Source organism: Haemaphysalis longicornis, unplaced genomic scaffold, assembly GCF_048455015.1.
Source record: "Haemaphysalis longicornis isolate Haplotype H1 unplaced genomic scaffold, Haemaphysalis longicornis Haplotype H1 scaffold_7, whole genome shotgun sequence".
NCBI classification, from domain to species: Eukaryota; Metazoa; Arthropoda; class Arachnida; order Ixodida; family Ixodidae; genus Haemaphysalis; species Haemaphysalis longicornis.
Window position 1 is genome coordinate 184466552 of NW_027526422.1, and position 72089 is coordinate 184538640.

Below are 72089 nucleotides of genomic sequence, written 5' to 3' on the forward strand. Positions count from 1 at the left end.
TACACGACTTCCCCACAATGCACCAATGGTCTGCTCGGAAACTTCTAAACCATGTAATACCCCACTAGACACTTTCCATCTTGTCATTAAATGTCCCACTCTCCTCTATCTCGCCAACTGACCCCGACCCCTCCCTGTGAGCATTGGGAGAGACTGCTGACCAGCTCCGACCGTGAAGATCAAGCTATGCTGGTCCAACGGGTGGTGACGGAGCCGTCCTGTTGCGGCCTCCTGGACGTAGGAGGCTAATCACACCCCCTTACCTTTACGACCTTGCTCTACAATAAATGTTTGCACATCATCATTCTGTATGCTGTTGATAAGCAAGAGATATCTTTGCTGAGTGCAAAAGCCAGTCTCCCGCATCCATTATCTGTACGCAGCCCTTGCGAAAGAGTATAAAATTGGGTGGGTTTACTACAGTTTTCTGGTCGGTGATGTCACCGTATAGCCTTTTTGATGCAAAGGCTAATACGTGTTGATGCGCTATTAGTTTCAGCTTAAAACCAACCAGCCTTAAAATTGAGCATTGGAACACTGATGATTCTCGAAGTGTAATAGAGTTTTCTGTATACCACTTAAATCGGCTCATAACTAAACTCGAAAGCGGCACGAAAAGTGGTTGTTATATCAGTAGTTTGTGGTATATTGACTTGAGCTTTAAAACACCACCAATTTAGCAAACATGTCCACCAATCCCTTCGGAGACTCTTTAATCAGGCAGCATAGGAAAGTTCCGCCTAACTCAAGCCGATGTGCCTTGGCCAGTAATGTTCTATCCATATTTTTCGGGAAGTCGTCTTTGGCCCGCGTAAGAATTTGGGCCTTTTGGCCATATACAACCAAAACGCCCACATTTCAAGGTATACATCAAGATATAAGGCAAAAGGCTCAATTAAGGTATACGGCCGTACTCCCATGGCTATAACATGGCTACTGTGTCGGCCAGTTGAGCGGAATACGTTCATACGGCCAGACTGCCGCCGTGTGCCTGCGGCCAACGGCGGTAGTCTGGCCACCCCTGTGCGGTCATAGTGCAGCCACCGGAGGTCAGTCGAGACTCGGTCGCCGGACTCGAACGGGACGTAAAAGCCGGATGTCGGCCATGCCACCGGTATTGGAGTTCAGCAACAGTAAATTAATATACTGAGGCCGGTGGACGACCGCAGCATGCAGCGCAAGCAGATGACTAAGTGGCACTGTGCAGCCGCACCAACCCACCATTCTGGCTCCAGTGCACCTACGTCAAAGTGAGCCAGGGTGCACCCACCAGCCGTCCAGCCTTCAGCGCAGCCTTCTTCTGGATGAGGGCCAGCTTACAGCGAAATTCATTTATAAACATTGCTTGCAAAACACTTGTCGCTCTTTTAATGGCTGTGCATCCTCTACTATCGGATGCAGAAATAATTTCTCTTATTGCTATAGCTGGTTTAATTCCAGGTCGCAATATCTGCTGTGCGGGGGCGCAGCTTTAATAAATGGGAGAGGGGAGCATACATTTGTGGGTTGAATTTCACAAAGATTGAAGCGCCCCTTTAGCCAATTTCTTTTAGGACAATCTCTGTACACTTCTATACTCTCACTAAAACAAATATTTTTAGAACGCTTGCTTTGCCAGTTCACTTGTATATATTACCCGCACGGCGCGCATGCCTTTGCGCCGCGTTTTGGCACTCCAGAAAACACTCAGGAACATTCCATATAATAGCCTTCAATCAAAAAGTTTGTCTGGTTCTTAACCATTTTTCTTAGAAATTTTATACTATATTCACTCTTCTGTTGGTCTTTCACTGGGCTGATTCTAGGAGAGATCGAACAAGTGCCTTCATTTTTAATGCATTTTTATGTTGTTTTCATGACTTACATGCACACCAGCTAATAGTCCAAAGGAACATAATTTTCCCCTAAAGCCATACTTTTGTAAAAAATGTAGACGTGCTGCAAATAACGCACCGCTTCTTGTGGCTGCAGTTGTGTCAGACGTTTTGCTCACGCAAGAGAAGGAGTAAGACTAGATTTTCCATAACTTGTTTGCAACCAAAGATATGGCAATGGTAGCATGCATACACCAACCCTTGCCTACTGCCACGAAGAAAACATAATATTCGATTGGTCGAGTTCGAATGTGCAGGGCTCTCAACCCTTCGGAAGCGAACTTGCGGCTCAACCGTAGGTGTACACATCTTCCTACTGCGTTGGAGTCTAGCATCGTATTTCCCGCATGGCTCTCGAAAACAGCGACAGCCGTGCTTCGTGCTTAACCTTTGCAGTGGCTACACGCTTTCGCTCTTTCAGCTGCGGAAATGGCTGCGTGTTAGACCTTTTTTTTACGGCAGTTGACACTCAGGGAAAAGAATTGTTGTACCCTGCTATTCCCATTTCCTAAACAATGCCTACCAAGGGGATCTTTTCCCCGGGTGTGCGTTTATTTATTTATTTTATACCCGCTTTGCCTTTTCATGCATAACAGGAGGGGGATCGATACGTGTGAGCAGAAAATTCGGTACCAAATAACAAAATATTTCTACAAAGCTCGGTGAAAATTGTTAATTTAAACAACGGATATGATCATAGGTGGAAGATATTTACACTTTCGCATTGATCAAAGTAAAAGTGAATTGGGCAAGGCGTCACATTTAAAGAAAAGTCAATAATTTTATTTAGGATTCTGGTCCCACTTTGGGATATGCAGAATGGCGCTTCTATATAATTCTCATAGATTACAGTTTTCGAATGGTAGGCAATATTAACAAAATCAACGTCATCTCCACTAACGTGAAACCTGGTTAGGGGCGAAAGCATGCAGTGTATAGGTGCATTTTTGGCGCATCGCAGTTTTTGCGAACTGACATGAAACCGCTGGGGGGTACAGGTATACAGCTTTTCTTGAAAAGTCTCGTGTCTTTGAAGCACGAAACGCTCTGGTGCGAGGTGTAAACGATAGCCCTGGTGGTTATCTAAAACGCGTTACTAAGTGCCCGTTATAAGTTATAAGTGAGTTCGACAGTACCCCGCAGACACCAATGAGTTACCCGAAGAGAAGAGATAGTAGCTATTTATTGCCCCGACAATATTTTACAAGAGATTTGAAGTGTGCTCAAGGAGCCCCGGACGGACACCAAACGTCCCTAGTAACTGCCAATTTAAAATGCAATCTTTGACTAGCAAGCACAAAACGTTTGAGCGTTCGGTTGCTGTTTGGTACCACAAAAATATTTTGCCTGTTCTTTACAGCGTACAAAAAGTGCTAAATTTAAAATAAAATGTACCTCGGGGAAAGCACGAAGTAGAGGAACAATCTTCCCAAGGCCAACTCTGCTTTCACCACAGTGCAGCCTGACCTGCAAGCCCTCGCATCCATATTAGTTTACCCGACTTGCAAGCGGAAGAGTCGCCTTTGGGATAGAAAACGATGTGGTCGATCGAGTAAAGAGGTCGCTTGCCTGGACTTTTCTTTGAAGCTGGTAGCCAACGACGCTGTGGTTTGTTGTGGTGGTGGTGACGGCGACAGCGGCTGTCGTCGTCGAAGCTGAACTAATTTCAGCACTCGGTGCCGCTGAAGCATCCATTTCGTTGGCTTTTCCAGGGAAACAGCGTCGATGGTTATGGTGATGGCATAGTAGATTTCCGAGGGTCTTCACCGCATGACGCGCTTATCACATTCATCGTTCATCGGAACAGCCCACACAAAAGCATGGCAGGGTAAGTCGACAAGGTTGGTTAAAAGTCCTTATTTTTGGTGACACCCCGCGACCCGGTGGCGTGCAGCAACTTCTGCGAACTGAATAGTGGTTTCTGGAGGGCAAAGCCCCCAGCAAAGCACTCAGAGTTAAAAAATGAAGACCTTGATGGAAGGGCACCTTGTTCCTTCACGCTCCACCGGTGGAGAAATTGTTAGCACGCTTCATAACATATGCTGTATTAGAGAGTGATTTTTTGTGTGCCAAAACTCAAGGTTCAATCCCCGGGAGCAAAGGCCTGCTAATCCGATTCCTTATAGGCTAGGAACGCTGCTGATGTAACATACACGAGAAAGCAGTCTGTCTGTTGTGATTTTTTGGGCGTACCCTGACTGTAGTCTAGGTGGAAACGCTAGATTTTATGCCAAAATCTCTGAACTATTTCTTAGGTCGCCTTCACCATAAAGGGAAGCATTATTTTTGGACATACGACAGTCCCATGTTTGAGTATCTTTTTAAGATTTGAGAAAACGTATTATCATGTCTTGAAAACCGAGATGTGTACCAAAATCTCTGGCATAATTTTGTTCCGCCCGGTTCGGTATTTTCTTGCCTTATACGAGAGCGTGCATGTCCTGGAGGTAGATTTTTGTAGTATATTAAATTGCAGTAATTATATTTCTTTGTTATTCCTTTCTGGGCAGAAATTATTTCTTGTTACTTTCACTTTTTTCATACCTATGTATGTCTCTTTTGGAGCAGCACTACCACAAAACCATTTCGTTGTATTCTACTTTTCGCAATCTGCGTGCTTAATGTTTTTCAAACGACGAAAGTATCGTTCGCACACTTATAAAACTAAGTTCCTCTTAGTAAATTCAGGACCGTGCCAGAAAAAGAATGCACATGTCTTGAGATCTCCGCAGGAAATTTACAAGTGCAAACCTGATCGCACTTACCAACGTTGCAGTGTTGCGCGGACTTAAAACCAGAGACCTGGACTTTAGGCCACAAAATCAAGGATATAGGCGCCTGTATTACGAACTGAAAATGGTCTTTGGAACATAGATACGAGTCATACACTGTTGTGTAGGCATATATAGGCTCAATTCACATTTATTTCAGCAGCGTATTCCAGGACAAACTTAAGAAAAGTTTAAAGCTGTAACAAAGTAGCCCACTCTCAACTTTCTAAGGCTTTGAGTTGTTACTCTTTTAACTCGATAATCGTATGACAACAAAAAACCCTTAATGTTCCCTAAGTATGACGTAGCGTGCTTGTACTTGAAAACGCTCAATGATCTATTGCACTCTAAATTGTCAGTAATTTGCCACTCAGGAAGTTTGCCAGGTATTGTAGCCTACAAAATTTAGTAAGTTCATGTCCGGGACGGATTTAAGCTTCGGAAGCGGTCCATAGGGTATTGTGGCGTAATGTCCCGGACCTTCGAAAAGAGTGGAATATTCTGAGCCAGAGCGGCACCGGCATTTTCAGCTTTTAAGTGATTTCAGCTAAGAATCTGAAAAACACAAATATAAGTATCCTTGAAGTGTATTGTATTGCTAGGTAGTTTTGGCGGCGACCCTTTTGTCCGCTGGAAAGCTATTAAAACCAACGAAGGGTTAAAGTAGATTTCCGCCCTCGGGGGAATTCCCCAAGGGAAGCAATAAGCGCTCGCGGATCTGGATAATCGGTAGCTTCACCTTGCAAACCCGCGTACGCCATGAATAGCACTTGATGCATACAGGTATTTGTTCATTGACAGAACAAAACGTACTTCTTAGGTATTTACAACACCTGTGAATTCTACGAATAGTACAGTAATGCTCAATAATCCAGGACAAACAACTGCGTCATCCTGCCCTGCAGAAGTGGATGACCAGCGAAGCTGGTCAGTAACTATTGACTATATTCTGATACAAAACATTAACGAGCACGCAACGTTCTTCCAAATTAACAGATGTAGGTTACAAAGGGCCTTGAATGTTATTCAGAACAGTACAACACGGCTAGCGCGACCGTGTACTTAATAAGCGCCGAGATATCCGTTCACTAACCTCCGTCTCTCGTTCGTTCTGCGTGTTAGACGTGCTGCATCTTGTTGACCACCGCTGCATCCGTGATTGGCGTTTCACTGTGCTTGCATTCGTGGCGTTATGTTGAAACTTTCGCGTGCCAGATGTTACCATGGTTTTCTCCCCTTAGGCGATTATGATTTTTCGGGGCCTTGGCAGGGCTGCACAGCCGTGCCCACTAATTTTTATATGTGCTTATTTTATGCGTTAGCAATGCATAAGCAAAACTGTTCGCCGTGACCGAAAAACACAGAACGGTTATCTCGTGCGGACAGGGATGAGGTTAAGTCCATCCAACGACAAGTTTTGCTTCGGTGTCGCTGCCAACACTTGGCAGATCTGAGTCCCATTCATTTACTGTTCCTCAGAAAAACATTATTTGTCATGTATTCACTCACACTCGGCTCACAAGTCCAATTCATCACACTAACTCACGCGCACTCATGCTCACCCCCCCCCCCCCCGTCATCAATCGGACTCACTTGCGCTCACTTTGGCCTGTGGCCTTCACCAATCCCACTCGTTCGCGCTCAAGCCTAAGGCACGCCGTCATCTCTTCACTCATGCTCACAACTTGCTTTTGCCACTAGTACTTACCCGCACTCACTACTCGAAATCATGACGCTCAATCACCTGATCTCACTCTCACATGTTGCGGTCACCTTTCGCATTCACTCGCACTCATGCTCACCACTTGCTTTTACCACTCGTGCTCACCCGCACTAAACTACTCGCAGTCACGCATCACACTCATTTGCGCTCACTCTTACCTCTCACCGTCACCACTCACACTCACACGGGCACAGCTCAATCCTCGCCGTCACCACTCGCACTCACTCGCACTCATTACGCGTCGTCTTCCCTTGCACTCCCTCGCAATCACTCTTCCCTGTCGGCATCGCCACTCACACTCACTCGCACTCACGCTCACCACTCGCTTTTACCACTAGTACGGACTCGCACTACCTACTCGCTGTCACCACTCGCACTGACTCCCGTTCGCGCTCACCACCATCACGCGGGTGCGCGCAGCAGTCCATTCAAATCATATTCCTAAGTGAACGTGCCAGCAGAGAGGCAATTTTACGGTGCCCGATAGCAGGAGTGCAGTGACGACATATTCCCTAAAATAAAAGCAATAGCGCCCCTAACAACCATCATAGCCCGAGCCCCCAGTTATGAATAGCCAACAGCGAGTAGAAGTTCAAGAAGGACGCTCACCGTGCTTAGCCACGGAAATCGGAGGACTACAATTAGCGCACTCGCAAGAGGACGCCGGGGCTCACCACTCGCGAGTGGTGAGTGCACTCACACTCGTGCGTACTGCTTCCCCGATTGGCTCCTGCACTCGCGACTGGTAAGCGAGGTTCACTGTGAGTGGCGCTCACATTCACTAGCACTCGCACTCGCCAGTATAAAACGATGACGAGGTTCACACAGCACTCACTTGTGAGTAGTGAGTGTGGTGTGTGTGTGAGTGCACTCATGAGTGATACTGCAGACCTATGTTCGCTGCATACGGGCACCTGGCTGCCCAGTTTTGCTCGAAGTAACACAAAGTTGAGGTGTTGGTGGCTTGACCATGATTTTCGCGTTTCGGTGAAGTTGGCAGAGCGGGCATATTCTGTTCAATAACAATGTGCTACAAAAGCTAGCTGCGGCCTTCTGAACGGAGAACATTTCTAAAAAACATTTCGGCCAAAGAAGCATACATAACGTAATAGAGCATATTCAAGCGCAAATAATATCACGTAGGCACGAACCTCCAAATAGGCACTTATACTTGGAATAAATGATCCCTCAAACGTTTCAAGTGTTTAGTTCATGCATGCTCATAGTATAAATACCCTCGATCTGGACTACATAAAAAAAGAGTTTAGACTAAAGTGGCAGTCTCTGCTGCTAACTTTATAATTTAAGAACCAAATAGTGTTGCGAATGAGGAAGGAAGAATAGACAGCACATGTTTCATTGAATTGCGAAAACATGTTTTGTCGCTTTCTCTCTTTCGCCAAATCCATTAAAACCTAAATGTTGGCTTCTATTGTTCCCAACTTGAGGTCTTATAGGTAGCGTTATGACTCCGAATATGTACTCCTAATTTTAGGTATTATTTATCCCGTAAGTTGGTAGCACATGAGTTCAGATAGTTTTTAAAGAGAAAGCCTACATTGCTATGGAAAAAAACCTTGGTTTTTTCCATAGCAATGTAGGTTTTCTCATCATCTCACCTAATATTGACCACATCTTTTTCTAGTTTTACCAAAAACCAAAGTTGGCGGGGGGGGGGGGTGAACTGGGCCATAAAGCCGTTCTTATGAGTACAGTGGCTTACCAATTCGTCCACAGATACGAGTGTTGCAAGAGACAAAATACCATTATCAAATGTTTTCGTTTTGAGTAAGATCACGCCATCAGTAGTGCAAACAAAAATTTTCCGACGGTGGTGGTAAAGATTTTAACAGTTTTAGGTATTTTTTCAAGCAACGCATAACTACATGTTTACAGCGGTTAAGCGTTTCACGTCATTTCTGACGGTTACTAGGGCGCTGACTGCCGCAAATGTCAGAGAAAGTGATTAAATTACGTGCAACCATAACTGCACGTGTTTCAGAGTTTGGTTCGCTGGGTTATTGATAAAGTTAAAAAGTACCAGCTTTTATGGCTAGAATATTGTTTCAGAATACTTTCCATTCGAGCATTGAGTACGATTACTGTATAGCTTCAGCCTTCTACCTCGACTTGGAAAGAAAACAAAGGTCGCAAGACATAACCAACAAAGAACAAAAACTGACTTTTGAAATACAATCGATCCACGTGTTGAAAGCGAAGGCATCGCTCGCGCGTTATAACAATAGAAGAGCATCAAGGTTTGTAACTTCAGAACATTCGCCGTATTTCTTTCTTTTCTAGCATTTACTTCAGCCCTAAAGCTAGTTTTGTTGCACAACTGCTGGATAGGGACACAGGGTGATAGGTACAGTAATATCGTACAGCCCCTTTCGCGCAGCAATCCTGCAGTCTGTAAAGGGCAACGCTGATATCCCTGTTGCTACAATGGAAGACACCACCAGTTGGGCCATGAAAACATTGGTTGTGTGTTATTTTCTCGAGCTTCCAGTAAAGTAGTACGGCACTTTCCTGTTTTCTGATATCGTTAGGCCGTGACCGAGATTTACAGGAAGAAGAAATAGAGGTCGAAGTGGCATCTTTTGGTCCTGCCATCAGGTTACCGGTTTCATGGGCCAACAATTGTTCCGTGTTGGCTCAATAAATTGAGCACATATGTGCCTTTAATATAGTTACTTGGTGTGTTCTTCCCAGTATGTTATTAGTAAAAATTAGGAAGAACAGATGGACGTGGGCAGGGCATGTAATGCGAAGGGAAGATAACCGTTGATCATTAATGGATTCCTAGAGAACGCAAGTGTTGCAGGGGGCAGAAAGTTATATGGGCAGATGAGGTGAAGAAGTTCGCGGTGCTAAATTGGTCGCAGTTAGCACAGGACCAGGGTAATTGGAAATGAATGGGAGAGGCTTTTGCCCGGCTGATGATGGTGGTGGTGGTGATGATTATGATGATCATGGTGATGATGTTGTTCTTCCCCCACGTTTGTTAGAAATTTTCTATTTCTGAAGTAAGTAAAAGAGAGCGATGTTAGTAGAAAGTGATACAAATAAGAAATAAGAAGTGTGTTTAAAGTGCTGGATTCACTTGCCTGTTGCCAATCTATTGAGTGCTGCCTGCTCCAGAAGTAACGATCATTCCTGATACATAGAAGACTAAACTAGATTGGTTCTTCCACGCTAGGAAGCCTCTTAAGGTGATAAAAAACCCTCCATAAACAAAAAGAAATCTGGCATAACTGGTGAAATTGGGGTAGCAGTTGACCTACCAAACCCATGACTGACGAATGCAAGTCTTGGTCTTCAGTCTCCAGCCGCTTAGAGCATCGGAACGCGGTGGGATCAGGCCAGCGATACGGCAGATGGTGCGAGGAATCTCGTCTCGGGATCCTGCCAGGCTGCCTTTTGATCTTGAACCTGGGAATATTTATTGCGGGAACACGGTTTAGCGAGGGAAGGATATAAGTACTATAGGGGCATATTGCAGGACCAATCGAGAGTAGAAGAGAAAAAGGGTTTATAAAGCTTGCCAGTGGGCATGATCTGCGCTACTGAGGACCTCAAAAGTAGTTCTCAGTTACTGAGGACCACAAAAATCCCCACAGTAATCGCACGAGATGTGCAGAAATTCTCCATGAAAGAGCCTTAGTCACTGTGATCAACTAAGCAAGCGATAACAGTAAAGATGGTACGAGCATATCCGTCAACAGCCAGCTAAGATGATGAAGTCGGAGGCAGTTTCCACACCGACGTCGAATCATCATTGAGGAAGGGAACAACGTGGTTCACAATTGTAATGGGAGGTTTCAGCGCAAAGGCAGGCGACAAACAAATCAGGAAAAGTTCAGGGGAACTTTAAAACAGGTAGTTGGAACTGTCGAGGAGACGCTCTGGTGGCATGGGCGGAGGAAAATAACTTGAGAATAACGAAGCATCCTTCACCAAACCAAAAAGTAGAAAGTCCACGAGGAAAAATCGCAATGGTTCCATACAAAATAAAACTGCCTTCCTTGTAAGGGACAACCCAGTATTCTTCAGGACTGGGTCGTCTCGGAAGGGAAAGATGCAGTGGTCATAAGATGGCTATGTGGAAAATAAAGGTGAATCTCGTAGAAGAAAAAGGAAACGCGTCGAACGTAAGAATATTATCATTCAGCTAGTCGGGGCCAAGTATTAGAAGGTTGAAAAAAGCCTTGTATGAAAATTTCTCTTTGAACTGGTTAAAGGACGATAGTGTAGTCATGATAAATGGCAACATCACAACAGGAATTACAGTCTACATCAACTGTGGGAGAAGCACCTTTTAGGAAACAAGCTGAAAAACGTACTCACAAGATGAAGGAACTCATTTTGAAACGTAAAAATAATAAAGTATCGACTACTGCAGATCGTATTTAACAAGCGGAGCTTTCGAAACTGATTAGCGGAAGTAAAACGTACGACTTCTGCGCGTACAGCCTCTGAGTGGGCAATAAAATGTTGGAAATAGTAAAAACGTTAAAGGGACACTGAACTGATTTGTAATGATTGCGGGATTACGACCCCAAATTCTACTGTGGATGGTGTAGACCATGTTTGCACCACTCTTGCTACGTTTACGCGACTTTATTCCCAGAAAAAAATCAATTCGAAAATGCTGTCCTCCTTTCTGCATCCTCCCCATATTCGGTGGTGTTTTGTATGACGTCAGAAAAACATGGCTTAGCTTGACTGCTCTAGTGCACAGCTCGCCGAGCTTCCGAAAGAGTCAGTCAGAACAGCGTTTCGTCCGCAGGCCACCGACGGCTCGTCGCAATTCGTTCGCGCAGTTGTAACTAAGCCACGACACGCTTGTGAATGGAAGAATATGCCTCTCTTTGTCTTAAGAGTTGATTAGTTTTGCATACTGTATCAAGCTCCAAGTCCGGGTCTCCCCACACAAGCGCTCCACAAGCGCACATGCGATGCTCCACTGACTGGTACGCTACTAGAAAAACAAGACTAATTGAAGGCGCGAGATCAGCCAGCTAAGTTCATATAGGTACTAGGGAAATAAAATCAACCGAAATCTTTACTCTAAAGCGTAAAACTAGTGTGCGGAAAGCACTTTTTTGAACGTTGTGACCAAGCACAGCGGTCAGCAGCAGTCAGCAGCACGACTACACATTTGCAAACCCTTTTCCGTCCGAGAAATGCAATTGCTAGACATAAGATATCGTGAAACTTTGGGGGACGCTCACTGCACGACCACTATACAACAAATATTCAGCTAAGCTGCTTAAAATTCTGAAACCAAATAACAATTTCCACTCGTTACACATTATATACTGTATATTTATAACCGTGGTGCCGCTGGCTCATGGCCGAGTGGTCTGGAGTGCTGGGTATGTTATCTTGCAGGTCGAAAGTTCAAACCCCCGAGATTAGGTCATCTTTTTGTAAATTGATTTGTTCGTTTTTCGCCAATGTTTCTTATGCTGTACTCACCATCTTTGCGCAGTGACGTTTATTGCTCCACGAGAGAGTTCGCAGAACACGCACAGAATGACACTGGTGCACTAGAGAGTTCTTGTTGGAGTCCTGTTTCCTAAGCACCGGCTGCTTGCGGGCAGTGGGTATATGCATGAATCAGCATACCCTTGGCATGGGGCGAACACGATTTTTACGATACAGGCATGAGTTCGGTTAGCTCCATAGATGGTAGAAAAGGGCATTGTATTTCTGCGTCTGCGGTGACGCGGAGGGCGTTCATCCACAGCGTAGTCCTCGGGTAGAGCTTGCTACGATTCCAAGCTGTCCTGGTGGGCTTATCTGAGACACTTTACAGCCAAAAACATGGCAGAAGCACGGAATAGCGATTACTGAGACATCGAGAATGCCCATCCAGCGATAACGACGGATGCCAATCATGTTGTTTCACAGAACCGAAACCGAACGTGTTTGAGTGCTAATCATGCACATCGTCCAATCATGTAGCACTTTTACCAGACGTCACTGTGGTCAGTCGGTGCAGCCGCCGCAAACGGCGCATGGTAGTTTTTCTTCTTCCAGCATTTAAAAATAAATAGTGCCTTATCGCTGGTATATACGATTAAACGTGTGTCCATTGGACCCTGTCTACTCAGTGCAAGCCAAAATGGGCGGTTGACAAATATACTTTTGAGTCCCTGAAAATCAATCAAAGCGAGCAAGCGATGGCTAAAATAGAACTTCCGCACTATGAATCTAGTAGGAAAAAATTACGCACAGCTTGGCCAAGATAGTTAAAGTAGTGGAACCATTCTACGCGAGGCCGTACGACACTGACGTTAGACCAGGAGACACTACTGACAAGCATACTTGGCATTGTCCCTCCACTAACTAAGCAGGAATTATAAAAGTCTCTTAACTTCACAAAAAAGGAAAAGCTGCAGGTGACAGCAGAATAAATGTGGATCTTTTGAAGTACGACAAAGATATTCTACTGAAAGAGCTTTCTTCACTATTTTCAAAAAGCTGAAGCACTCTAAATGCGCCTATAGCCACGAAACACGATAACGTATGTCTCATTCACAAGAAGTGAGCTACTCAAGACATCAGGCACGACAGGCCACCAGCTTTCTCTCAATTCTATCCGCGCAGTTAACCAGTGTTATATTTACCCGAACAGACTACAGCATACATTCCCCACAAAGCACAAAAGCAACCTTTGTTTACGAGAGGATGGTCCCCAATAGATCAAATTTATGTGGTTATTCAAAAAAAAGAAAAATCAGCAGAATACAGTATACCCCTTATACAAAGCGTTTGTAGAATATGAAGAAGCGCTTGATTCAGTGTACACCGCAGAAGTGCTGGAAGCAATAAGTGACCGCGTAATAGAGGAAACTTAGATAATACGCCTAGACGACATATATAAGGAATCTACGAGAAGGGTAATCCTTCACCAACAAAGCGAGCGATTAACGATGCAAAAGGGCGTAGGACCACTACATAAAGTCCGGCCAGCAAGGTTCTTAGAATTTCTGGAGGGTGTATAAAGACAAGTTGATTAAGAAAACACAGGTTTAGAGATAAATAGAGAATACTTGAGCAATTTCAGGTTCCTACACCACACATTCTTGATAATTGTGTCTGCAAATGACCGGAAAAAATGATAGATAGAATATTCAAAGCGTGGCAATTGGCCTAAAAATAAATATGGATAAATACCACGCAATGTTCGCCTTTGAGAACGCCTTCATAAGCTTGGGTAGCGAATCCCAAGAACGAGGACCAGAATATAATTACCTCCACAGGTAGCCAGTCTTCACTTCAAACACGAGAAAGAAATCAAATGCGGAGCACTAGATTATTACCTAGGGTCCACTCGGCGAGCACCCTAAAATAGTAAAAGTCAGCTACCTTTGCCACAAAGAAGAAAAATATACGACATGCTTCGTTCCAGAGAAACATATAGAGCAAAACCTTCGCCCCGTAATAAACAACTTTAGTAGTTAATGTTAAATCAGCTCAACGGGCCACGGAACGAGGAATTATGGGAGTAACTCCTCAGAACAGGAAACGAGCTTCCTGTATAAGCAAAAAAACTCACGTAGAATATCATCATCCACATGTCTACCCCTACTGCAGGCCAAAGTCCTCTCGTATACACCTTTATTACACCCTTCCTGTGCTAACTGCGACCAAGTTATCCCAGGAAACCTCTTGATCACATTTCCGCGTATACATTCTGCCGCTCCCTGGCACGCTTCCCTTCTCTAGAAACCCATTCTGTTAGACTTAATGACAAGCGGTTATCTTGCCTTCTCATTACATGCCATGCCCGCAACCATTTCAAATTCTTAACTTCCATTTTTGTTCGTTTAGCACGTGTTTGCTCCATGCCAAACACCGCACTCTTTTGCCCCATAACGTTATACCTGCCATCTTCCATTCCCTTGCTCACTAAAATAAATTGAGCACTTTTAGTGAGCCTCGGCGTTTCTGCCCAGTACGTGAGTACCAGCAAGATGCAGCTGTTATACACTTTCGTCTTCACAAACAATGGTAGTCTGCCATTGAATATCTGAGAATTCCTGCCGAATGAACTCCACCCCAATGTAAACCTTCTTGTTATCTCAGCTTCATGGTTCGGATCCGCGGTCGCTACTTCGCCTAAGTAGATATATTCGCTTAGCATTTCCACTGCGTCGCCACCTGTCTGAAACCGCTATGCTCTCCGAGGCTATTGCGCATTACTTCAGTTTTCTCCACACTAATTTTCCGGCCCACAAATATACTCTTCATGTCATGTGCGGTAATCACGCTTTGCGAATCGTCCCCCGATTTACTTAGCAAGGCAACGTTACTAAGGTTACTGAGGTTTCTTCATTACCCTTTAGGCCCACCTGTTTCCAACTTAACATTATGAATATCTTTAGTAAACATGCTCTGAATAGCATTAGGAAGATTGTCTCTCGTTGACAAACGCGCTCCCTTACAGGTATTGTTTGCACTTCTTATGGATGACTTTTTTAGCAATATATCAATTCTAGATATCCTCTAGAAGTCTTTCCTAATTCTCATCTACACCCTCATTCAGCAATACCTCCAAGAATGCTGAGGTCCTCAAGGAGTGAAATGTTTTCATATAATCTATAATGGCTATATATAGGGATTGAGTATTCTCCGCGCAATTCGCTATCACTTGTGTGGTCGTGTGAATATCGTATATTATTTATTAGACTTTACGAAACCCTGCTTGTTCAATACTTTGAAATTTTATGCGGCAGAAATTCTTTTAGCGGTTACCTTGGTAAACACCCTGTACACGACTGACAGTAAGATTATCGGCATGTATTTTTCAGGTCCTTCATGTCACCTTTCTACTGGATTCAAATGATGTTCGCGTTCTTCTAAGATTCCGCTGGACTCGCGGTAATTAGGCATTGCGTAAACAGGTTCGGCAGTTTTTCTAGTACAATATGCCAGCTATCCTTCAAGGGGCATGCTGTTATCTGATCCTCACAAGCTGCTCTTCCGTATCTCATTTCTTTGAAAGCCTTTTTTCGTCTTCTGCTGAAACTGGTAGAATGTCTGCCTCCTCGTTCGGCATTACCCTGCATGTCGCGGCTAATGTTTTGCAATCGATAGGACTACTCGACCACTATAACTGTTTTATCGCTATTTTTGATGACGTTGCCTTGCTTGTCGTTAAGTGCAAACATCTCATTTTTCCCGATGTCTAGACGCCTCTTCACTGTTTTCAGGCTGCCTCTGTTCTTTAAAGAATGCCTAATGCACTTCATTTTATACTATCGTGTGTCAGCTGTATTACGCTTGTTGATTAAGTTTAAAAGCTCCACTAGTTTTATTCTGTTACCTGGAGTGGAGACTGTCATGAATAGGCGTTTCTTAAATAAATCTGTCGTCTCCCGGTAAAGTTTACCTTTGTCCTGTCTAGCGATCTTTCCTCCTATTTCTACCGCACACTCTGTAATGATGCGTATAAGATCGTGACTCGCTTCCTGTGTCGTAAACTCTGCTTCTACGGTTAGAGCAGAATATGGGTTCTGCAGCGCCATCTTGAATTCATCCACCTTTCATGTTACTGCTAGCTCGTTTATCGGCTTCTTTTGTACTGGGTTGTTACGGTCTCCCTCCACATCTAGCCTAATTCCAGATCTTACCATCCTGTGGTCACTACACCTCACCCTTCTAAGCGCTTCTACATGCTGCACGACGCAGGGTCAACGCAAAGCATGACGTCAATTTCTTTTTTATGCTCCCCATTATGGCATCACCACGTCAACATTCCTCTCCCATTAGCGGGAGAAGGTATACATGATGCGGAGATTATTCCATTCCGCGAACTTTACTCATAAGACACCTCTGTTATTCCTACTACTCAAACCATAGTTCCCAACTGTCTTGTCTCCAGTAAGCTTCTTGCCTACTTTAGCACTGAATTTTCTCACATCTAGGGAATACTGCGTCGTTACTTAATCCAATGCCCATTCTACAGCTTCCTAAAAACGTTCAACTAGCTGGTCGGAATGGCTAGATGTAGGCGAATAGCTCTATGCTGCCATAAAGTGGTACTTCTTATTAAGCCTAATTACTAGACCGCCTACTCCTCTAATAATGTAAAAGTGTTCGTCTGTATTGCCAGCTATTTTTCATTGAATAGGACTTGCACTACGAATTTTCTCCCCACAAAACTATGGTAACATAGGATACGTCTATCTTTTAGTACTGTAAATTCTTCACCTATACTTCTAACCTTACTAAGCTTGATCACATCCCGTTTAATACCCTTTAATTCATTTAGGCACACCTGCATACTTGCCTCACTAGATAAACTTCTGGTGTTAAACGTTGCCAGGTTCAGATTCCAATGGCGCCCTGTCCGAACCCATTGATTCTTAGCACCCTCTGCTGCATCACAGGTCTTACCGCCGCCGTGGTCAGTTGCTTCACAGCCACTGGGGACTGAATTTCGAGGGTAATTGGCCCTCAAGTAAGATAACATAGTTCCAATGAATAAAAAGACATGGGCTTGGGCTCCCATGTATTGAGACAAAATGACCGCCGTGTAGCCACCAGGGTAACAGAATGGATAGGACGAAACGGCACTAGAAAATGGGTAGGCAATATCTTGGTATGGAGAAGAAGTAAGGAAAATCGCAGGAAGGCAGTGAACTCGATCAGCACAGGAAAGAAGCGGTTGGAGGTCCTTGCGAGAGGCCTTGGTCCTCCAGGGGACTTACCTATGCTGCTCATAATAATGGTTTTCACGAGCCACAAATCTTTTGTTATCATCACAAATATGGAGCACTCACTGCCGTACCTTAAAATGATTTCTGGCGCGCATTGGGAGCACTGCATCTTTTGAGAACTTCACGTATTTTCTTGCCTGTTACATAGAAATTCCCAGGCATCAGGAAATGTATCAGCAGTAAAAACCTCGTGCAATTTTTCTCAGGCCGACTACACCTCTGCTGCACAAGTAAATTGTGTGACTTGCCTGATTGGAATAACATTTGACTGCATTGTATGTCAAGGGTGTTCGTATATTCGTAACAATCTTTCTTTTCGACGCTTCGGGCATTTAAAAGTGCCCTATTTTTTGTGTTTGTAGACTGTGTAATAATTTCGGTGTAATAACTCTTATCCTTATTTCCTCGAGACTGATGAATTCAACAGTGAAACAAGATATTTAATTGCGCATAGATAAACCAGGAAATAAATTTCGAGAAACCACTCGTTCCTTCCGTTCGAAAGTTTCGGCTACACCAAGTGCCGTAACAGTCTGCTATTTGATCTAAGAACCGAATAAACACACCGGCAATATTGAGCCAATAGTTCGTGGTTACGGACTTGGCAGAAGTTACGTTTTACAGAAAAACTAAGCAAGAGACCTTCAAGTCAACAAACACAAGCAAGACCGCCATTTCCCACACAAACTCAAATTGTGACGTATGGAGAAGAAACAGTGAAAACATCCCACGTACTGTCGAAAATGCTAGGCTACACTACGTAAAATTTATTATTCCCAATAGATGCACTCTCGGAACGTTGCAATAGTATCCTATGGAGTTGCCGGCGGTCATTCTCATCCAGAGTACGTTGTCCTTTAAACCTTTTAAAAATTCGTGTCCCCCTGTCCCCCCCCCCAAAAAAAATAACAATTAAATGGGTAAGAATACCCGCTCCAGCAAAGCTATTACAGGATTAAATACAATATATAATAATTGAACGATGCTAGAAGCCAGAACAAAATGTGGCGTCCACTTCCAGCCCCGTTCACCTTACACTGTAAACGCAAACTAGCCGGAAATGGAGTTTTAATCAAGTAATGTGCCCTGAAAAGTACCTATAGCAAAAAATGTACTCCCTAGGCATGATCTAAAGAAGTGGACGAACCTCCACGGTAGTACCGTTGCCCATCCGGGTAGCAAAAGGGAGGATTTAGAACGACTTAACACCATTTGTGAGGTGGCGTTCGGTTCCTTGTATACTACCACGTCCACAATAAACGCCCTATCTGAGGTAATCATCTCAAGCGGGCGGTCGCCATGTTAGTCTTCTGTTGTCTCCGTGCACCAGCACTTCAACCGTGGCCTAATGCTAATTAGAACGAGTAAGCAGGACGCGACGGTGGCACGCAGCTACAAAACCAATACCGTACGTATACTCGGATAGATGCTTCAACCAGCGCGATCACAGGCAGAGAGTGCGGCCGTGTTGTCTCAATCAGTTTATTTTGGCGATAGGTGGTGTCAAACTCTGCTGCTAACGAAGAGGCAGTTCTCGCCGTTGCAAACAATTGCTACGTTCATCTGCTTCGCTTGCGTGCGCATACATAGACGATTTAAATTTTGCGACATAAGAACCAGCAAACGCGAGAAATTGTAGAAGCCAGCCACATCAGAAAAGCTGGTTCCGAATGTGTCAGTCATCCCTCTATCGCCCTGCTTAATCGAGAAGTCGCATATTTAGACGCACATTGAGCCCTATTTCGGTGCTTCTGGGAATGTGTGTTGGGGGTGGGAGGGGGGTCTTAATCCATGTATGATGCGGTTATCTTTGCTGATTTTTCGCCTTTCGTGCGCCTCAAAGTTCGTTTTGTGGTTTTGTTGTTACGGTTTTTTAGTATTTTCGGCTGAGTGCGCCGAGAACTGTGACGCATTGGTGGCGCGGCAATTGGGCGCTTGGGCATATAAAGCTTTGAATTGTGCAATAATAAACTAGTTGCGAGTGTGCGCTTGTGCCGTCTTCATGTGTTGTTGTCCTCGTTAATTTGCGCGCAGTTTATTTTTCGCAATGCATAATTACCAACTCGCCCAACTCGCAACCCTTTTACAGATCCTATACTCCGTAAAAATGAGTTGCCTGTCCTTTTAGGTACGGCAAAATCTCGCGCAGCGCATCATTCTGCCAGGGGGCCATAACCTAATGTCAATGCACACACTATGAAAGCAGCTTGCACTTAATGCGTCACATTGTCTGCTGATAAGCATTTTAGATTCGCCCCTCTCATCATCATTCACTTCGTGGAGATGGCGGGATTTTCTTTCATAGCTTGTTGTCACTGCAGTAATTAATAGCAGAATCAGTCCTACAAATCACAGAAACGGTTCGTTTCACGTTACACACTAACTAACTTTGCACCACACGGAGGAACAATCGGTTGCAGTGATGAGGCAATGCATAATTACCTTGTTGGTAACTTGTTGTTAAAGGGTCATTGAAGACAACCAGCAAGTTGATTTCAAACGGAAGTCGGACCTCGGCATAGCCATTTCAGCATTGATTTAGTGCCAAGATGCCTTAAGTGCTGAGAAATCGCTGTTCAACTGCTCATCAAGCGTGACGCAAACACGACTGCAGTCGCTGTTTGCATCAGGATAAACCGGAAGCAAGTGAAGCAGCGGTGATTAATAGCAGTATACAAGCAACTGAATACAACATTACCACGTACCAAGCAGTTTGGTCAGTTCCGGTCAAATCGCTCATGCTTCCCCAAAATCCCCTTTCATTTGCCGTTCGAGACCACTAAGCAAAATGTTTCTCCATTGGACCTGTGATCAGTATTTACGCTTCACTGAAGAAGAACATTGGCCTTTTGAGGCCTCGCAAGTTTTGGCGTCGAACGATTTTCTCATGCGTAGCTCGCATGCTCCCTTGGAAAGCGGTACTGCCACCCAAAGTATGGACGAGTAGCACCATCCAGCGGCAGCCAAGAAAGAAGTTGTGCGCGTCAGGCCACTTAAGCCCTTCCGGTGAAACCGTGTTTTTGCTAGTTTCAACCTTATTTGTAAGCGGTAAGGTGTAAGAGGGGTATAATAGTGTTCCCCGTGAGCTAATCTATCAACCTAGAGAGACTTGCATTTTAACTTCACTGTCATTCAAAGTTGTGCTCGAGTATATTGTGCGGAAGTAATATCTTTTTTATTGCTGCAAAAGCCACGGTGGTTAATGTACTGGCACTTGGTTTTATGAAGCCTTTGCATTCCTAATTTAAGTACTGAAATTCGCAGGGAACCTGGCATAACAATTTTATTACTGTGCCGAATTATTAAGTTCGTTTAACCATAGTGTCTGTTTTGAATTTTACATGTGGGGCATTTTTTTTTCTTTTTTGCTTTTTCAGGTAGATGTTCCTTTGACTCCCTGCCTGCATTCCGCGAAAGGGGAAATTAGCCTCCGCATCGATGGCCAGAGTGTCTTGACTGCATCATCTTTACTGGGAGGACTGTGTAGTCTGTTTGCATCGTTCTGGGTTTTCAACATTCAATGTCCCAAGAAGGCACACAGAGCTCTAACATTTGTGGAACATGCCTTTTTGGACCTTGCCAGCACCAAACCACGTGTGAAGGATTCAGAACTAATTACCTTTAATCGCATCAATATCCCTCACCAATATTTTATTTGTTTTCAATCCTGTAATCATTGGATAGTAGTTTAAAGAATTTCGTATTATGTTTCTGACGTTTTCTTTTTTTTTTACTGAACAGGGGATATTCGATGGGCCCTTCTGTATGCTGATAATACAGCTATCTTTTAGTGAAGAAATAATATTGTCACGAAGCCAGGGACGACGCAGTTGTCTTGCAGGAGAAACAAGTTTATTGGAGCGAACTTGTGCTCCCCTAACAACTCAAAAGAATACAGAGGCGGCGAAGCAGCGGTCAACAAAGTGACTTGCGTCAGCGAGCGTCGCAGAATCGAATGCCCCGGCGTCCGCACTGCAGGCTTTTTATCTTTTGGCGCGCGTGGTTCTCGAAACGTCGATTCGCATCGAGAACATAGTAGACCCAAGAAGATTATTCTGGGCTGTTCACGTTAGATCGGAATGCTCTCCCTATCACAACAGATAACACATGCGGCACAGAAAGAAAGAATTGAACACGCGCTTTCCTTGGCGCAGAGATAACACAGACCGGCACAGCCGGGCGGTAAAAGCAAAATACAAATAAACAAACCCAATATATGGTTCGCGGCATTACCCCCCCTCTAAGAGTGCATCGACCCGATGCTAACATAAGCGACAGTCCGAACAAATGAAAATAAAAGTTCGTCATCGTGCGTAGAAAGGTTTTAAGCGAACCACGTGGACGACTTCAGGCCGCGTGCGTCGTCGTGATGTGCCGGAGTCACCATCGGGGATCACTTCGTAGGTAAGTTGGCCAACACGTCGTAGAATCTGGTAGGGTCCGAAATACCGTCGCAGGAGCTTCTCACTGAGTCCGCGTCGTCGGATGGGAGTCCAAACTCACACACGATCCCCTGGTTGGTACTCGGCGTCTCGGCGTCGGAGGTTGTAGCGGCCCGCATCCACCAGCTGCTGGCCCGTTATACGAACTCGAGCGAGCTGGCGGGCCTCCTGTAGGGGCTGCGACGGTAGACGTGGTCGGCCTCTCCGCAGTGGTAGCACAGCGGACGATTGTCGGACGTTCGCCACACGTCGGTCTTCCTTGGGGCAGGGGGTTGCGCCGCAGGTGGTCGGGCCGGCGAGAGGGGACGACGGTACGGAGCCTCGTGACGATAGGGTGCAGGTGGGCGAGGGCGATGTACAGCAGCCGCGTAGGTCATGGCTTGCGGCTCGCGAGGTGCTACTGGCGTCGTTGAAGTTCCCAGCGCTTGCTGCACTTCTTCTCTAATGACGTCGGTAAGAGAAGCGACTTGTGGTTGCGGCGTCGTCGGGAGCAGTTTCCGCAGCTCCTCCCTCACTATTTCGCGGATAGCCTCGCGTATGCTATCAGCCGGAACCCGCATGTTGTCGATGTAGTTCGCACTGGCCGCGCCAACAAAGTTCCGGTCATACTGCTTAGCACGCATTTCGAGAGCCTTCTCAATCGTGCTGGCTTCGGTCACGAATTCAGCGATGGTTTTGGGCGGGTTGCGGACAAGTCCAGCAAACAGCTCCTCCTTCACACCGCGCATCAAGAAGCGTAACTTCTTTTCTTCCGTCATTTCGGGGTCCGCGCGGCGAAATAATTGCTTCATCTCCTCAACGAAGATCACGACCCCTTTCTTGGGGTGTTGTGTCCGAGTTTCAAGCAAAAGCGCAGCTCGCTCTTTTCTCACAACGGTAGTGAATGTCTTCAGGAACTCCCTTTTGAAGTGAGTCCAGTCGGTCAAAGAACTCTCATTGTTCTCGAACCAAGTTCGAGCAGCATCTTCTAAGTAAAAGAAGACATGCCGGAAAGTTTCTTCGTCGTCCCACCTGTTGAAGATGCGGACGCGCTCCAGCTTCTCCAACCATTCTTCGGGGTCTTCAGCGGGGGCTCCCCGGAACGATGGCGGTTCCCGGGGCTGCTGCAGGACGATTGGCGATGTTGTTTCTTGCACCATGGTGTTGGTTGCAGCGTTCTTTTTCTTGGGCCCTTCTGGCATCAAACCGAACTCGGGTGGTAAATCTTGCAGGCGGGGGCTGGCTCTTGTTGGACTGGCTTGGCGGCTTCTCGAGGTTGTAGTGGGCATGAAGGGTGCGTACCCCGCACCTCCACCAGATGTCACGAAGCCAGGGACGACGCAGTTGTCTTGCAGGAGAAACAAGTTTATTGGAGCGAACTTGTGCTCCCCTAACAACTCAAAAGAATACAGAGGCGGCGAAGCAGCGGTCAACAAAGTGACTTGCGTCAGCGAGCGTCGCAGAATCGAATGCCCCGGCGTCCGCACTGCAGGCTTTTTATCTTTTGGCGCGCGTGGTTCTCGAAACGTCGATTCGCATCGAGAACATAGTAGACCCAAGAAGATTATTCTGGGCTGTTCACGTTAGATCGGAATGCTCTCCCTATCACAACAGATAACACATGCGGCACAGAAAGAAAGAATTGAACACGCGCTTTCCTTGGCGCAGAGATAACACAGACCGGCACAGCCGGGCGGTAAAAGCAAAATACAAATAAACAAACCCAATGTATGGTTCGCGGCATTATTAACCAACTAATATAACATGAAACAATTATCTAAATAATGTTGGCAACTGGTGCCAAATGACTCAACTCAAAATTATCGGAAAAACACGAATTACATGGCTTTTTCTTCTCACTCTGAAGAAGCTGTCGCGATACCACCCATTCTGTTCTATATCATCGCAATTAACCCCTCAGACTGGGTCACTTTTCTTGGCGCATTTGTGTCTTTATCAAAACGCACTGGTATTTTCCGCAGCATATTTCTCGTTCTTTATACTACTCATTTATCCATAGCCATCTCATTGCTGTCTGTCTCCTACATCATTTATCTCTTGTGCCTTTACCATCTACAAAATGCTCGTTATCTTTCAATATCAAATCGATACACAGCTCTCGCACATTTCACCACCAATTGAAAAAAAATTTTGTTGTTGTAAACCACTGCAACCATTTTTTTCACTTTGTGTACTGAGTACTGATGCGTACTGATAAGTACTCACGCGTTCTCAATCCTCTAGTATTATATAATGATGTCACTTACCATGCCGTTGTGTTTGTGCCTATATGTTTTTCGCGTATTTCCAGTTCTTGTAGTAATATTGTTTCTACAGTTTGTTCAACTAGCACACAGATCGCTCATTTCACCACCAACTGAAATTTTTTTGTTGTTGTAAACCACTGCAACCATTTTTTTCACTTTGTGTACTGAGTGCTGATGCGTTCTGATAAGTACTGACGCGTTCTTGATCCGCTATTATTATCTAATGATTTCACTTACCATGTGGTTGTGTTTGCGCCTATCTTTGTTTTTCGCGTATTTCCAGTTCTTGTAGTAATATTAATTCTACGGTTTGTTCAACTAGCATTCTATTGCTGTCTTCCATTCCTAACTGGCGTGTTTTTAGCAATTTACCATTTTTTCTTTCTTATAGGAGGTCGCCTTAAGTTTTTATTTCGGAGCCTCCTTGTGTACACCATGTACCATGTAAACTTGTATGCGAAAGTTCGTTTGAAATAAACCTGAAACCGAGCAAAACCGTGTGAAATCAGTACTCCCGCAGGGAACTAGAAACTCTCCCTTGTGGCCTTGAAAAAACTCCTTTCGGAAGGCCTACAAAACCGCCCCAACTTTGCAAAACTCCATTCAAAAGAAATATATGCTTCCCTTGAACCTCCTAAAAACTCCCCTCGCGAGGCCTACAAAACGTAAAACTCCATGCAAAAGAAGTAAATGCTTCCCTTGAACCTCCTCAAAACGCCCCTAAAATAACATAAGTACTTCCCAAGGGAGCCATAATAAGCTCCTATTCAACCGCCTAAAAAGTCCATAAACATCACTTAAAAACGCCTTGAGGAAGTAAAGAATACTCCATTTTGATCTCCTTAAATTCTCCCTAACATTTCTTAACACTCCCTAACTACCTCCTTTCTATCACCTAAAAACAGCCTGTTTTGAGGAGGTAAACAAAACCTCCCTGTTCCATGTAGTAAAAAAACTCCTACAAGGAGGATCACTAGAGGACAGGCGAAAAAGAACCTCTAGGGAGAATATGGGTGGAAAAAAAGTTTAGAGTGTAGTACTGAGCCTGCAAACAATTTTTGAAGGTTCATTCACACAGCCGCTAGCTTAGGCAACCGCACCGTGAGACGAACAGGACTGGCCATGTTCTGGAAATACAAAATTCATCCCTGCCTATGCGAAAACTCCTGATTTCGCAGAGAATATTTATACCGTGGCCATCACGTCTTGTCTGTGACGGTCTCACAGTTTTTATGAAAAGGACCTTAAAGACCCGTTTTCTGGCTTATATTGTTACCCATTTGAGTGTGTCATGATTAATGTGTGGGAGTTTGCACAAACAATAAGAAACACCAGTTATCTATAGCGGCATATTACGTATTTCAACGAAACAGCCAATACGTGCTCAATACAATGGTATACCAAATTCATTATTGCTTGCAAATTTACCCACAAAAACGCTAGAAAGTGAATTTTACGCTTCCATCTTTGCAGCTGTGTGAAAGGGTGAGCGGGTGTTTTTAGAACTAATCCGTAACTACGTAAAAATGGCCACGATGTTTGAACCTTCTAGTAGCCTAACTATAGTGGCAAACGCTACGAAGCCCCCTATAGTTACGTGAACGTTAGAGATATAAATGCAGGGAATAATTTAAAGGTACGGAACGTGGTGGCCGACCTTTTCTTCGGTACAAAAGTGATCCCTGCCTTGGAAACCAACGGATGACTGTTTCGAAAACAAACCCTTTGTGTCCGTTTCTTTTTCATTTCGTCAGCGCTTGCGGTACAGTTGTATGTAAAAAGCCCCAGCGCTGCAGGAATACCAGTAAATGTACAAAAAGAAATTTTCGTTATCTATTTTTCAGCAATAACGGCTTGCACGTTTTACCATTTAAACATTCGAACGACCATTGAGCTTTAACACATGTCGCCATATTGTTCCACTCCACTGAGTTTCTCCTTTTAAAATTTTCGACCCATCTTCAACATAGTCCAACTGCGGCCGTTCCAGTGACGTACTGAGATTTATATAAAACCTGTTATGCTAATGCACCATCACCAAAACATTGTAATATTGTGTTCCCTACATTCGTGAGAGAACTAGTTGAAAAGCTCAATGATTGAGGACAAGGAGTTACTGGTCAAGCGTGCGAGCAATTGCGTGATCCGCGCCTTTCTAAAATTAGCATGTGGCACTTGCTTTTTCTGTATTGGCTCAAAATAAACTTTAATTCAACCCTCTTAGAACTTCTGCTTCAAGCGCTGGAAATCTCTGACTGAGCACGACTCAAAGAGATGGCCCTAATATTCTGCATACCCGGTAAGTGGGTATTTCAATTTATCTCAATATGAAGATTTCGTGCGCTTTAAACACCTAGTGTCAGTATTTAGAAAGGCCCAATGCACTTTTCTCTGGTATTTTGTCGCTTTCGACAAGTGTATCCCTGGCCCAGTGGGTAAGGCACTGAACGCCTGCTTTAGTGCGTCCACCACCCAGTTACATAAGACACTGCAGGGTTGTTTCAGCAAATTCGGAATGTTTAGCCAGTCCGAACCGTAGAAATACGGCCTTATGGAAACTCGATTTTCCTTTTAATATGAGCCTACTCCAACAACGGAAGGAACAGCTTACTGGCTAAGCATTACTGTGCACTAACCGTAGTAAGCGCGCGTTATTACACTAACCTCCTGAAACCGGTGTTTCTCCGTTACCAATAATGAGTTTGAATCACTCCGGATTCATTGCACTTCTTCGTCAGCTCGGAATCAAAAGGGAATGGAATGCCGGCAACGTTTGCAGGAGTGGAATGGAATATTGCGCTTTTTCCACTGAGTGAAATCAGAAGTAAATGTATTGAGTCTTCAGGCTAGCTGTGTCGATCTTAAGCTCTGCGCCCTACAGCCTAGCGGGGGCTTTAACCCGGATCTTTTCAACTAAAGCGGCCTCTCAGTGTTTAGTTTCTCGGCAGCTGTTGTGCCATTTTGAGTAAACGTGAATGCGCAAAGAAAAGCTCTAGAGAGTTAAACTGTTTCTAGACCCTAACGCGCACCCAAGCGCCTACTCGGCGTGACAACCCTCGCCTTCCGCAGCCACTACATTGCCAAAACCAAAAGCAGCAAACGCGGCCAGTCTTTTCCGCCTGGAGATTCCAGCCGCTGCGGCCGTGTAACCCACCTTACTGGGAAGCATAAAAACGGTTTGTTAAATACCAGTTGTCGGCCTCACAGACAGGAAACTTAATGTGGCGAAATACAATTCATTTTAACGAATCGGCAATGGTTATAACACGGCCAACATCTGGAAGTCTAAACGCGGTCACAATATTTCGGAATGTTTACACAAAGAATTTTATTGCCCCCCCCCGCTTCACGCTCCAACAGTGAAGTTGTGTAGTTTGCTTTTCATTTAATGCTGACAAGTTTTACTTCTAACAGAACTCACAGAACACACGCTATCATGTGTGTGACGAAGGTTATTCGGAGGCGGTGTAGTGGGAAGAGTGGTACGCACGCGAACCTTTTTAGCTGTGAGGCTCGTTTAAGCAATACTTGGGTCAGGTTACGAAAACTTCGCTCTTCCCGTATTTGCGTCACTCAAGAAACGTTGGCGCACAATTTCAATTCGCTGCGAACGCGACTTTGCATTCTTTGAAAAAGCGGGTAGGTGTGAGCCTGCAGCTACGGGGCTACAAAGACGTCCCCATTGGTTTTGTTTGCTAGATGTGGCTAAACAGGACGAGAGATGATGTAATTCCCCCTTTTTCGTTTAAAGAAGCGCCCTTTCTGTGCCTGTTCTTTGCGTTCTGTTGCAAGTAAAACTTGTTCGCGGTAAATAAGAAGGCAAATAATAAACCGCACTGCTCGAGCGTGGAAGGGTGGCAATAAAATTACAGTTTCGTAATCATCGCAAAATATTCTTACCGCGTTGGACTTCAAGAGGTTGACCCTTTCGATTCCGGAGGGTAGTCATAAGGAGTGGCATGTCGCTTAAGAAATCGTTTGAAAATCTCAAAATGTAACCTGCTGAAGGGCTAGTTAAAAAGCAGAGAAGATGGGTACGCAATGGCGGGATGTTATTCCTGATGATGATGATGATGGTGGTTGGAGTTTTTTGGCGCAAGGCCCGCTGGGGCAAAGAGCGCCAAACAAAAGTATCTAGAAGAAAATAGTAGCTACAAAAGCCAGAATAACAATAAAATCAATTATGGCAATGGTGGTGGCTGGTGTATAGGGCCAGGTTTGATTACGTATGATAGGAAATGAGTTTAAAAAGTTAACATTACACAAGTATTTAAAAACGCGTTGCACAGAGACCATGTCATTGTCACCCAAAAACAAGGAAGGGTGTATCGGAATGTGTTGTCTGTATAGTTTCTTGAAGTGTCTGTGTCTGGTTGTGTCGAGTGCTTTGCATGTGATTAGGATGTGGACTAGGGATAGGCCCTCCCCACACCGGCTACACATTGGTCTTGGAGAGCCAGTGAGCAGGTGTGAGTTTGTTACATGTGTGTGGCCTACCCGCAACCTAGCTAAGGTAACTTCAGTGTGTCTGTTGTGCGAGTCAGTTGTATAATTATGGTTTTATTACGTTTTGTTTTATTACGTGTAGTTTGTAGTTTGTCCTTCGCTCTGTCTGCTTGCCAAGTTTTACGGAGTTGCTGTCTCACGTGTGGCTTGAGGTCTGTGTAAGGTAGTGTTGTTATGTTTACTGTGTTTCGGAGTGCAGCATTGGCGGCCATTTCATCCGCCAGTTCATTTCCGCGTTGCCTGAATGGCCTGGCACCCAACACACAGTCACCTCAAGGTTTGAAGAATACGCCAGCAAAATTGATTTAAAGACAAGGTTAACTACATGGTTCTTCGAGGGGTTTCTGGACGACAATGTATGCACGACACTCAGCGAATCGGTATAAATGATGGATTTACGAATATTGCCGCGAACCATATACGGGTTTGCCTATTTATTGTTTGCTTTTAAGGCCCGGCCGCGCCCGGATCTGTTATCTGTGTCCCATGCGAAGCGCGTGTTCCATTCTTTATTTTTAGGCCGCACGGGCTATCTCATTCAGATAAGCAAAGTGTTTCGCCCTAACTCCGCTGGCCCCGAATAATCTTCTGTGATCTACAATGTCCTGGATGCGAATCGACGGTTCCAGAAACTCTCGCGCCGAAAGATAAAAGCCTGCACAGCAGACGCCGTGGCATTTGAATCTGCGACGCTCGCCGATGCAGGTACGTCACTTTTTTGGCCGCTGCTTCGCCGCCTCTGTATTCTTTTGAGTTGTTAGGGGAGCACAAGTTCGCTCCAATAAACTTGTTTCTTTTCCAAACAACTGCGTCGTCCTTGGCTTCGTGACAATATGATGTTCAACTATGTGACTTACAACCAGAAAAATGCCATATGCTTCTGCCGTAAAAATACTAGTCTTTACATTCATTGCTCTATATGCTTCAAAATGAGGATATCTACAACGGCTCTACAGCTAGCATTATCCTCCACAGGGAGAGCAGTAAAATACCTATAAGGAAGGGTGTCAGACAAGGAGACACAATCTCTCATTTGTTATTTACAGCATGCTTACAAGAAGTATTCCGAATGTTGGATTTGGAACAGGTGGGAGTAAGGGTTAATGGAGAATACCTGAGTAACCTCAGATTTGCTGATGACGTTGCCTTGCTAAGTAACTCGGGGGACGAATTGCAAAGCATGCTTTCCGCACTAGGCGAACAGAGTGGAACCGTGGGCCTGAAAATTAATATGCAGAAAACTAAAGTAATGATCAATAATCTCGGGACAGCACTGCAGTTTGAGATGGGTGGTGAGGCAGTAAAAGTGGTAAGCGAATATATCTCTTAGGCCAAGTTGTGACCCCAGATCCTAACCATGAGGCAGAGATAATTAGAAGGATCAGAATGGGGTGGGGTGCGTATGGCAGACGTTCTCAGATAATCAATAGCAGCCTACCATTGTCGCTGAAGAAGAAAGTGTATGACAGCTGCATCTTACCGGTACTCACCTACGGGGCAGAAACTTGGAGGCTCATTAAGAGGGTTCAACTTAAATTGAGAACGACTCAGCGGGCCATGGAGCGGAAAATGATAGGTGTAACATTAAGGGACAAGAAGAGAGCGGAGTGGGTCAGGGAGCAAACTGGTGTTAAAGACATATTAGTAGAAATTAAGAAGAAGAAATGGACGTGGGCAGGGCATATAATGCGAAGGCAAGATTACCGGTGGTCATTAAGGGTAACAGAGTGGATCCCTCGAGAAGGCAAGTCTTGCAGGGGGCGGCAGAAAGTTAGGTGGGCAGATGAGATCAAGAAGTTTGCGGGGATAAATTGGTCACAGTTGGCACAGGACCGAGGTAATTGGAGAATAATGGGAGAGGCGTTTGCCCTGCAGTGCGCGTAGATGGGCTGGTGATGATGCTTCAAAATGGGGACCATGCGCAGCACAGGACACTGCAGTGAACGTTTTAGATGCATCACTGAAAAACTCTGCAGCCCTGTATTTATCCTGCACATACATGAAATGCTGCAAAATCTCACTTCTTGGTGTCCTGTTCTTATTGTATTTTAAGAAAGACAAGTCACACGCAACAGGACGAAGATGCCACGGTGCTACAAGATCATTGCGAGATGATTTGAATGTGTCTGAAAAGGAGACCTCATGAAAAGTGACCTCGTCCCTCACTATCTGCGAGAAGCGAACGAGAATAAATGGGCGATTTAAAAAGGGCTGTGATGTGGATGTATTATTAAAAACCGGTTTAAAAGGATGGTTGCCCACTGATGAAATTTGCGAGGCATATAACAAGTCAACATAGGTTCGCTGGTGTGATAAGCACCATTTGTCACACTGAGTAAAGACTCTGTACAGGGCTCGTACGGAATGCACCACAAGAGATGCGAAGCCCCAAGTGAAGCACTACGTCGAGCATTCAAAGTGCGGTTTTCATGGCTGACCCATACACAACACTCCCACAGTCCAATCTAAACCCCACTAGGCTTGTGAAAATACGTAACAGGAGTAACTAAATTTTAAGAATATTGAGAGCCTTTAGACATTTATGTTTCAATTGTTTAATGTGAGGGATGAACTTAGGTTTTTCAGCCAACACCACACCTAAAAACGTGTGCTCCTTTCTCACAGCAATCGATACGCCGTTAAGGGTAAATTGTATGTCTGGATGGATCCCACGCTTCCTGGAGAAGAGAACCCAGGTGCTTTTTTCTGGGTCAAGTTGAAAACCGTCCTTGTCTGCCCAGCTGTCAAGTTTTTTGACAGCGAGCTTGACTTGACGCTCACAGATGGACATATTGCATGATTTAAAAGATACCCGGCCGTCGTCTAGATAAATTGATTAAAAAATTGTAGGTGGCAATGCCTTCACAAGGGAGTTCATCTTAACTATGAACAGAGTGCAGCTTAGAACTCCACCTCACGCAACGCCGTTTTCTTGCACATGAACTCGTGGGAATGTGCTACCTACTCTCACGCGAAACGTTCTATCGGACAAATAACTAGCAAGGGTGTTGAGCATATGGCCCGAAACACCGAAAGACTTCAGGTCACTGGGGATCGCGTAGCGCCAGGTGGTGTCATAGGCCTTATCAAGGTGAAAAAACACCATTGTGCAAAACTGTTTGTGAATGAAAGCGTCCTTTATGTATGATTCAAGGGAAACAAGTTGGTCATTTGTAGATCACCCCGCCCTGAAGCCTGCCTGGCAGCCCTCGAGAGAACCGTTGTACTCAAGAAAGTACACAAGTCTCCTGTTTATCATCTTCTCGAAGAGCTTGCAGAGGCAGCTTGTAAGGGCGATGGGCCGATAGCTGGCGGGGGAGGAAGGGTCCTTCGCTTCCTTCAGGAAAGCCACTACTATGGCCTCCCTCCAAGAGCGAGGAATGTGCCCTGAAAGCCATATGTTATTGTAGAGATGTAGAAGTGTTTCAAGGGTGTCTGAGTGTAGGTGTTGAATCATGGTGCATGTAATTTTGTCTGCACCTGGAGCTGAAAGCTTACATGTGGTCAGCGCTGCCTTTAGCAGAGGGATTGAAGAAGGAGAATTGTAAGAAGTGTGCGACTTGTTATCATCACGCAGGGACCTCTTTTCTGCAGATGTTTTGGGTTTAATGAAAGTGTTTGTGTAGTGCGCTGAACTGGACACGTGTTGGATGTGTTGTGCGAGTGTGTTAGCCTGGATTTACAGTGTGTCACCTGTTGTACTAACCAGGGGCAGGCTGTGTGTCTGTTGTACTATTAGTTTGCGTATTCGTGTCCAGACATTGTGTGTCAGTGTATGAGTTGATGCTAGTGAGGAAGGTGCGCCAACTCTATCTTTTCGCCTCACGGCGCACTCGCAGCCCAAAAGCCTTTGCCCGTTTAAAAGAAATGAGGTTATCTTACGTGGGGTACCGGCGAAGGATACCCCATGCCTTGTTCTGGGCCTCTCGCGCCCGTCTGCAGTCCTCGTTCCACGAGGGCCTCCTTGGGGTGCGGGATGCACTGGAGGCCTGGGGAATGTACTTTTAGGCGGCGTCGAGGATGTGCGCCATGATGAGTTGGGCGGCTTCCTCCACGTGTAGGTGTTTTCTGGATGTGTGGTGTAGTTGTGATGTTTGTGTGAACGTGCTCCAGTTTGCTTTTGATTCATTAAACCTTTTATGGGAAGATGCACTGCTCGGGAATGTACCTTTATACGTTAATAAAGTTGGGAAATGGTGACTACCATATGGGTCTTTGTCCGTACCCCACTCAACACATAGAAAGAGAACTGCGGAACCAATAGCCAAGTCAAGATGCGAGTTTGTATTGTGTCCTACGTTATGGTATGTACGGTGTTTTTCGTTGAAAAGGCATGCTCCGGAGGATGTAAGAAACTTCTCTGTCAGGCGACCTCGGGCATCCGTTCTGGAAAAGCCCCAAAGTGAGTTGTGCGCATTAAGGTCGCCGTCAGTATGTATGATTCGGGCAGCTGGTCAACCAGTGCCTCGAAATCAGAGCTCAGAAGTGCAAAATCAGGAGAGATGCAAATGGAGCATACCGTTATAAACCTATTAAATATTATTGTACGGATCACTACAGCCTCGAGGACAGTGTTTAAAGATAGAGTGTGGCATGCTAACGATTTCCGGGAGATAATGGCCACACCTTCTGAAGAGTGGGTCGTTTAACGACAATATGTGTCGTTAAACGAGTTTTCTTCAAAATTAAAAAGCATAAGCACAGGTGTCCCTCAGGGAAGTATTTTAGGGCCACTGCTTTTCAGTGTGTACATAAACGATCTTCACACACTATTCCAAAAGCCTGAACTTTCGTTAATTTGTTACGCAGACGACAGCAGTCTCTTAGTCACAGGAAAGAGTACTAGCGAAATCGAAACAATCTCCAACCGCAGCCTATACCAGCTCTTAAACTGGACAAAACAAAATGCCCTAACAATTAACCTAGCAAAAACAAAAGCAATTCTTTTTCGTCCAAAAAATAAAATTGTCACTTCGCCTAAAATAACAGTTGGTACTGAACACATTGAGGTAGTGGAATATTTTAAAGTCCTAGGGGTTCATCTTTCCAGTACTCTTAGTTGGGATAAGCATGTCGAAGCAATAAGTAAAAAGGTTTACCAAACTGTAGGCATAATAAACAAACATAGGTTTGTCTTACCTGAGCGTATAAAACTTTTTCTGTATAATTTTTTAATTCTACCCCATATTAGATACGCTCATTTAGTCTGGGGAACGACTACTATGAAGAATTTAAACACGCTTTATCTGTTGCAGAAAAGAGTTGTGCGAATCATTGCAAACGTGCCGTTTTTGGATCCTACAGCGGAATTATTTCGCCAGTACCGCATAATCAAAGCAAATAATTTTTATGATTACCACTTAGCGCGTTCATTTTGCCTGCGAGTGAAGAATAATGATGCATATTTGGCTGGCCTATCTGAGTTAAAGAAGAAAACGGGATTGTATGATCCGCGCATTACCGAAACATGGCTTGTACCGATACCACGCAATAATTATGACATGCAATCACTCTCTTACATTCTTCCACAACTACTCAACAAATTTGAAGCGCAAAACATTCATATTGCTATTTTGTCAAGAAAACGTCTTCACGAGTTGTTTCTTTGATGCGCTCTTATATTTGGTTTCTTTTGTTCACCTGATGTTCGCAACTGGAAAAAACGAAGTTGCAGAGAGGGGATCCTTTTGTTCTGTTTTCTTCTTTCTTTTTCTTTTTTTGCTATCACGAATAGTAAGATAGCGGTTATCATTATATTTTCGTGTGTGCGAGTTCAAGTGTGTTCCTCGTTGCGTTTTTTTTATCTGTATGCTCTATTAGGTCACACGAATGAAAATGTATACTGTGTGTGAGTATGTATGACTACTTTTCTGTTAAAATCTGCGCCGATCATTGCTGCCAGTACTGGGCCAGCCACCTCGTCAAGCTGCTTGAAACAGCAGCTTTTTGTGTTTGGCTCATGCTCTGTAACAAAAGGAAAAATAAATAAAGACGTGATTTGGGTGCAGTCAACACTGTCCTTTCTGAATATCATGTACCTATTTGAGAAATTTGTTTGTTTAGAATTGAGGTGGGTTTCCTGGAGACACATGATATTTGAATGACTGACATGCAGAATCTCATACACATCGTCAAGAGTTTTAAGGAGGCCTCTGCAGTTTCATTGGATGATGTTTTCTGTTCCCATTATTTAAATTTAGAAATGACTGGAGTGTGTGTTTTCGTGTGTGTTCGTGGCTCGTCTTTCGGGGCTGTTACTCTTGGATTAGGCTTTTTAGGCCTTTCTACTGGCTTGGCCTTCGGAGGCCACTCCTTGCGGTGCGTTTCAGGCAAGAACGTGACGTCTATCTCGTCCTCAGATGTCCGGGGGGTGCCCATCGAACCGGCCACCCCGGACTTTTTCCCCTTTCCGGAGCCGTTCGTTTGAGCCGCCACCGTCGGGGGCGCCAGAGGTGGCACGTTCGGTGCGGTGGCGGTGGGAGGAGATGCGGGGCCCATGGTGTCCATCCCCTCGGCACCCTCCAACGTACTGGAGGGCGGGGAGGTTGACGCGGGAGCGGCACCGGTCCGAACAGAAGTGGTTTGCACCACAACAGCTGCTGCCTCAGCAAGCGGCGTGGTGCCGGGTTGGGCTAGGTGAGGCAACCCAGCGGGTGGCGGGGGCGGGACCTGATCAGAACCGCTGAACTGGGTCCCTGTGGACACCAGACCCCGCTCCGTCCCCCGGCGGGCTGCGTTAGCGTATCTCCCCACGGGGAAAGAGGCGAACCTCTTTCGCGCCTCCGGAAAGGTGATGTTCTCAGTTACCTTGGTGTTGATTATCTTTTTTTCCAGTTGGAATTTTTCACACTTGCGGGAGTACACTGCATGCGTCCCGCCGCAGTTCACACAAGACGGGGTATCGGATGGACAATAGTCGCTCGGATGATCATGTGCCGTGCATTTTGCACACGTCGTTCGGCCACGGCAAGAGTTTGTACCATGCCCGAACCGCTGGCACTTAAAAAAGCGCCGCGGGCTCGGGATCTACGGACGGATTGAGCAACGGATAAAACCTGCATTTATGTGTTGTGGATGAACTGCGCCGTCAAAAGTCAAGATAATGTGCTTGGTAGGAATCTTCTTGTCGTCTGTGCAGATAGTGATGCGTCTCACTGCAGTGACGCCCTGATCCTTCAAGCCGGCAAGGAGATCCGCATCCGTTTCGTTCGGGAGATCTGTCCCGGATATCACACCATGCGAGCTGTTGAGGCTCCGATGGGGTGTGACCCTGATGTCAAGATCAGCCAGTCTAGTCTGACCTAGAAACTTTGCAGACAGCTGGTTGTCATTTATTTCGATTAGGAGTTCACCAGACCTTTGTTTCTTGCACTCATACGATTTTCCTATTATGGCTTCAAGATACTTGGCGATCAAGGATACTGACTGAGATGCAAGAGGGTTGGTTGGATTGAGGGACTCTATGACAAGAAATCGAGAGTGATGATCTGGTTCAGGAAATGTCAAAAATACTCCCTCCATCTCCCCGAAGGGGATCTTGCGGAATTGCGAATGCATTGGGTGCACCGATGAGTGCGCTGCGGCAAGCAGTAACGGAGAGAGGCGTGCGCTCCACTGCATTTATATACATTTTCCGAGCGCAGCGAGCGCAGAGAGGGTACGCGGAGAGGAGAGAGAGACGCGCGCAACACGCCCGCCCCGCGCGCGAGCTCTCTCTTCCGCCGAGCTCCGCGATGCGAGCGCCCTCACAGCCCGAGCGCGCTCCTCCTCTCCCCTTGCCCTCCGCAACTCCCGCCCGAGCTACCACCTGCTCTGGTTGCTAGGCGCGCAACAGCTGTTGCGAGGGGCGAGGAGGAACGCTGAGAGATAACACCTGCGGACGCACGCCGACGGAGCACGACAACCCCCGACTGTAGCGGCGCGGGTCTGCCGCGCCGAGACAACGACGACGGCGACGAAGGCAGAACTACGAGGCGCGCGCTCACGTGCGCTCACGCTGGAGGAATGCAGGCGCACGCCGACGGAGCCCGACAACCCCCGACTAAGAAATGCATTCGCATTTAAAGTGGCAATGGGGGAAACGATACTTAGGCTGCCAATCACGGTTGGGGGGGTTATAAATACCATACGGCACAGTATGAAAGCAGGGAGACGGGGGTACTTTCTCCTTTGACCTTACCCAGGTAGTCAAAGAGGTCCCAGAGCTCCTTACCTGGTAGACATGCAGGCAGCCCATCGGCCGAAGCTTGACCACGGCTCCGACTGCCACCGTTTACGGCTTCTACCCTTCACCGTTAAACACCTCGCCACGGTTGGACACAGCTTATGTATGGGAGCTGGGGGTCCGCGGTGGCGCTGCTCACCGTCACCATGAATACTCAGGTGCCCCGTGCGGGGGGGATGTTATTCCTAAAGTGTCGCTTTGAGGTCTAACGTCGTTAACCGGTATCGGCAGGTTGAAGTAAAATGAGCACGACGTTGCATGTCAGATCATAAATCTCAACGATGAGTGTGCCTGACGTTAAACATAGGCCTAACAAGAGTGATTGGCCATGGCTCTTGGTCGTAAAAGCTGATAAAAAAATGATGAAACCTGCTGGAAAAATGGCAGTTGTGATGAGGTTGGTATACAGTCATTTATTGCGTTTGCATAGTTCGCGAGATCATATACTTGCAATGCTAAACACAGCAGCACAATACTTGGCAACAATAAATATATAAACATATCTCGGTGCGATACGCTAAGAGCATTGATGCTCACCTATCCTGACACCACCAGATAAAACGTAGGTGACCTGACAGCTGTTTTATTTATCTTGCTCTGCAAAACATGTCGGCCAGCTGCAGCTACTTCTGTACTTTCATGACGTGCGTGTCGATCTTTTCTTCATCTATTTCATGGCCAGGATCGCAGCTCTCAAAACGTCTGAAAAGGTATAACCTCAGTGTTATGTAGTATTCGTTGGTAACGCGTTACAACCAACAAGATTGTGATTACTGGGGTTTATTGGCGCAGGGCCAACGAATAGAAAGAGGGTCAATAAAATTACAGAAATAAAGAAAAAATTGTGGAAACTCTGCCTAAATTCTTGCAGTTGAAGTATAGAAGAGGCAGTTAACGAACGGCTAGAAACGCTGGTGTATATGACCAGGTAATGCTTATGCGTGATACGAAATGAACTGCAAAGACCCAATTTTCGTACAAATTGCTATAAATGCCCTTAACAAGAATAATGGGGTCATCTGTTACAAAGACTAACGAATGAGTTAGAAAATGTAGCCTGCAGGGTTGTTGGAAGTGTTTTGGCCGTGTTGTGTCGACTTCCTTGCATCGTAATGGAATGTCAATCAAATATATGTGTTCTCCAAACTTGCTCCACAGGGTTGGGAAGGGTCCGTGAGCAGGCGTGAGTGCGTTACAAGTGTGTGGTCTCTCCGTAATCTAGCTAAGGCGACTTCGATAAGCGTATTACGTGAGATGGTGGTCATTACAGTAAAAACTGGCACTGACCAATAACGTTTAAAATCCAAAAAAGACGTTTCGGCTCCCGTACGGGTGCCTTGTTCACAATGAAAAGTGGGGGCGAAAGTGATCCGGTTAGAATTGCTTCGCGATGTGGCATTAGCAACGTGTGTACAGGTGTGGGAAGTTGCCGTCATTGCGATTAAGTGTGCTGTAAGGGATTCAAGATGAAGTTGTGAGGTTGCAATTCTTCTCTTTTCCGATTATTTTTGCATTGCCCCAATATATTTCATGGTGAGTTGTTTCTGCGTGTTCAGCGAGAGCGTAAGAAGACGCGTTCTTCTTTCTTTTGTCGTACATGTGCTGCTTGAGCATTTGCTGAATTATTTTTTCTCACCGGCATAACTTCGGTCCCTGTCTGCGCAAAAGATGCTGTAGACAATGCCTGGCAACTTTTCTTCTGTGTTCTTGTTCTTCACGTTCACCAGGGAGTGGCGTAACTTTTGAGCTGACACATGCGCTACCTGCACACTGTTCAGTGCCAGTGCCAGTGCCAGTGCCAGTTTTTATTGTCATGTGTTTTCCTGACCAGAGGGGTTTCCGTCCAACCCTCGATTTTATGTTGGTTCATCGTCCAAAGTGTGATTTGATTAAGTGTAGTTTGTTGTCTGTCCCTTCAATTTCGTACGAAGGTGATGTCTGATGTGTGGCTGGAAGTCGGTGTAGATAATGTTGCTATGTCTAGTGTATTTACAAGTGTGCCAATAACAGCCATTTCTTCCGCTATCTCATTTCCGTAATCCCGGTGTGTCGTGGAACCCAGCACATGGTCACTTCGACATTAGTCACATGCTGATGTAATAGTCTAGTACGTAAAATAGTAACACAGCCTTTACAATGCGCTTTGGATGAAATTGCACGTACAACGCTCGGAGAATCCGTGAAAGTGATAGACTTGGGGATTTCCCCTGCACCTATGCGATTTAAAACGCGCAAAGCACCGCAAGTGTCCGCCGTAAAAATGCTTCTTCAGGAGTTCAGAGAATTAGAGGCCGTAAAATCGGGTGCGTGCGCCGACCACATTAGGGTAAAGATGTATGGCATGCGTCGCTCAAAATATTCTTAATACTAGTAATTTCCCCATAAAAAATAATATCTGCAGAAATGCAGTTTTTGGCACTCGGTTTGCGTCAACTTTCATCAACGACAAATAGCTCAACATATGACCGGGATTCCATGAGGGTAAAAGATCGTTAAGTGTGTTTATGGGTGATTGAAACAAAGACATACAGTACAGAAATTTCCAATCTTACTCTGTGTTGAAGAATGCAGCAAACATAGATGAGCGATAATCGCGAAAACTGGACGTGGATGTATCGCATAGGACGCATTTAGGTAGAAAGCCGCCAAGGATGGAATTTGAAATGCGAAAAAAAAGACCACGTATGTTCTATAGAGAAGAAAGGTGTTGCGGTGACTGGAAACGAAACATTATTTAGGAAATAGCAAAGCATGAAAATCTCCACCCCTTCTGACAAGAGTAGTACTAGCGGAGCTTTCGCAGTTATTCAATATTCGTAAGACAGCCGACATATTAAAGTTTACTACAAAGACGATTGGACATGGTGTAAAGAACGGAGGCAGTCTGAAAGCAGTGAAGCACAGTCTAGGCATGGGGGAAAATCACGTGTTTGCACTTAAAGGCAAGCAAGGCAATCTTATCACAAATAGCAAAAACACCGCTATAGCGGCGGAGGAGTTCTATAGAGATCTTACAGCAGCCGTGACATCTAGGATAATACCCAACGAGGAAGTCGTTCAGAGGAGATAGAGATCCCACCACTTACGACAAAAGTAGTAAATAAGGCTTTAACTGAAATGTAAACGGGCAAAGCTCCTGGTGAGGATCAGATAACACCATAGCTCTTGAAGGATGGCGGGAAAATTGTACTTGAGAAACTGGGAAACCTGTATACGCAATGCCTAATGACCGCAAGTATACCGGAACTTTGGAAGAACGCACACATCATCCAAATTTATAAGAAAGGTTACATGAAGGACTTGAAAAATTACAGACCGATCAGCTTACTCTCCGTCGTCTACAAGGTACGTAAAAAGGTAATCGCTAGCAGAATTTCTGCCACCTTAGATTTCAGTCAAAATAACTACAAGCTAGCAAACAGGGTTAACATTGGATTGGGAACAGGTGGGCGTAAGAGGTAATGGGGAATACCTCAGTAACCTACAATTTGCTGATGACGTTGCCTTCCTATGTATCTCGGGGGAAGAATTGCAAAGCATGCTTACCGCACTGGACTAGCAGAGTAGTACCGTGGGCCTGACAATCTTGAGAGATAGGGGTCCAATGCGACGTTTATTGCAGAAGCTCAGACGCTAGATTTGCCCGCACACCATGATGATGATGATGTCGAGGAATGATTTTGAGTAAGAACAAGCATAAGAGGTAGTGCCGATGATTATGTACAGATGATGACGAGGCGCTAGTAATCTGTCCATAGTCCACTCGCTGGTCACAATAGTCCACAATGCTCACACTTATTTGCCCCCTCGCGCGGAAGCGGCCTCCAGGGCGCCAATCAGTCTGGGTTACTACACCTGAAAGGTTTGAGCCTTGAAACGTGTACAATTTTCACGCCACGCCTCAGAGATCATTGGGAGGATTCAAGGGAGTTACTCGATAATTTGCAGGGAAAGTCTCTTCGAGGATTACGTATGGACCAATAAAGCGTGGAAGAATTTTTTCATAGAGACCAGGCGTACGAAAAGGAGTCCAAAGGAGCACATCGCCTCCCGGGTGGACACGAACAGAGCGATGTGTGGAGTCGTAGGGGGATTTTTGGTCTTGCTGGTTGTCCGATTTGGCAAGGGTTGTCGGATTTTGGACGGCTAAAGCGTTGAACGCGAATGGCGCGATCCCAATTAGGATGTAACGCACGCGATCCAACTCCGGCATATCCTCTATTTTTTCTTTGTTCTTTATTCAAACGTATACCTGCAGCACCAGAGGACGTTATAGCAGGGGGACAGGTTCGAAAAAAAAACAAGTTTTTATTCACAGCAGACACTTGTGCATTCGAGAGCTCATTGCACTCATGTACCGATTTGACAAAAAAGGAATTGGCAAACATTCCAGTCCTAGGACGGTATTCCTTTAGTTTAAATGAATGATCAATTAGATTTGATAAATAACGTGGCGTCTGTAAATACGTATTCTTGTTGATTCCACTTTTATTATACATATTAATATAGAAGTTTTAATCGCAATTTTCTTCTACATGGTGAAAGTACCTCCAAATTCAATTCTTGTTTAATAAAGGTACAATTTTCCCGACATTGATACCGTACCAGGACGAACCTTGCCGCTCTGTTCAGTATTTTTTCTATCTTATCACAGCGAGATACCTGCACCGAATCCCAGACAGCGGAGGCGTATTCGAAGACTGGTCGTACACACGTCAAATACGCAGATTTTTTAAGCCGCAGATGCTAAAATTTCAAGTTATGCTGAATAAAGTTTAACACTCTCGCATCTTTCGCTAAAACCTAATCCAAGCGTATATTTCATGAACAGTCAGAAGAAAAGAAAACCCCCAGGTATATGTAATTTGTCTTCCCGGAAACTGGCACATAATTTATACAATATCTATACTCGATCTTTTTCTTCTTTGAAAAACAAAGGTAACGCACTTATTAAAATTCAAATACATTTTCCACGTTGTACACCAGTCATAAATACCCACCAAGTCGTTTTGAAGTTGGGAGGCATTCTGCTCACACCTAATTTTCGGGTAGACTATAGAATCATCAGCAAAAAGCCGGATAGACGATGAGATACCAACAGAAATATCATTATTATAAATTAAAAGCAACAATGGACCTTGAACAAAGCCCTGTGGCACACCTGATGTCACGTCAACGTATTTGGATGCTTTTCCATGTAAAACAACACACTGGCAACGATGCTTTATATAATTGTCCATCCAGATGACCACATTTAGGTTTAAATCAAAGGCCTGAAGTTTTTGCAAAAAGAGAGCATGTGAAACGGAATCAAATGCTTTTTAGAAACTAAGAAAAATACAGTCAATCTGCCCACTTTCGTCAATACTAGATAATGATTCGTGAGAAAATACAACACGCTGCGTGGTACATGATAGTCCTTTACGGTACCTATGCTGATTGTCTATTAACAATTTGTGCTGTGTTATATGTCGCGTTATTTTCTTGTTCAAGATGTGCTCAAGTACTTTGCTGGCAATCGATGTTAGTGAAATCGGTCTATAGTTGACAGCTTTCTTTTTGGGTTCACCCTTATAGATCGGCACAACGTGTGCCATCTTTCAGTCATCTGGTAAAACACCAGTAGATAAACACTTAGAGTAAATTAGGTAAAGATACATGGAAATCGGCGAAGCACAATGTTTGTAAGTACGCAGAGGAATGCCGTCAGGACCACATGCTTTTGTTTCATCGAGATTACTTAGAAAGACTTGAATGTATTGTATTGTATCTGTTTGTTTTATGGCGCAAGGGCAACGATGGCCAAAGAGCGCCGACGCAATGGTTGATCATTTTGAATGATGTTTTAATAAAATGGTGCTGTAGATGTGACGATTTTAAAAGAGGTTAGTGTGGAGGTGTATACAGCCCCTCATTTAAAACAACAATAAAATTCGGGAAATGGGAATGGCAGGTAACAATGTAACAAAAAAAATTAAATAGACACTCATAGCGTCCTCCCGCTCTGAGGGCCCCGAGGTTACACGATGTATTATATGCGGTTTAAAAAGCAAATGTCTCCCAGGTAAGCAAAAAGGCGTTTACTTGGAATTAAGGGTTGATAAGCTAAAAACATCCAGGGATGAAGAGGAATCATGTGAGTCTAGAGTTCCCGGAAGTGCTTTTTCCTTGCCTTCTGTAAGTACCCACACTCAACTAAGACATGGCTGACGGATAGGCGATGTCCGCACCTGTCGCATTGTGGCGGTGGTTTGCCCTGCAGAAGGTGCGAGTGAGTAGCGTATGTATGGCCTATTCGTAATCTGCACATGCATACTTCCGTTGTTCTGTTGTGTTTTTCTGTGTAGTAGCTGCCTAATTGGGGTTGTATAGTGTGGAGTTTGTTTTCTGTCTGAGTGTCCCAGTGTTGCTGCCAGCGTTGTCGGATTGCCTTTCGAATGAATGGTTTCCAGTCAAGATAGGGAAGCTGCTGAACGTTGACGCTGCAGAGAAGTGCTGCCGCAGCGGCGCTCTCGTCTGCGAGTTCATTACCAGGAATGCCACTGTGTCCAGGCACCCAACACACGACTATGACCTGTTTTAAAGCGTAGGCTGCCATTATCTCTTTAACGAACTTGTTCAGCACAATGTTCCTACTTGGTTTTCCATAATGCAGTGCTGTCACAACACTCAACGAGTCTGTGTATATAATGAATTGTTGTGTCTTTATTTGTATTATGTGTTCTAACGTAATTAATATAGCATGTGCCTCAGCCGTAAATATACTTGTGTTTCTGTTTACTGTCCTTGTGCTGGCAAAGTTTGGACCGTGTGCAGCACATGCCACAGCAGTGGCAGTTTTGGAGGCATCTGTGTAAAAGGCAGTGTATGCGAATTTGTTTCGCAAGTGCAGGAAGTGTTGTCAGATGAGTTCTCGGGTGAATGTTTTTTGTAAATTTTCTTGAACGACATGTCACAGGTGACAGGGCGCAGTTGCAAAGGCGGCATGAACTCAACGAAGCCAGCTTTGTAAAATTTTGATAAAATAACCCCAAGTTCCTCCGCATCCACCTTCACTCGGATAGATAAAGGCAGAGGAAGCGACGGACGGCTCAAAAAGAGCCTTTCGGACGCTTTGTTTTTAAGAATAGCATTTAGCGGATGACTATTTAAGGATGTTGCCCTTACGCAGTACAAAAGTGCCATGTATGTACGCTGGTGCTCTAAGCACCACTGATCCGTTTCTGCCTAGAGGTTTTCAATAGGACTCGTCCGGAAAGCCCCGGACGCCAGGCGGAGCCCCAAGTGCAGCACTGCGTCCAGCATTTTTAGAGCTGTTTTTGAGGCGGACCCATACACTACACTTCCGTAGTCTATACGGGACCTGACAAGACTGTTAAAAACACGTAAAAGGCATGTTGTATGTGCACCGTATCACTGCCGGGAAAGGACTTTTAAGACGTTCATAGTCTTCATGCATTTCATTTTAAGTTGTTTAATGTGTGGGATGAATGTAAGTTTATCATCTAAAACTGCTCCAAGAAACTTGTGTTCTCTTTTTACGGGTATGTCGACTCCCTTCAGTTGTATGGTTGGTTGCAGATGAATCTCACGCTTCCTGGAAAAGAGAACACAAGTGCTTTTCTGCGGATTTAGGATAAAACCACTTTTGTCTGCCCACTTGGTTAGTCTGTTCACAGTAACTTGGATTTGCCGTTCACAGATAGAGGAATTGCATGACCTGAAGCTAATGTGAACGTCGTCTACACAGATTGAATAAAAAATGGTGGGTGGCAGTGCTCTCCCTAACGTATTTATTTTTACAATGAAAAGTGTGCAGCTAAGCACTCCACCCTGGGGAACGCCATTTTCTTGTGTATACGTCCTGGATTACGCTGCACCAAATTGTACCCGGAATGTTCTATCTGATAAATAGCTTTCCAGTGTGTTTAATATGTTTCCACAAATGCCGAAAGATTTAGGGTCATGCAGAATGCCATACCGCCAAGTGGTGTCATAGGCCTTTTCGATGTCAAAAAATACAGATATACAGTGTTGTTTATGGGCCGAAGCTTCTTTAACATAAGATTGAACAGCTATAAGATAGTCAGTTGTTGACCTGCCCAAGCGAAAGCCTGCCTGGCAGCTTTCAAGGACACCATGATATTCCAAGAAATAGATAAGCCGTCTATTGATCATCTTTTCAAAGAGCTTGCTCAAGCAGCTTGTCAAACCAATAGGGCGATAGCTTTTCCCAGAAGAGGCATCTTTCAACTCTTTCAATATAGCCAACACAATTGCCTCTTTCCAAGCATGAGGAAAGTACCCAGCACACCATATCTTGTACAAGAAGAGAAGAATATTGAGGGTATCTATGTGCAGGTGCTGAATCATTGTGTATCTTATTATATCAGCTCCTGGCGCCGAAGCGCGGCATGTGTTGAGGGCTACCATAAGTTCCTGCAGCGAAAAAGGAGAGTTATACCCATCATTAGATTTCTTGTGGTCACGAATAGGCTTTCTTTCAATAGATTCTTTGTGTCGCCGGAACGTCTCAGTTAGTGGGAGGAGCTGGAAATATGTTCAAAGTGCTGTCCCACGGTGTTTGCTTGGTCTTCAAGTGTATCGCCAGTGGTGCTGACAAGAGGTGTGACATATGTTTTCTGCCCCTGCAGTTTCCGTATCCTGTTGCAAACTTTGCGCGCTTCTGTATAGGAATTTATTGATGATAGAAAAGACCTACAACTATCTGTTTTTGCCTGACGTCGGATTCGCCGTTCCATGGCTTTTGCGCGCTTCAAGGAAATCAGGTTTTCTGTAGTAGGATACCTGCGGAGAACCCCCCAGGCATAATTCTGAGCATTTCTGCCCTTCTTGCAATCGTCATTCCACCAGGGCCTCTGAAGATTACGTGTGGTACCGGAGGTCTGGGGAATAGAAACGCTGGCAGCATCAAGTATATGTGCTGTGATGAAGAAGCACGCTTCATCAATACCTAAGTGTGTTATTGATGTGTAAGTACGTTTCGACATCTCTTTAAACGTTGCCCAGTCGGCACCTGCTTCTTTAAACTTTTCATGTGAAGTGTAACTGTAGAGGCATTTTTCTAAATATCTGAGGGTGACTGGGAAGTGGTCGCTCCCGTAGGGATTCGTACCCAGTTCCCATTCGATGGATTGAAAAAGAACGGGGGGCCTATAGCAAGATCAATGTGTGAATATGTGTGGTGTGCTATATTGTAGTATGTCGGCTGCTTTTTGTTAAAGAGACAAGCTCCGTATGACAAGAGAAAGTTTTCTATCAACCGGCCCCGGGGATCTGTGCGTTCCGATCCCAATAGTGGGATGTGCACATTAAGGTCACCAACTAGTAAAAACGGTTCTGGCAGTTGATCTATAAGGGACTCAAATTCGTAACTGGACAGACGATATTCAGGGGGAATGTACAGTGAGCGAATTGTTGTTAACTTATTGAAGATAATTGCCCCAACAGCAACCGCTTCTATGCCGGTGAGCAAATGAATAGATTGACAAGGGACAGCTTTTTGTATAACTATTGCCACGCCACCAGAGCAGTGCGAGCAGCTGTCTCTGTCTTTTTTAAATACTGAGTATTGGTTTAGGAAGTTGGTATGCTTAGAGTTCAAGTGAGCCTCTTGTAAACACAGGACACTTGTGTGAGTTTTGTGTAGGATTTCATATATATCTCCTAGGTTTTTAATTAGTTCTCTACAGTTCCACTGCGTAACTATTTGTGCTACCATAAATGTTTAAAGAAGATTTTGGCTGGTGAAGACTAGGGTTGGATGTATCACCTACCACACTCAGGTATGATCTGGGCCAGTGTCACAGGAGGCTGCTGGCTTTTTTCACCGCCCCGCCATGGAGCGCTGTTCTTTCACCACCTTTGGTGCTGTCCGAGACGGTGTCATGTCTATGTCCTCGTCTGAGTGCTGGGACAGCGACGAGATGGACTCCTTGGGGCCTCCGACACGGAATATGTTCGAAGTGGAGGAAGGATTCCCTCCCATTATCGTTTGTTGCGTGTTGGACGCAGAGGTGGTCGAAGGACCCGCCACATCTACATCCATGGCCACCTGAGGTCTGGTAGCCGGAAGTAGGGGACCAACGGCAGAGCCATCACTCCTGGCGTTCGTGGCCGACGCAACACTTGCGGGTGCCACAGGTGTTGTGTCAGCTGGTTGGGCTGCCTTAGGCAGCACCTTGGGGGGCTGGGGCGGCACCAAATCTGCTTCGCACTACTGGGTGGCCGCAGTGACAAGACGCCGCTCCGCCCCCCGGCGAGCTGCGTCGGCATACTTCGCAGAAGCAAAGGCGCTGAGCCTTTTACGCGCTTCTAGGTAAGAGATGTTCTCGCTGACTTTAAGATTGAGTATTTTCTTCTCAAGTTTGAATGTTTCACACGTCCTTGAGTACGCTGTGTGCGGGCTACTACAGTTCGGACACTAAATCAAAGTGCTGTTGCAATTCTCTTTGGGGTTGTCGTGCTCTGAGCACTTTGCATACGTTAAACGCCCACGGCAGTTGTTAGTACTGTGCCCATAACGTTGGCACTTAAAGCACCGACGGAGGTTGGGGATATATGGTCGGACGGTACATCGAAGAAAGCCTGCATTCACAAATTCGGGTAAGGTACTGCGGTCAAAGGTGAGGACAACATGTTTGGTTTTGATTTCCTGATTTTCTCGACGCATAGTGATCCTCCTTACTGCAATGACGCCCTGGTCGCGCAGGCCCTCGAGGATGTCAGAGTCAGTTTCATTGCAGAGATTAGATTCGGATATCACACCTTGGGATGTATTTAGCGTTCGGTGGGGAGTGACTTTGACTTTCAGGTCACCAATGAGGGTTTGTTCAAGAAGCTTTTTTTATTGTGCCGGGTTGTTTACCTCTACAAGGATCTCTCCAGAGGTCAGTTTGTTGGCTTTGTAGTGTTTTCCCACAACACATTCAATGCACTTAGCTATTAAGAAAACGGATGTCGATGTCACTGGCTTTGTATTGTCTTCGGATGCAATGATCAAGAACCGGGGAAAGTTGTCAGGTATTTGGAACGATAGGGCAGGCAATGGGGGAAAGTTCGCTTCGGTGCGGCCCCTTTTGGGGGGCCGATCACTGTGTTTAGAAAATTTTGAAAAAACCATGCAGCATGGAAAAAAAGCAGGGAACGGGGGTACTTCCTTCGCTCGGTTTACCCTGATGCCGAGAGAGGTCCCGGAGATCCCTGCCTGGTAAACAGACAGGGAGCCCATCCGCCGGAGCTTGACCACGGCTCCGACAGCCACCGTTTGTGGTTTCTACCCTTCACCTTAAAACTCCTAGCCACGGTAGGATACAGCGTGAGTATGAGGGCTCGGGGTCCGCGGTATCGCCAGTACCGTCACCAAGATTGCTCAAGGTGCCCCGTGCGGGGGAAAGGCTTGAATGCCGTTCACGCTAACCTCAATCGGCTGCATTAAAGGCATGGGGTATACACATGGGATAGCACAGTGTTCATCAGTCTTTGGCGAAAATACACAGGGAAAATATTCATTGAGACAGTTCGCCATGCCTGAAACCTCCGAGAACACTTGATTATTATATTGGATTTTGTTATTTTGTTAACACGGGTACCACCCGAACCGCAGCGTTTTAAGTACAACCAAAATTATGTTGGAATTTATTTTCATTTCTACATTTAGCCTATTTAGGTAGCCCGCTTTCACGTCTTTTGCCATACCTTTCTATTCATGCGTTAGGGTGCTTAACCTGTCCAAGTGTTTTTTTTTGTCTTCGTTCTTCTAAAGCTACGGTACTCTCGCTGCCTTTTTTATATCTTTTCAATAACTGTAAGGTAACCCAACGCTTCTTGCGGCTTTTCATCCCACGAGAAAGGATACTTGGTATGTAAATACCTATCAGTTCAATTACTTTACTCTTAAAAGCACACCACAATTCTTGTGTTGTAGAATAATCGGCAAGGCATTCGAAAACAGGCAGATGATTTGAAAGCGCCGGTGACATCGCAGAATAATCGCCTTTACCAAAAAGAAATACCTTCCTTGTAGGTTTGTTCTTTGTCTTGTTCTTTTTAAACTTGATACTCGCGATGACAGCGGTGTGATCACTTATACACGGAACGTTATCCACGGAAGTTACGACAGTGGGGACATTACGAAAGATCAAGTCTAGAATGTTGCCATTTCGGGATGGCTGATGCACACACTCGGGATGGCTGATGCAGGTGGTCGATAAAACGCTCCGTGCGGCAAAAGAACAATTATCTTCTAATCTAACGAAGCACCAAACTGATTGCAATTTCTCACGTCCAATATCAAGGGCCGATGATTGATGTGAACAGTGAACGAGTACAAAGACTCCCCCGCCTAAGCTGGGCCTGTCCTTCCGAAAAGCTATAAAATCATCTGGAAAGACTGCCCTATCGCGAATAGACGTGTTCAGCCAAGACCCTGTGCCAAATAGAAAGTCAACTTTGAAAGAATCAATTGAACCCACAAATTTACGACTTTATTTACTAGGCTCCTAAAATTGATTACAATCTCAACAAGGTCGCGACGGGCACCACTTTTGACAAACTTGTCATCGTTTGCGCACTTTCACAACTATTTCGTTTTCCTTATCCCAAAAAAATGGTTGGGCGTTGCTGACAATTCGGTCCCCTTTAGCCTTACTTCGTCTTTATCGGTCCGTTTCGATTTCGTGTATTCTCAGAATCACTTACGCACGTCACGGGTCTCGCGAGAACAATCTTGATTGACGCTGTAAGGCGACCCTTGAACTTTTTGCATTAGTTGGTACGTTTTTGTTTCGTACGATGCGAAATTGACAACAATTGGCCTGCTCCGACTTTCAGTGTACCGAACTACGCGGTGGGCCTTCTTTATGGAGTGCAAATTGATTAGACGTTTTTCTGTACAAATAATCATGATGAAGATTTCCGATTGGTCCGAAGTCTCGGCTCGGTTATTTTCATCGACACAGTAAAACACAAGATTTGTTTTGTCCGCTGCGATTTTCAAATCTGTTATTTCTACTTTGCAAGTCTTTAACTAGCTGCGTAAAACTAGTTATTGCATTCGCCTGCTCCAATGCTGATTTATTTATTCCTTCAATGTCTGGTTTAGTTTTGCCTAGCTTTTGATAGATTTCCTTATTCATTGCTTCATGCTTCGAACAGCTAGCATCGATAGATTTCAACTTCTTTACTATTTCTGCTTCGCCATCCTGGAGGCTCGTCAGTAAGGGTAATTCGTCTTATGTAAGAGGACCTGGAGTAAGTTCCACCTCCCCAGAAACCAGCAGAAGCAAGGCTTGGCAGAGAAATCTGTTAGCAAAAAGGCGTAACCGTTCTCGGGAGCATTTCCGACAAGCGTGCTTGTAGCAACACAAAACTTTATTGGAGGAGCTGGCAGAGCACTTCACCGCCCAGAAAAAGTAGTAGTACTAAAATAACCAACCGTCATAAACAAAAGTGACGAAAGCTGCATGTCGGCAGAAGTGCCGGCTCCAAGTCCCACGAAGCCAAAGTGCTGCGCACTTAAATAGTCCCCAGTGTGGTCACTTGGTACTTGCGGCACGAAGATTAATGGCTGGTCCTCGACTGTTATCTTTGCGGCTGTAAGCTTCACAGGCTTGAAATCCATGAAGGCAGCAACGAGGCTTATGCTGGTGGCCGTAGACGAGCGAAATCCAAGTGGTGTTAGCGAACATTGTCCGCACCGATAATCTACGCTCCCTTCTACTGCTCCGGAGAATATTTCTATTCCAAGAGAGGCCAAAACCTGTATGAACAAAATTGGCGTGAGCTGCATGCCGGCAAAAGTGCTGGCTCCAAATCCCACGAAGCCAAAATGCTGCGCGCTAAGTAGTCTCCGGTGTGGTCACGTGGTGCTTGCGGCCCGAAGATTGATGGTTGGTCGTCAACTTCTTTCTTTTCGACTGGAAGCTTCACAGGCTTGAAATCGATGAAGGCAGCAACGAGGCTCATGCTGGTAGCCGTAGATGAGCGAAATGAGAGCGGTGTTAGCGAACACGGTCCACACTAAAAATCTACGCTTCCTTCCACTTCTCCGGAGGATATTTCTGTTCCACAAGCAGCAAAAACCGGCATGATTAAAATTTACGTGAGCTTTATGTCGGCAAGAGTACCGGGTTAAAATCCTTGTTCACCCGCCCCTCAAGAGAAAGAACGTACTCATGTATGAGGTATACGCCTCTTGCGGATGTTCCATGCACTCCTGAAGTTTTTTTTCGCGGGCTTAGGACAAGCTGCCAGAGACCCGAAAATCAGGGGAAGCCGAATGGTGAAGTCCGCCCAGTCAGTGATCAAAGTCGCGTTGTTTAAAACCCACGTCTCTGTCATGTTAGTCAGAAAAAAACAATTCGGAGCTTTTGAGCGTCGTCCCATTGGTGGAATGCACTCACCCTGGCATAGCTAACCAGCCAGTCTTCGACGTCCTCTTCCGGAAGGCAGGCGAACTTTAGGGGATGGCTCTGGCTCGTCGTGTCGTTGCCCGGGGCCAGTGCGCCTGCCGAATCGTTACCTCCTTCCAGCGACATAGGCATTGTGCGCGGCGCTAGACGACGATCCGAACGTAGCTCCAGGAGTGGGACCGGAGAGGTACACAGCGGGATCAAGACGCACCCTCCACTACTTGATAGACAGGGGTCCAATGCGACGTGTAATACTGATGCTCAGACGATAGAATGGCCCGCAAACCATGATGATGATTATGTACAGGAGTAAAAATGAAGAGCAAGCATCTTAGTCCCGATGCTTATGTACAGCTGAAGACAACCCTATAGTAATTTGGGGCATCGGGTTTAGGTTTCTGCCTCTCGGATGCTTGTTGCGCCCTACGCGCTTTTATTTAAGCATCAGGACGTCTACCGTAATAAAAAACGTCTCGTACTCTCTTTTTCTGGTACGTGCAGTATGTGTTTCTGTGTCAGTATGTAATAGTTTTTTGTTGGGTTCTCAAAATTATTGCCATCATATCTTTCACACTTTCCACAGCTCTACGTTTTCCTTAGTTGGAATTCTTAACCATTTCACAAAATCCGACTTGGCCAATCCCCCAGAGTGGGTACGCGCCATGGTTTTTTGATACTAACCAACCAACCATAGTCCAGTCGCTGGTCACTAGAGTACACAATGCTCACAATAAGCAGAAAAGTAATGTTTATTAACCTCGGGAGAGCCGAGTGGTTTGAGATACGTGGCAATGCAGTAAAAGTGCTAAGCGACTATATATACTTCGGCAAAGTTGTGAAGCCGGATCCGAACCATAACTCAGAGATAATTAGAAGGATTAGAATCGGGTAGTGTGTATTCGGCAGGCGTTCTCATATAATGAATGGCAGCCTGCCATTGTCGATGAAGAGCAAAGTGTATGACAGCTGCATCTTACCGGTGCTCACCTACGGGGCGAGAAGTGAAGGCTTACAGAAAAGGGCTCAACCTTAATTGAGGAAGAAGTAGCAAGCAATGGAAAGGAAGATGATAGGTGCAACATTAACAGAGAGAGCGGAGTGCGTTAGAGAAAAAACGCGTGTTAAGGACATATTAGCAGACATAAAGAAGAATAAATAAATGAGGGCAGGGCATGCAATGCGAAGGCAAGATACCCTTTGGCCACTATGTTTAACAGATTGGATACCTAGAGATAGCAACCGAGGTAGCGGGCGGCAGAACGTTAGATGCGCAGATGAGATCAAGAAGTTTTGCTGGAATAACTTGGTCGCAGTTACCACAGGACCGGGATAATCGAGATCTATGGGAGAGGCATTTGGCATGCAGTGGGCGTAGATAGTCTGATGATGATGTTCTCTAAAGGTCTGGGGACTATTTACCACATTATAGATATAAGCTCTCTATTGCGCTAGTACGGAATGCACCAGACGTGACGTGAACCCCAATTTTTATAGTGATATTTTCCTTTCTGACTCATATACCGCACTTATACCAAGGGTGGCACCAACAAGCTGGTATAAACACGTAAGATGAGTTGCTCGTCCGCACCATGTGACTAGTGTGAGAGTATTGATGGGGAGTTGATTGCTGCAAGGCATTTTTTTAAGTTGCTTAATTTGAGGAATGAGTGTATCTTTTTGTTCCAGCACTACGCCTAAAAATTTGCGTTGCTTTTTAAACGAATGCATTCACCTTTGAGTTCAATGTCAGTGTAAGCCTGGATCACGTGCCTCTTTGAAAATACGACGGAGGTACGTATTGCAGGAACAAGGTTAAAGCCTTTTTTCTTTGCTAGAACGCACGTTTATGAACCCCAAGAACACTGGGCGTTCGTAGGTAGACAGATTACTGGATTTTAAAGATATTTGCACATATTCCACATACATTGAATGGGATATTGTATGCGCTAGTGCATTACCCTGTGACATCATTTTTACAACAAACAATAAAGAGCTCAAAACGGCGCCTCCGGACCCAGCGTTTCTTTGTACATGGGCTCAAGAAAATGCAGAAACCACTCTTACCCGAAATGTTCTGTTACATATGAGGATATAAAAGGTGTTCAACATGTTACCTGATATTGCAAACAAGTTTAAATCTCTGAGAATACCATAGCGCTCGGCCGCATCACAAGCTTGATAAATATCTAAAAATATGGTTATAAAATATTGTTTATGAAGGAAGGTGCATTTTTTTTATGAAGGTTTATGAAGGTTGATGCATTATTATCAGGAAGGCTTATAAACACGCCAAATTTTGTTTTATGAACATTTCTGTAGCGCGCAAAGATAGATTCGTGTTTGGAGTGTTGTTAAATGGTGCTTACCTGGTCTTCAAGTCGGCCCCTGTTGTGCTTACCAGGGGAAGGCTATGTGACGGTTCCTTGAGCGTACGTATTCGAGCCCAGACATTCGGCGGGTATGTGTATGAGTTAATAAATGTCACAAAGGTGTGCCAACTGTTTCTTTGTGCTCCAATGCACCCATGCTTGCGAAGAACATTTGCCTGTTCCAAAGGCATCAGGTTGACATACGTAGAGTACCGACGACTGAAAGCCTATGCCTTGTTCTGGGACGCTAGCGATCGCTTACAACCCTGCTTCCACCAGGGCCTCCTTAAGCTGCGCGGAGCACCGGAGGCCTCTGGAATAGTCTTTTCGGCGGAATGGATAATCTGCGCGATAATAGGTTCGCTCGCCTTTTCAACGTGTAGGCGATAAATGAATAAGCGGTGAAGTATATATATTTATTTTAATGTGTCCCAGTTCATTCTTGTCTAGCTGAACCAGTTCGGGGTAGGTAAAGTGCCTGAGCTTCATCCTGACTATATCACTAGGGTCACTAAGATATCGGTTTGCGCCAACTCCCCACTCAAGAGATCGAAAGAGAACACCACGAGCAATCGCCAATTCGACGTGTGGATACGTGATGTGCCTTATGTTGAAGTATGTCGGCTGTTTTGTTTATAAGCAGGCTCCAAATTATGCTTAGACATTTTCCATAAAAATACCTCGGGCATCCGTGCAGAATAAGCCCCAAAAAAATTATGCGCATGCAGATCGCCTATATAGATAAAGGGTTTCGGAAGCCAATATACCAGCGCCTGGATATCAGAACACTACCGCTGGTCGTCAAGAGGGATTTGAGGGGAGCATACCTTTATTTACATATAAAAAGTATTGTAAAAAGTGCTAGGGCATCCCGCAGAGTGTTTGAGATTATGGTACTACATGCTAGGTGTTTTAGGGCACAATTAGCACACCACCCGACGAGTGTGGGAAGCTGTCTTGGAAGTTTGAGTTTACTATTAGGATGTTCTTTAAACTCAACGCGCATAGTTGATCAGTATGCAGTATCGCGTGGACGTCATGGAAACTTTAATAATTCCTTTACAATTCTTTTGAGTGATATTTTTTCTTCCACTTATGGAGGGTTAAGGACAACTGGATAAGTTGGTTCATGCGCTTGTCCTTTGCAGCAGTGATACTTGGAGGGGGATTCTTGATTTTTCTCTCTCCAATTACACTTCTCGCAGGTCGGACAGTATGCCGGGCGTGGTCTACGGCAGTTATCTCAAGGACGTTGTATTGGAGCAACAGTGTTCAGTGCGGTGGTCCTGTGCATCGCATTTTGGACAAGCTTGTGTGCTGCGGCAAGTGCTGCTATCCTGCCTGAACCTCTGCATTTGGAGTAACTGCGAGGGTTAGGTATATACGGCCGGCCTCAGCAACGTATTTTGGTATCCCACTACAGTTCAATTTAACAATGATGCGTTTAATGGCTATTTCTTCGTCGCCCCTCAAAATGATTATGCGCCTCATTCCTGCTCCGCCTTGATTTTTTAATCCTCCGAACAGATCGGCGTCTGTCTCTGTTACGAGGCTACTATCAGAGATCACACCCTCGGAGCTGTTACGGGTCCGGTAAGGTGTTACCCTGATGTCCATGTCAGCCATGTGTGACTGAGAGAGGAGCTTGGTGGCCGGCTGCTAATTACTGACTTCTATTAGGATTTCAGCTGTTCTGAGTTGAATGGGTTATATGACTTGCAGATTAGACAGCGGAGGAACTTTGTAATACCAGACACTGGCTGTGACGTAGCAAGCGATTTTTGTCAACTGGTTTTATCATCAAGAATCAGGGTTGTTGTCTTGCTTTGAGAAGGACAGGGTAGAAGGGTGGCAACGAGACACTGGAGCGGACCCTATTCAGGGCCGATCACGTTTTGTAAGGGGAGGGGAGTGTACTTTTATAAGGAACAGAAAAAATCATGGCATGTGGGTTCTTCCTCCACTGGCTTTGCCATGATGGCCAGAGATGTCCTGGAGCTCCCTGCCTGCTAAGCAGAGAGGGAACTAATCGGTCGGTGCTTTACCAGAGTTCCAATGACCACCATTGGAGGCTTCAATTGGGTCAAGCACCACTTCAGGGGGTGCTTACACCAATTTTACTGGTTGGTGTCCAGCGCTACCGAATCACCTACCAGGTTATCGTACCCCGTAGTACAAACTGCGTGGTATTACGGTTTTTAGTACACTAGATCCCCGGTAGGGGGCGCCTGTACCTATTTTTATTCTGGTTGGTGACCAGCGGCTCCTGAGAAACCTACCACGTCTGCCGCAGTGCTGGTGCGTGTACAAGCCCTTTATCACCTGCCGGAAGAGGGGGTGCTTGTACCATTCGAATAGGTGGGTGCCCAGTGATCGCAGACGCCGTCTTAAGGGGTTCGAGGGATCTACCGCATCGCCTCCCATGGATGCTTGTGGTACAGCTACAAGTGTGAGTTCCACCTTCGAGACGAGCTACGCTACTAGAACTCTTCTACCCTTTAGGGAAACGGTTGGGTATCCGGCGGCCAAGGAATGGAACGTGGTACATTCCGCTTACGAGACCAGTGTTTTACCACTAGACCGTTCGGTCGGCCTACTACTTCGCAGCCTACTTCGTAGCGTTCTCTATGCAATACCCCATTGCCACAAGTTGGACGACGTCGCCACCCATTTTAAGGACAAGACCTGAGGCTTCGGCAGAGTGGCAAGGAAACAGGATTTGTGGCGATGACCTCCGGAGTGTTCTTTGAAAAGGTCAGCCTGGGCGTCTACAAGAACTTTATTGCGACAAATGTGGGGGCCGCCAAGAAGAAGGATACGGCTGTAGCCAATTGTAAGAGTCTTGAACTTATAAACTTGCTAAGGGCATTAGGGACAGTAAGAAAAACTGCCTAGTGGTTTTCTTGGCTGCAACAACCCATTAATTTTGGTATCACCTTCACGGCAATTGTGGGCGAGAAAGATTCTCATATAGAGTTCCTGTATAGAGCTTCCCTAGGGGAGCTTAGTTGTGCTACCATCCACCATCTTGAGTTCCAGGTCGTGCGGGAAAGCCAGCCATCTCGAATGTAAGAGCTGCCGCCAGGCTGCCGCGCCACCGCGCCAGCTGCAGCGGCGAGTGGGAGTGGTGACGAGCGGCGCGGACAAACACTGGCGCACGATAGTCAGCTGGTCGGCGGCTTATCAGCTCAGCGGCCACAACTGCCGCTGCTTCCGCAACCACTCATGCTCAGTTGAGCAGAACTCACGGAATACGAAGTATTGTGCGCAGCACTGAATGCGGGCTTTTCTGTCGAACTGTAACTTGCGCCATCTGGCAATCAGAAGCGCAACTCACTGCGCTTCCCGCTCAGTGGTACTGGAAGGCCGCGCTCTTTCCAAACTTTCCTAAACAAACTCACTGCGCTTCCCGCTCAGTGGTAGTGGAAGGCCGCGCTCTTTCCTAACTTTCCTAAACCAAAAACGTTGAGTGGGACTGTTGCTTGCTAGTTCACGCGTGTGCTCCTTTTTATTAATCACCAACAGACTGCGACATGAACGACTTCGTCACAGTTACCTCTCCCTATTGTGTTTCCCTATTTTATTTCTCGATCTTGTTCTTTTGCCATTGCGTTCTGCGCATCTCAGTTTTCCTGTGCCTTGCAATATAATGCATCTACGTTTCACCTTCTTGTTGTCACTCTGTCGCCGTTGATGTTTCGTGCACATCTCGTGGTTTACACCCCCGAACCCTGACACCATCACAGTAAGTATTAGTTCAGTTCTCACACAATGCATGCCCTTTACTCAACACACAATAGGTTGCGAAATAGCCATGTCTATACCATGTTATCAATAAACTGAGTTTTTGCCTAAGAACTGCAGTAAGTTGTTCGCCTCCTTTGCCTTGTTTGGTGTTGCTATGCGATTATAAAATCTCCGAAATACGGCAAAAATAACTAAAAAAGTTGTGAACATTTTTTCCTCACAAAATGGCATGTTTAAAACGCGTTTTCTTTTAGGGGAGGAAGGTTGCAGAATACATTCATGCTTCGCCGTCAACAATGCGATTATTGGAACTGTGTAACACTTTTGATCTGCACAGTACATTGTTGAACACCAGTAATATTATTGTTTGCGTTCTGCTCACTCGATAATTCACCACCCAAGAGGAATAACAATTTTTTTGCAGCTTTGATGCCCGCATCAAAAGTAGTCAATCTTGTAGTCAATGTACTACCTTTTTATATTCCTGCTTTATGGTAGAAGGACTGCACTGCACTGCTCAATTTTATATTGTCACGGGCTCCGTTCCTTGGCTCCTTACTATAAACGGAACCAGTTTCCGACCCCGCTCTGCGGGTATGCGCCCTCTGGGATGAGAAGACGACGCTCGCTGATGTTGGTGCGCGTTCAGTTCCCGGGACATCGCGGCTGCCTTGTCTGCTTTCGCTATCCCGTCTATTTTTGTAATTACACTATCTGAATACATCTCCTTCGTTGCCACGTCACATCTTGTGGTGGAGGTGCTACTTCTCGTCTCCGTACCGCTCGCCGGGGTACGTTGAGAAAATACGGAGCTTCGAAGCGGGCGTCACGTTCAGAGCTGCATGATGCCGCCCCCCGGTGAGCCTGTATCTACTCCGCCAATAGTCATCGTGTCTCACCCCCGTGATCCCGGTGATTTTACTGGGACTGATAACGTCCACGCGGATGAATGGCTCCGCATGTATGAACGCGTCAGTGTTCACAAACGGTGGGACGACACAATCATGCTGGCGAATGTTGCCTACCATCTCAAGAAGACGGCTGGGACTTGGTTCCTAAACAACGAAGCGATGCTCACAAGCTGGGACGCCTTCAAAAAGGAGTTCCTGGATTCGTTCAGTGACTCCGCTGCACATCAGCTAGCCGCAAAGAACGATCTTTCTTTACGCACGCAGTCCTGTACGGAGTCCTATGTCGCCTACATCCAGGACGTGTTGGCTCTTTGCGCCAAGGTGGATCCCAAGATGCCGGAGTCCGATAAGATTGGGCATGTCCTTAAAGGCATAGCAGATGATGCCTTCAATCTGCTCATGTGTAAAGAGTGTGCCACAATTGACTCTGTACTGAAGGAATGTCGCCGCTTTGAGCAGGCAAAATGCCGCCACATAGCGCAGCAGTTCACCCGGCTGCTTCACAACGCAGCAACCTCATCGTGTGCGGGTCTGACAGCTCCTCCCAGTTTACTGACGGCACCAGGTCCGATGCCACATTCGGACACTTTGACCAAGATCGTGCTCCGCGAAATCGAGGCCATGGCCCCGGCTCCTGTACACCGCCATGGGCACGATCATACCCTGCCCACTATATCACTTATACAGGCCGTTGTCCGTGAGGAAGTGGCCAACCTCGGTATCCATCCTGTGTGCGCTATGGCTTGTCCGGACGTCCGCCAGAACCTTCCTCCTTCATTTGCCAGCAATAGCTTCCAACGGCGTTACCGCCGCCGGAACCCTGCAGAATGGAGAACTACTCCTGACGACCGGCCTATCTGCTTCGAGTGCTCTCGCGTTGGTCACGTCACCCGTTATTGCCGACAACGTTGGACGTCCCCTGCACGCTCCCGGTTTTCGCCCACCACCTACTCTACGGACGATCGGCCTATCCACTATTCCCCTGGTACTCAACCCCAGTATGTTCCCGGCAGCTCCCCCAGCAACCGCCTTGGCCGCTCCCCGTCCCCACAACGTCGCCAATCTCGTTCGCCGCAGCCTCGCCGCCCTTCGCCGCCAACTTCTTACGCACGCACCTCTCCGGGAAACTAGCCAATGCAGCTCCCGGAGGTGATGCTGCATGTCCGACCCGGCCTGAAAATCCTCTGTTTACAAAGACGACGAGACGCAATTTGCTTGACGTTGATGTTGATGGTGTTCGTGTGAGCGCTCTAATAGACACCGGTGCCAGTATCTCCGTAATGAGCTCCAACCTTCGCCGCCGCCTTCGTAAGGTCCTGACGCCTGCCCCATCTACTGTTGTCAGAGTGGCCGACGGCCGTACGCCCACCGTCGAAGGACTGTGCACCGCTCGGGTTGGTGTTGGTGACCATCACATTCCTGTAGTGTTCACCGTATTCGACGCATGCCCCCATGAAATCATTCTCGGCCTTGACTTTCTAACCGACAACGCCGCGCTTTTAAGTGCATGCACTTTATAAGCGACCCCGAGCCTTCCGCCGTCCGCATAGCAACAGCTGCGGGTGCGCGCGCTTTTCGTCTTCCTTAGCAACGGGGGGAGATGGGCGCGCGCTGCCTGGCCGCTGACATGGCACATACCCACGTGGGAGATTGGCCAGGAATAAGTGGGAATGCACTTCTTAAGCGAGCCTGAATCGTCGCGCTCGCAGAGCGCCTCCGCTCCCCCCTCGCCTACTCTCCTAAGGCCCCTTTACTACTCTCCAGCTCGCAACACCCTCTCTCGGCGCGCCAGCCAGGCCACTACACTATATAAAAAAAACAGCATCCGGCGCCAGGTTTCGATCTGCGGACTTTGCGGCCGCAGCGCGACGCTCTACCGACTAAGCCACGGACGCGACGTTGATATCAGTGTTAGTAACGCGCCTTATATCTTTAACGCATTCCAACTACGTCGTCAGCGGCGTGCGTTGGCGACTCAGCGGCGTTATAGCGGCTTGATAACTGCGTGGTGTACACGTGATACTACAAACCCGCTAGTTCTGCATTCTCTCACGTGACTGCGCCTCCTCTCCCTTCACTCCGGTCGGCGCTTCGCAGCTGCGGTGCGCTGCGGTGCGGTGCGCTCCTCCTCTCGAACATACACGTAAATTCACCAAGATTTCCGCAGAGGGACAAACGAGGCGTGTTAAGCCGAACGTGATCACGAGGGGGTGTTATTGTAACTAACGGGCAAAATGCCACCAAACTTCAACAAACTCCCCCTCATAGCATCTCCCCGTGCTTCGCACTTCCTCATACTCCCCTTCGGGGAAATGCGGGGGAATTTTTTTTGACTGTGCCACGGGTATTCTTCGTCTGGACGTGCCGACCGGTCCTGTCACCGACACTAAGCTCCCCAACCGCCTCTGCTCCACAGGACATGTCCGCTTGATTCCTGACACAATGTCCTACGTCCCTTTGTCACCATGCCCGCCACTTCCGGACGGCGACTACGTCGTGTCCCCTAGAACTGACGTCCTCCTCCGACACCACGTGGCTCTTCCTTACACTGTCGTCACCATCGCCAACAACCAAATCAGCCTGCCTTTCCTTAATTTTGGTTCTTTGCCCCAAGTTCTCCCCGAGCGGATGTCGCTGGCCACGTTTTTTCCTCTGGAGGAATGCCAAATTTCTGCCGTGTCCACTGACGCCTTCATGGTTGCGCCGAATGATTCCAAGGATCGTTGCTCTACCTCTGGTGACATCGCAAAAATGATAGCGTCGGACCTTCCTTCGTCGCAAGCTCGCGAGTTACATCGCCTGCTTTCATCGTACAGAGACATTTTTGATTTGGACGATCGCCCTTTGGGACAGACATCGACGATAACCCACCGCATCAACACCGCGGATCGGGTCTCTCACGATGAACGCAAAATCATTCAAGATGAAGTCGATAAGATGTTGAAAAAGAATGTAATTGAGCCATCTTCCAGTCCATGGGCGTCACCAGTCGTCTTAGTGAAAAAGAAGGATGGGTCCTGGCGCTTCTGCATTGATTACCGGCACTTGAACAAAGTCACCAAAAAGGACGTTTATCCGCTTCCTCGGATTGATGACGCCCTTGATTGCCTCCATGGTGCATCGTACTTTTCTTCTATTTACCTTCGGTCTGGGTATTGGCAAATTGCTGTTGATGCCCAGGACCACGAAAAGACCGCCTTTGTGACGCCCGACGGGTTATACCAATTCAAGGTAACGCCCTTTGGTCTGTGAAACGCGCCGGCTACCTTCGAAAGAATGATCGACTTCCTCTTACGTGGCTTTAAGTGGTTGACCTGCATCTGCTACTTGGACGACGTCATCGTTTTTTTCCCAACATTTGAAACTCATCTCCATCGTATTGCAGACATCCTCGAGGTTTTGCGTCGCGCCGGTCTCCAGCTCAATTCATCAAAATGCCGTTTCGGTGGCCGGCAACTCAAGATCCTCAGCCACGTAGTCGATGCTGCTGGTGTCCGACCTGATCCCGATAAGGTACGCGCCGTCCAACAATTTCCCATCCCGCGTTTGGCAAAGGATGTTCGCAGCTTTGTAGGACTATGCTCCTACTTTCGTCGCTTTATCGAGAATTTTGCTGAGATCGCCCGGTCATTGACGGATCTCCTTAAGGCCGATACCTCATTCTCCAGGGGCACCGCGCAAAGCGCAGCGTTTGCCACTCTCGTTGACCGCCTGACTCGTTGCCCAGTTTTAGCCCATTTCGATCCGTTGGCTCCCACAGAAGTACGCACGGACGCGAGTGGCCATGGGATAGGGGCAGTATTGGTTCAGAAACAGACTGGTCACGACCGGGTGATAGCCTACGCCAGCCGACTTCTGTCCCCCGCTGAACGTAACTATTCCATTACGGAACGTGAATGCCTCGCACTCGTCTGGGCAGTCAGCAAGTTTCGCCCATATTTGTACGGCAAATCTTTCGCGGTCATTACCGACCATCATGCCCTATGTTGGCTTTCTTCGCTCAAAGATCCGTCCGGACGACTCGGCCGCTGGGCGTTAAGACTCCAGGAGTATGACTATTCGGTGGTCTATAGGTCTGGTCGCATGCACCAGGACGCCGACTGCTTGTCTCGTCATCCTGTTGATCCGCCTGATCAAACGTGGAACGATGATGACCCCTGCGTATTAGCCCTCTCCGACTTGCACGACATAGCCGCCCACCCACGACGCGACCCATCGCTTCGGCAGGTTATAGACCGTCTTAGCTCAGAGCCGTCCGACCCATCTCTGCACGCCTTTACACTGCGTAATGGCATCCTGTTTCGCCGCAACTTCCGGGCGGATGGCCCTGACGCCCTTCTCGCAGTACCTCAGCATCTCCGTCCCGTCATACTCCACCAGCTTCACGACGTGCCGACTGCTGGCCATCTGGGCGTCACTCGGACGTACGACCGGGTGCGGCGACGCTTTTACTGGCCCGGCCTTTACCGGTCCGTGCGAAGGTACGTCAGGGCTTGTGATGTTTGCCAACGCCGCAAGACGCCTCGGTCACTTCCAGCAGGCACTCTTCAACCAATTGTTGTTCCTCCTGAACCATTTTGCCGGGTTGGATTGGACCTTCTCGGTCCTTTCCCCTTATCCCGCTCTGGTAACAGGTGGATTGCCGTTGCCACCGATTACACCACGCGTTACGCCATCACACGTGCCATTCCTACCAGCTGTGCCACGGACGTCGCCGATCTTCTACTACACGCCGTCATTCTGCAACACGGTGCTCCTCGCCAGCTGATCACGGACCGTGGTCGGTGCTTCCTATCTCAGGTCGTCGACGACCTTAATCGGTCCTGCCGCATTAAGCACAACCTCACCACGGCCTATCATCCACAGACCAATGGGCTCGCTGAACGATTTAACAAGACGCTCACGGATATGCTCGCTATGTACGTGTCCACTGACCACCGTGACTGGGACGTTCCTCTCCCTTACGTTACTTTCGCCTACAATTCGTTACGCCTCGACACTGCCGGCTTCTCTCCTTTCTTCCTCCTTTACGGCCGCGACCCTGCCCTGCTATTGGACACTATGTTGCCTGACTCGACCATGCCACGAATTGAGTATGCACGTGATCTCATTGCCCAGGCTGATGTGGCCCGGCAGATCGCCCGCGCCAAGATTACAGCGTCACAGGCAAGTCAGAAGCGCCGCTACGACGAGACACACCGTGACGTGTGCTTCCCACCTGACTCCCTGGTCCTCCTTTGGTTCGCCTTCACGTCATGTTGGGCTATCTGAAAAACTACTGTCCCGCTTCACGGGCCCCTACCGTGTCATTCGCTTGGTTACTCCTGTGACGTACGAAATCATTCCAGTCACGCCCCCGCCGTCAACTGTGCACCCAGCGTCTCAAATTCTGCATGTGTCCCGCCTGAAGCCCTACTTCGTCTGTGATTAAGTTCAGCCCACACCTTCTACCGTCTTCAGCACCGGGACGTTAATTCTACCGCCGGGGGTCATGTCACGAGCTCCGTTCCTTGGCTCCTTACTATAAACGGAACCAGTGTCCAACCCCGCTCTGCGGGAATGCGCCCTCTGGGATGAGAAGAAGACGACGCTCGCTGATGTTGGTGCGCGTTCAGTTCCTGGGCATCGCGGCTGCCTTGTCTGCCTTCGCTATCCCGTCTATTTTTGTAATTACACTATCTGAATACATCTCCTTCGTTGCCACGTCACAATATTGTCATGAAGCCAAACACGACGAAGTTGTCTTAAAGGAAAATTTCTCCCACCTCCCCTCGCGGGAACCCCTGTGTAGATGAGACGCATTGGGAGTTCCGTTGTTGTTTCCGTTAGGTTGATTATCCCGTCGCGTGAAACGTGCCGTGAACCCCCTGCCGCGTCTATGACGCAACCAGGCGTGGCTATGACGCAACACAATCCAACAAAATCCCCTTTAATCCAATCCAATCCAAATCCAATCCAATCCAATTCAATCAAATCCAAGTGAAGCCAAGCCAATCTAATCGAATTCAATCCAATGCCCCTCGCGAGAGTGTTCGCTATCGGAGAGGAAAGGGGGTGAGCGGCGGAGAGCGCAGCTCGCGCGGCGAGGGGAATGAGGGAGGGGTGTGGACGGACAACAACGACGCCGTATGGAGGGACAAGGCGAGTGAATGAGATGCAGTCGCATCTAAAACACGTTTATTGGAGCGAACTTGTGCTCCCCTAACAACTCAACGAATACACACACGTGTGCAGGCAAGCTTTGGCGAGTCGGAATGCCGCGGCGTCTTCTCTGCGGTCATTTGGTTCTCGGCGCAACGGTTTCTCGAACCGCTGAATTGCATCCAGAGAAGAATATTTTAGCGAAAGTCAAAGTGGAAGTTAGTCAAAGTAGATAACACGTGCCACCTAAAGAATAGAGCATGCGCTTCACTTGGCCCACAGATAACAGAGATATTGTTGCCCGCCGCAGCCGGTCCGCGAAAGCAAAACATAAACAAACCCACCAAAACATGGTTCGTGGCAATATAGTATGCCAGCAAACCCAGATGCTGAAGCTTCAATACTCAATTTTTAACGTGTCCTGCTGCATCTTCTAATAAAATAGAATTATGTGGAGAAAGGGGTATTAAGTTCAAAAACACGACAAACGTTCTGGGAAATGCATTTCCCGGGCAAAACCCAATGCTTATGATTGCAACCGACTCCAAGAACCATTCACGGAGAAGCTAGTCCAAAATGTGAGGACAGGTGAGAAATTCTGATGGCTGCCTGCATGGGGTTGGTTCTTGTGGCCTTCCTCCTAGGCTATGCAGACTGTGCGCATATGCCTTGATTTTTAGCTAACCTGCTGAACCGCGTTCACTCACTGACTTGCCAGAGTCACTATTAACTATTAGGCGCAATTAGTAACAAGAAATGATGGGGCTCAACTATAGGAATGGCTACGTCGGCCTTGCCTTCAGTGAGCAGTAGCGGTTCGGCCAGATGAGCAAAATCAAGACCAACTGCTCTCGCCGCGTGAACTGTAATGCGCGAGTGTAATGAACAGCTATTAAAATACGCTAACCACGAAAGCGAATAAGATAAAAAAACCGGTCATGTGGAATCGAACCGACGTATATACCTCGACAAGCTGGGGAGTAAGCGCTATGCCAAATCCAGCCTCGGGCCGTAGGGTTTATTCAGCTGGCTTCGATTCCGCCAGGGCGGACAACGACACGCACAATAGAGAGTTATAGCAGATCGGAAAAATGGTTCCGGTACGGTACACGGTAGCCGCTACGGGAACGTACCGGGAGGGCTCGTTTTTAGAGTTATAACAGACCGTAACTACCGGCCATGCTACCGTGACTGAGAGCGACTTGTGTTGTACGTCGTTTGGCAATTTTTCGCGAGTCTGTGGCGCTTCCTGTGCTGAAATATTAGTTTTCAGTTCTCAAAAGCGCTAAAGACAGTATTAGAAAAAAAATCTAACGCCCCTACGGAAATTCGAACTGCGACTGCGTGAACATGGAGCGGCATTTTAACTCTACGTCATTTCAATAGATGGCGCCAGTAGGTCAAGCTCAGTACATACGGCTGGCTGTTTCTAGTTTTTCGTTGTATTTGAGAGTCCCTCGCACTGCTACCGCCTGTTCCTCACTCGCCGATTTGTAGACGGGCCCCATGTTGCTGTTAATACTAGTTAAGTAGCCGTATCGCCTTTATTTGACCTAAAAGAAGCTATCGGACATGCGTCGTTCGACGACACAAGCCACGGCAGTTGGGCCGGGGTCGTGTTTCGCTTGCTGCTTGAGCTGTCAGAATCGCGTGGATTTCATTTGCTGCAACCTCATTTTTCTTAAACGATCTCATATTTACAATCCGTTCGACTAGGCGTCGGCCAATCGTACGTATCCTAAACTCTTCCAAAGCGGCCACCCGCTTCCGAACGACGGACACGGTATGTCTCGGTACCGCGCGGCCAAGTCGCTCCGGTATACGGTAGGGTTCTGCGCATGCGCGGTGGCGTCCAGACCGTAGACGTTACCGTACAGAACCGTTTTTCCGATCTGCTATACCTCTCTAATATCCGTTTGCCTAGACGGAAATTAAGTTATATTTATCTTTCCGTACACACGGAACGCTAAAGACTGATTTACAAAATTTCAAACCAGTAAAAAGGTGCAATTACGTGGTATAGAGGTCACGAAACTACGCCCCACATGTAAGGCACAGTCATCGCTGTGTGTTATTAAAAAATATCAAGTCAATGTTCCAACTTCCATGCTCTGCCATGAACCTTATAAATACTGAGTGGTACATGTAGCGTTTCGTGCGCTTTCATGTTGACATGACGTGTGTTACATGTTGTGCAATGTGTTTGTATACCTATATTATGGGTTGCCTGCGGCAGCCCAACGGGAAGTCTTCGCCCATCTGCTCCATTACCTGGAGACAACCGGCGGCACGCCAGCGGCTGTAGCCCAGAGTGCAGTGCTCGAACAGATGTGCCCGGACTGACAGCTTTCTAGGACTGACTGACTGACTCTAGGACTTTTTGTACCTTCTATCTCTCTTTCTCTCTCTCCCTCTCTCTCTCTCTCTCTCTCTCTCTCTCTCTCCCTCTGTCTCTCTTCATTTTATCCTGTCACTGCTCTTTTACTTCCCTTCCCCTGCACTGGGTTGGATGCAGGTGAGCTCCCTGCAGAGCTCAAAATATCCCCAGTGCCTTTCCTGTCCTCTTCCTCTCCCGCCAACCTCAAACAACAATACCCGTCCGACGCTTCAATGGCGCTCATTTGCATGTATTGTGTGTTGGTTTAATGCCACAAATAAAGTGTGTGTTGCTGTGTTGCGACTCGTTTATTCCCAACCTGCGCTTGGCAGTCGGCTGTTCTATTGTGCTGTGCTGTGGACCTTACAACACTGCGCGCTCGGCCATGTATGGGCCATTCTTACGCAAGAAAAGGTTGCTCACGTGTAGACATACAGAACACGCCTTGGCGTAGGCAACCACTGATGATAAATCTTAGTAGCTTTCCCAATAGAGCTTGCCCATTAATAACGCATCTCTTGTCTTACTTTTTTTCGCTGCTTTGACCTCACTAGATGCATGCAGTGGCATCTATGCACCATCGTCGTTCTATTATGTAGTGACATTCAGAGCCCGGTTGACGTTCTGAATCGTTGGTATGTTCTTCGTAGCTTGCGTTGACAGGATTGACGCGCCACGGTGGCCGCGTGGCTGTGGCGTTGTACGGCTAAGGACAAAAGCGCGGGCTCCATTCCATTCCGCAGCAGCCCCTTTTTGATGGAGGCGAAAAGCAAAGACACCCGTGCGTTCGATATTTCGGCACACGTTAAAGATCCCCAGGTGGTCAAATTTATTCCACAGCCCTCCACTACGGTGCGTGCGCGTCATCGCCTGTTAAGCGTCACGGCGTTAAACCCCATAATCAATCAATTGACGGGATGTGAATTTTAAAGAAACAATGTACCCCGCCATTCGTTCAGCAGTGTAAAAGGAAGTCAGGAACGTCTTCCAAACGTAGCCACAGCCTCACCCAGCTTAGCACACAGACTGCAATAAAGCAGGGCAGCTAGCACCCGGGGCTGCGACGACGCCAGAAACAATCCCGAAACGTCAAGCCTTGGCTACGCGGCTGCTGTACGTCTTTTCCTCAAATCTCTACCCCACCACCACGATGCTCCGTACCATCGTCTAATGTACAAATTTCAAGCACAAACATTCGGACAGGGGACGAACGGGACAGAGACAAGCGCCAACTTCCAACTAAAATTTTATTTTCAAAACTAAATATATAAATGAATCTGCTAACAAAAACACAAAAAATAAATCTGAGTAGCTGCGCTCTGTACTATACAACAGTATGTCCGCAGTGTACAGGCGCGCACACGTTAGCCATCCCCTATGTCGTGCGCGCACCCAGGAATGCCAGCTCTTTCGCTGTCAAAGATACGGAGGCCATGCTAACACGATCTTCGCTCTCACGATGCATCGCAGCGGCCTCCACTATTTCCCGTATTCGCTGATAAGGGTCGCGAAGCAGAACCTTAAATTCGTTAAACAGAGGCTATCCCTTGTCATTCTGGCAACGACTAGCTAGGTTCTCATGTGTGCCCTTTTTCGCTCGATCGGCATATTCACAGAGGCGTTGATTAAGGCACCATCCTTTTTGCCCCATGTAAGCCCTATGACACGACAATGAAAGCTTATATACGGTTCTCATTGTAGCCAGTCTGAGGAATACCGAAATGTGACAAACTGCCCAGCATAGGCAGGTGTGCGACGAATTCAAGGAAGTCGGCCGCACCTGCCATTGCTGACCCTACCAGTGACTTCTTCGGCGAGGTTGTCCCGTCGACTGAACCCTCACGTTGACTGAACAGTTCCCCCTTCGGCAACAACCTGTCTCACACCAGCAGAGGTCTGGCTTTTTTAACCTTTCGCCGTCACCCTGTACATAAGCACCGCCGAGCCACCGTGCAATGGGGACTGTGAGCGCGGAATATCTTCAACTAAATTATGTAAACTAAGCACCGCAGGTTGTGGATGGGAAGTTTCCCTGCGGCGAAGAAACGCGAGCTATGCAACTTCCGAATGATACCCCCAAATTCAAGCCCCCCGATGCGCTCACCGCAAGACACAGCTGTGCAACAGTCTCCATCTGCCAGAGCATGATGACCGCCACACGCCGCAACGCATACTTCACGTAACCAAGCCCGCAATCAACACGACGACGAAAAACATTAGCGGCGGATTGTCATGGCGAACCAGCGGTGATGTTACAACACGACACACCCCATACTCTAGAACAATGATTTCTGTGGTGCCGATATTGATCGAAGCCTTTGATGCAACAGAATGGATGACACGGTTAGCATAATACCCGTAATAAGCCCATAATTTGCGGAGAAGACGTAACCTACGACACCTTGGGCAATCCTGTGGCACGCAGAGCCGGCGGCCACCTCTGAACGCAAACTGGTACATGCAATGGCGCTATTTTTTTTTGCATCTATGTCATTAGGTTCTCTGTCGATCCCGCCATGCCGCTAAATCTAAGCCCCGAACAAGTTGCCGTCGATGAACCCGTTGTGCATACTCTCTTGCAAACCTGATGGCTGCAGTCTACTGCCAAGATGCTGTTCTCACAGCGACCCGATGGCATGCAGCGCAGAGAGTTTCCTTCTTGGCAGAAGCGTCTCTGTCTGTCGCCAAAGGAATTGCACGCTAGAAAAAAAACAAATCACAAGTTTTCCTAACAAATGTTTTTAGGAAGGCCAGCTTCTAAACAGAGGGGAATTCACAGCATTCTTCGAAATTCAAGAAGCTTCTAGGAGTTGCAGCGATAGCGAATGTACCATGGCTTACAAGGCTCCATAGTATTTGGCAATTGGCATTTGCTGATGTCTCCTCGTGGTATTTCTAAGGGGGCTTCGACTGCAGCAAGACAGTTCTTTTTCGACACACTCGTTCTAGGCGTCGTTGCCTTTGGGTGTATTCCCGTCTCGAAAGATGTAAGTAGCGTAATCCACCCAGAGCAACACCAAAAGAGCTGTGATCGCTTGCAGCCATGGGCCAGTTGTGCCGCCCAGCATGCGGGCAGTATCAGCGGCCGTGAATGGCATTGTTCTTATATGAGATGAACAAACGAAGATACTCATAGAGGAACGACCAATACATAAAAACATCACACCAGCGCGCACTCAAACGCGGCATTCATGCTTATAAATTGCCAACCCACAGCGAAAACACGGACTACCCTTCGAAGCAAAATCGGCAGAAAAAAAAGTTAAATTTGTACATCGCGGGTTGATAACAGCGCCAGCAGAGGACGTGTTTGCTATCCGATTGCCGGGCTTTCACGTGGAAAAATCAGAATAAGACAGGCCGGCCATGCATATAAACGATGGCAAACATGTGAACGCTGCTTACCGAGGGAGCTTATGTCTGCCGTGAAGAAAGGCAGCGCTTGCAGCTGGGCGAAATCTATGCAAAGGCAGGTGGTGCGGAGACAACGGTGAAAGCATAGCTGCGCATTTCAGGAACAAAACGCGCACCGATTCACCATCGCACTGGCGTTAGATTTGAACATGTCTATGACCGAGAGAGCAATAATGAAAGGATTTCGGGAGGATCATGATGTTATAAGTTGCAAGCTCTTTGAAAAACGGTATAACCAGTGATAACCGAGCCCAAGGAGCAGGTGCGGGACAGAATAATGAAGAGAAATCGCGGTGGTGGAAAATGGAAACGTAATAGAAGTCTTGAAGTGACGGGGACGAGGCATAGCGAAGCATTCAGTGGAAGGGTGGGTGGTCAGGAAACCGAGGGAGATTATGAGAGACATCCATGCCGTGGTCTCCACGGGTGCAAAGATTAGGAGACGCCACATGGAGAAGACAGTGGCTTGAAGTTACCGAGAACCTTGAGCCCTTGCTAAAGCAATAAAAGTTGAGGTTGTGTGTCGCAATAGGGTCATGGGCCCAGTGTACAAGAGCAGGTCTTTATTATAGACGGTGTATGCTTTCCTTACGGGTGAGCGGGACGGGTGAGGAACCGACTAAATGCGGGGGACATAGCTTTTAAGGTGGGAGGAGAGCATTTCGAAGCTTCAATACGTTTCAGGCAAATGGAATATTCGGCAGGGGTAAGCGATTCCGATCTCTGTGAAAAGTATAAAGGAAAAAAAAAGGTTTCAAGTTAGCACAAAATGTAACAATCGAGGAAAAAGACTCCCGATAGCAACACAGCCAGCAGAGGAGCTAGGCGACGTTCGCCCTGTGACCGAAACTTAACGGAAACAGAAAAGCCTTAACCAAGGATTAGCTACATGGGCTAGGATTAGCTACATGGGCACGCACGTTGACAGATCACAAAAAATGGTTAGTGGTTTAAAGTTATCTCGAAAAATTGAATTGTTTGCCTTTAGAGAAACTATTCTTTTAGATTTGAAGATCAGCCATATTGCATGGATAGTCAAGGCAAGGCTCTAACAGAACAGTAGGTGCGAAGAGAGGCGGGGGGTCTGCATGCTCATTAAACCGGCAATCAACCAGACGAAGTAAATTAAAACTCCGAAGGACACATGTTGTTTAAGGGCACCATGGCGGGGAAAAAACTCTGTTGGGAGTCGCCTATCAAATGTCAGGCTAAAGTCGTGTTAGAAAAAAAATCACGCCATATTCACGGCTTGAATGATGATAAGTGGGGCGAAGCTCGAGAGGGGTAGATCATCGCTAACCCTAACTCTCCCGTGAAAGTTCGCCCACTACATCAGTACGAAAGACGTAAGACTGTGTGCGTACATTGTACAAATCAACTTTTATTTTCGGAGTCAATGCTCCCAGGACCAGACCTGGTGAAAGACCCCGCGCCATCGAGGACTACCCCGCACCTCTACCACAATTTGTCACGTAGGGTGGGACACAACCATAAAGAAAGAACTTTTATTTAGGGCGAACTTATGCCCGACCAAGACGAGAGGAAATGAGCGAAGGTCCTTGCGTCTCGTTCGATCTCCGGGAACGACTGCCTGCGTTCGTGGCGTGATCTCTTGCGTGATCTCCCCCTCGCAGTGCACGTGCGCTCGCGCCTCCGTTGGCGAACACAGACAAGCTCGCGCTCCCGGTGCCGAGTTTGCGCTGCCAGTTGCAGCCGCTTCTTGCGCGTGCAACGCGGCCCACTTTGCGACATCTCCGAAAGCATGCGGCGGTCACGTACCACGAGACACAATGGATGCACAGACCCATGACTTAAGGAGCTTCGCCCCTAAAACAATGATGTCAGGCGAGGGTCGTTGTGTTAAAAAAGCAATGAGAATCAAGTGAGCTGCGTTCGACTGTACCGCGGTATAAAGAAATGCGTAGGTGAAAGAACGGTGCGAAGGACACGCAACGCGGAGAGCAACTGCTAACTGTCGGGTTATACGCATCGGAAAAAGATAGGGCGCAGGGCTATCCGCCGTTATAGCTCCTGTACGTGCGTCCTTATGGGAGCCATATACAGGAACTTCATACAGGTGAAGCTAGAATGATAGATGAAATAGCAAACGACGTATGGTTAGAAGAATTGCAAAATAGGAGTGATAGGGCAGATGTAATAGAAAACGTAATTAATAAAT